The sequence below is a fragment of the Carettochelys insculpta genome, chromosome 1 (genome assembly GCF_033958435.1).
Source record: "Carettochelys insculpta isolate YL-2023 chromosome 1, ASM3395843v1, whole genome shotgun sequence".
NCBI lineage: Eukaryota > Metazoa > Chordata > Testudines > Carettochelyidae > Carettochelys > Carettochelys insculpta.
The window spans coordinates 91538911-91610999 of NC_134137.1; the positions used below are offsets into that span (position 1 = coordinate 91538911).

Here is a 72089-nt window from a genome sequence, read left to right on the forward strand (position 1 = left end):
ACCTTGTCACAGGCTGGATGCTGTGGAGAGGAGCTCCAAACTTCAGGGGATGGATCCACACAAACCGCGGTTCAGATCCAGACCATGGTCCAGGGTTCCCTATCCCTGGATTAATAGAATATGATGTGGACAGGTTATTTTTTGAATACTTTCAGAGATTTATACATGAGTAGCTACATCATCTGCAAACAATTAAGATTATTGAAACAAGCTTACATTTTCAATTCATTAGCCATTTAGTCTGAGCAGTGAGAAATGCACTATCAGCTACTATTAACTTTTTTCTTAATCGTAAAATTATGGCTTTCCACCCCGTAAAGATTGTAAGGTGAAGTATTAGAAGCATTTTATGTCTTCTAGTGCCAGTTCTACTACTGGAGAAATATGCTATGAATAAAGCAGCAATGATTGATGTGCAGCTGAAATAACGAATGGCACATTTTTAAAAAAGTGTGCTATTAGCTGTGCATTCCTGGGGCCCAAGGGGTATGATTTCTGTACGTAAAGACTAGAGGCAAACTTCACAAAGTTAGGTACCATCTAAGTCTGTACTTCAGTGCCTAACGAGATATGACTTACAGGGCTACAGATGCTCTGCAACATACAACATGTAAAAAATTGATATAAATTATATTCTATTGTTTAACAGAATGAATAATCACAAAATTAAACGCAATAAATTTTGTATTCACTTGATGGCCCAAGTAGCAAAACCATGACAGAGCTAGGAATGGACTTCAGATGGCTTGAATCATAAGCTAGTGTGTTATCCATAGTGTTGCCAACCACACTTACCATCCTTACACTTACCATTTGAAGCTTATCTAATTAGCACAGCACAATAAATGAAAAGCACTGTGTAAATACAGAACTGTCTCTTGTAATCTGTTTCACAAGAGCTGAGGCCTTTCTCTTTCTCTCTTTAGAATTAAGAGGACATTTCTAAGATTGTCTATTCATTTAAATGAAGATTTGTTTACTTCCAACTGTGCATCTGTCAACTGCAACAGTGTCCTTTTAACCCTCTCTCACTGCCAGATTTGAGTGTGCTACATGAGCCTAAACCGAATGCCAGTTACTTACACATTCTACTATTGTGATTTGTAGCACTTGGTCTCTTTGTTAATTTTGCATAAACTCCTCCAAACACCATCTGTAATGAAGGATGTGTCAATTAGTGTGAATGTGTGAGAATGAGGAGTTAGGAGAAGAAAATCTGCTGCTACTATCAGTATAAGAGAACTGACGGGACATTAGGGAGATTAACAAAAACTATGTTGCTGGATATTGTCTGTTATAGTGAGAATATTTTTGGAATAGGCACCCTCCCTTTGGTTGGATCAATCTAGATGTATGAGCCATCAGATCGTGCTGTAAGACCCATCTATTTATTGTAGTGGTCTTCTGCTCAGGTGGGCCTTAGTAAGAAATCAGGTGTGTGAGAGTTAGGTGTTTTGAGATTATGTATTTGTAATTTATGGCGGGATGCTACAGCCTTGATTAGGTACTCCCTTTTTTGTATGAATCTAATAAGACAATTGAACTTTTATCTCACTTGTACATATCTCTGCTGTCTTATCTACCTCATTTTCAATAGAAAAATTGAAAATCTTAACTCATAATTCCCCCCATTCTGTTTGAAAACCTATATTGTTTGGCCAGAAATATTTATTGTTCAGGTTCTCATGCTGTGGGGTCTCGACAGCTACTGGTGTAATGTTGCAGTTTTTCCCTGAGAAAAGAGTCAGAGAAGCAAGGATGCACAACTGAGGATTTGGCCTCCTAAGTTGCTATGGTGACTCCATAAAGACATATAAAGATACTTAGTCACTTAATCTCCAGACTTAGACCCTTAAATCTCATTTTGGAGCACCACTGCCTGTCATGATTACTGCCTAATGTCTAACTTGGAACATAAGGTTTTTTTCAGGACAAGTTCTCTACGTGCCACCTAACCCTATCAGCCATGTGTTCTGCCTCCTGTAGTTTCCTGGGTGCCTACTTCCCACCTCAATTTCAGAGCAATCCACAAACTGAGAGACAACGGGTCCCTGGCTACAGTAGCCCATGGCAAAACCCAATCAGAAGAAGGGGCTTTCAAAATCTGGGGGTGTCCTTTTGAAAGGTCCCTGTCTACATCTGCAGCGTGTGTTTCAAAAGCGGCGCTTTTGAAACACATGAGGCTGACATTATGCTGATGAGGTGCTGCATATTCATGGCGGTACCTCATTAGCATCTGCCAAAGTGGTTCACTAGCATTCCCCTTTTGAAAGACCAAGGGTAGCCACATCCTAGGTGTTTGTCTTCCTAACTAGTGTGTGGGAACCAAGTGGGCAGGTGTGCTCTGAGGCTGTCTAACTTCATAGATGCAGGCAGGATCATTACAGAGAATGAATTTCAGTCTTTCGCTATGCATATTAATAGTTAATTATTTAGCTGAAGTTGAGGCATTGAGGTAGACCCTTATCGTAATGTTCGACAGCCTCATAGGCAAGTCACTTACCTAAGAAGTAGTGCATCAGCAGGCAGAGAAGGGACTTCAGCCATAATTAAGTGGGTGTGATTCTAATGAGTTCTGTCAGGGATAGCCTCTTGGCACTATGTTATTTCACACTTCATCAAGGACCTGGAGGAAAACACAAAATCACTGATAGACCTTGCACATAACAAAAAAAAAAAAAAGGGGAAGTGATAAAAGGACAGACTGCTAACACGGAATAAGTTTCATTGCTTTATAAATTGGATGCAAGCAAACAGTTGGCATTTTAATATTATTAAATACAAATGTGTGCATCTGAGAACAAAGAACATAGGCCATAATTACAAGGTGTGGGGTTCTATCCTAAGAAGTGATGACTTTGAAAAAAGAGTTTAGAGTTGTGGAGCATAATCTGCTGAACATGAGCTCCTAGTGTAACACTGTGGCAAAAGGGCTAATGCAACCTTTGTATGCAGGAATCCTGAGTGGGAGTAGAGAGATTATTTGACTTATTTGGTGCTGGTGCTAAAATACTGTGTCCAAACTGGTGTCCACAATTCAAGAAACATGTTTATAAGTGGGTTCTGAAAAAAGCTGTCTGAATGATTAAAGCACTAGAAAACATGACACACTAAGGCTATGTCTATATGTGCCCCCTTCTTAAAAGGGAGCATGGCAATCAGGGTGATGGGAGATTACTAATGAAGTGCTGTGGTGAATATGCAGCACTTCACTAGGCTAATTCTCCCCCGTGGCAACTTTGAAGTGTCAAACTTCAAAGTGTTGGCATGCCGTGTAGCCACGGGCACTTTGAAGTGCCAGCACTACTTCGAAGTGCCTTTACTCCCCAGCATTTTGAGAACTAAAGCCAGTTCAAAGTAGCACGGGCAATGCTGCCACTTCGAAGTTTAACACTTCAAAGTTGCCATGGGGGAGAATTAGCCTAAGGAAATGCTGCATATTCAGTGCCATGCTTCATTAGTAATCTCCCATCGCCTTGATTACCACCCCCCTTGGAAGAAGGGGGCAAGTATAGACATAGCCTGAGAGACTCTAGGAGCACAATATATTTAGCTTAACAAAGGGAACAGTAAGGGGCAACTTGATCACAATCTATAGCAGTGGTGGGCAATAACTGGCCTTTGGGCCAGATGTGGCTTACAGGGGTTAGGCCCCCATGGGCCACCTGGGGGTTTAACTGTGCAAGCCAAAGTCTGGTCACTTGAAGCTCCTGTTAGCTGCTAATCCTTGTTGCCAGACAATGAGAGTTGTAGGAAGCAGTAGCCCAGCCTGTGCTTCCCCTCACAGGTCCTATTTGCCTGGGAATTGTGATCTGCCACCAACAGGAGCTGCAAGTGGCTATACCTGAGAAGGGTAAATAAAGTGTCAGCAGCCCACCAGGGTCTAACCCTGGCACAACACATTTAGCCCTCCAAGTGGCTTACTGCCTGATCTGTAAGTACTTACATTAGAAACAAATATTTAATAATGGGTTCTTCAGTCTAGCAGAAAAAAGTATAACAATCCAATGACTGGGCATTGAAGCATGAGAAATTCACCAGAAATAAGGCATACATTTTTTACAGTGAAAAAAAAAACCACTGGAACAACTTACCAAAGGCTGGGGTGAACTCTCCTTCAAAAAAAACTGCAAAGTCAAAATTGGAATTTTTTTCTAAAAACTATGCTTTTGGAATTATTTTGGGGAAGTTCTGTGGTCTTTGTTGTGTAGGACAGCTGATTAGATGATCACAGTCATTCACTCTGGTCTTGAAATATATAAACAGCCATCAGAGGTAGACCTGATACAAGATAGTTAGCTGGTGGCCAGGTAATGTGCGGTGAGGTACTCCCCTGGGTCCTAAACAACCCAGTTTTTTTACTGTTAGAGAGACAGCTCCTAGCACTCTCACCCACGGCCAGGCTGTAGTAACCAAACGGTTAAAGTTCTTTTGTTGTGCCGGCTGTGTTGCAGTGACAAAAGGGTTAACAGCAGGGTCAGGCGTAGAGCTTAACTAGTTACAAGTTTATTTAAGCTACAGTTATAAGCGTGCGGTTACAAAAGGCTATTGTTTACTTCTTATATGCTAGCAAAGTACAGGTGTTAACAAGTTACGTTACAATCCAATACAAAGATATCTGTTACCATCTAACACAATGATATCTTGGCACAATGACATCTAGTTACAGAGCTCTAATTCTTTAGCTGTGCACAAAAAAAGTCAGAGACCTAGCATGGGTGTATCTTACCCTCTCTGCGTCTCTCGATACCAGTGTAGCCAAGCCGGATCGGTCACTCAATTCCGCGGAAAGAAGAATACAAGGTTGGGCGTCCCCAGTTGTGGACCTCGGGAGGCAATCACCTGACCCGACCAGCAGGAAGTTGGTTGAATGCACTCAAAGTTAGAGTTCTGCTGGACCCATCTTTTATACCCCTTTTGGGTTATGCATTCTCTTTCTTATCTATGGTGCCAGATCATACTGGTCTGTCTTTGTGACATCAGTTTGTTACAAGGGCATTTCTTACTTAGTTTGCACTTGTAAGACAAGAGATAAACAATTTAGGAGTACAGGACATTCTTTTGTGCGGGCGGGGCACGTCCCCTTCTGGGTGATTGTGTGTGTGCATCATATTGATCAATGCCAGCTGGGGTGATTTCTGAGGGTCCCCCCCCCCCCTCATGTTGACAGTCTGGCCTGTTAGCCTTCTAGCTGTACTTTCTGCTTCTCAGGGTCACGATAAGCTAGCATATCTGGGCCTCAATGAGGGCATCAAAGACTGTGCTGTCAGCAGCCGTTTCCGTGCCCTGTGTGCTCCTCAGTGTGGGGGGCAACGAGCAAGCTGGCTTGTAAGGGGGAGACTGTCTGGCTACAAAGATATATGTAGCTGACATATGTATATCAGAATTTCTTATCTAAACAAACTTTAGCAAAAGTATATGCGTTTTCTGATTTTTTTTTGATGATGCCAATATATTAAAAACACCCAAACCAACCATTTTCAGTTGTTTTCTTTGCCAAAAATATTGCTAGTTTTTAATTTTTAATTAGGTCAATTATTTTTACAAATGATTTTGTTTCTTTTACTAAAATTTTCCATGGGGACAGGGAAGAATCCATATTTTCACTAGCCTGTCATCCTGCATAAAAACTTCCATCTCTAAAAATTATGTGTAAAACCCATGAAAATGAGAAAAGAGCAGTGGCTTGGTAACATTTTACAAACGTTGCTGGGTTTTAAGGCCCTGGAGAATCATTTTCCATCTACAAAAGAGGTAGGTGTATTTGGAAGCCTGCAATACTGCCCATACTTTAACACCCCTATCTCATGAGTATTGCAAGAATATAAATAGTGCAAGTAATTTTAATTTTTATTTATGTGCATGGCTTGGTGTGAAGAAAAATGAAGTGAGCTTCTCAGCAAATGATCTTGATGGTCAAGTTACCGTCTCAAATCACCCCTTAATGAAAACTGCTTACATATATAAGCCTTACATCTTCACATAACATTTATCAATTCAATTCTGATTAAGACGTAAAATCAAGCAACAAAAAACACATCCTTGTTCACCAGCTTGAAAGTGAAGGAACTGTAATACATCCTTGTTCACCACTTTAAAAATATTATTAGAGTTAACTGGGACAGAAGGACCATCTAATTTAGTTTTCTTAAAATAGGAAGGAAAACTGTTACTATGGATCTTATTTCTTTAACCAATTGGGACACTCACTGTTGAACAGCTTGGCCTTTAAATTGCAAACCTGCTCTTCCCTCCAAAACCTTCAAAAACATAAATACAAAACCAAACCTTAACATTTGGCTTCTGTAACAATCTTACAGTGGTGTTATTCTTCATCTTCCCACTAGATGGAACCCAATACCTCAAAATAAAGAATATATTTAATCATTTAAATTGTGCTGTGCTGTGTGGTGACTCTGCAATAAAATCTCCTAATCTGAGGGGTTGGGATGGCAAAACAGGATGACAGCACAATATAAATATATTCACTATGGAGGCTGTTGCAGAAGCCATTTAACCATTACTAGTATCATGCTTAAAATTAGGCAGAGATGCTGGTGTTGGGTGTGTCTCTGATCCCTCTCCAGTTTAGCATTGACGTAGCTCCAAGGAATTCACTGAAGCTAGTGCTGTTTTGTACTCGTGAAAGAGAGCTCAAAATTGGCCATAATGCTTCTGTAATTCCTAATGCTATTTTTATTTTTGTTATTAAGTAATCTAGCATTGACCCAGGTAGATTTCATTATTTCACCGTTGCATACAGATGGCAGACTAAGAACCTCTGAAGTATCTCGCCACTTGAAAATGCTAATCTGACACATTTACTAAAAGTTAACAGTTCTCAAACTGTGTGTCTGGACCCCACAAGGGTTCGGACACCTCTTTAATGGGGTCTTCAGGGCTGGCTTATTGCTACCAGGGCCTGGAACCACAACCTGAGCCCCAACAACTGGAACCAAAACTTAAATTCAATCCCCATTGACTGGGGCATTGTGATTCATACTTCAAATTCAAGCCTGGGTAGTGGGATTATGGTTACAGTCTGCCCCCACCCCCCAGCAAGGTGCTAAAATCTTTGGTTTTCAGCTTCACCTCCCTTGCCCCAGGCTTCGGAACTTTGGCAGGCTCAGCTTTCATCTCACCTCCTGGAATTGTGTAGGAGTTTGTGTTGTCAGATGGAGGTTAGCACAGTGCAATGAAATCTGAGAACCATTAATTAAATTATGTCCTACTATTTGTGTAATTTTTTATTGTGTAGAGCAGTACGTTATTTTTAACCTTATATTAATTTATTGTCATGTCACAATGATACTTTTCTTCTCTAATAAATCTAGCTTTTTGTGCAAGTACTTTTCACTACCCTTGAATCTTAGATTAATTGCCCCTTAACACTTCTTCTTTTAAAGGGATCAGTGCTAGTCACTAGTAGTACAAATCAATAATCTTAGCATGGTAATAATTAAGGCAACTTAACCATGTAATGGAACTGTGGACATCAGTTCCCATTATGTACACCACTTAGTGGTACATGAGCTACATCCCCTAGTCGCAAGCCTCATCTTTCCCACCTGGGAAGAGGAATCCTGACCACTAGCTTCAGCTTCCCTCCCAGTGGGGTATATGTACAAGGAACTCTGAGACTTCAGAAGTGAGATAGAGAAGAGATTGGAGGTAGAGAGACCATGGTTAGGGAGAAGAAGAACATGGAGCAAAATTAAATGTCTGGGAGAGGGCAAGAGGATGTGGAGGACACTCTGAAAAATGGAGAAACACTCATTAAAGAGGAAGAAGAAAAAAGGTGGGAAGAGACGTTTCAAACAACCTTGATAAAAAAAAGAAATCTAAGAACAGAGGTGCAATTGTCCTCAAGTCAAAAAGTTAACTACGGAATGGCTGCAAAGTCAAATGAGGCTGCTTTTTCTTTCTGAACACCTCCATTGACTTCTAGAGTTGTCATGGGATGGAACATCTAGTTAATGATGGCTGCTATTCTGTGGTTTTTTAAAAGTGCTTTGGGTATGATAGATGATAGCATCAATAATCTTATCTATCAGCAATGTCACTGAACTAGTCATGTTGTCTGGATGCCAAGCATTGCCTCCCAAAACAGGTCCTGTTCTCTTTGCTGAAAGAAGGATAGAATAACATGGGAGGAAAATGAAAGTGTAATAAGGACTTCATGAAAGATAACTTAAAGTAGTGCATTATTGATATTGGCACTTGGGAGATACTTGTCCAGGATTACTCAAAATGGAGAAAAGTCTTAGAGAATGGTCCCTTGCATTGTGAACTGACCCACTGACAAGCTTAGGAGGACAAGAGGCACAAGAGACAAATTTCCAGTCATGGTCAATAACCTCCTGCCGTAACTGGAAACATCTGTTCTCACTGTAATAGAACTTGTGGAAGATCATGGAAGATGATCATAGTTTGTAATGAGTGATTGCATGGCCCATCCCATAATCTTAACATATCTCATCACGTATCTGGGCTCAAATGAATTATAGTCGATTCCTGGACCATAGAAGGTTAATGTACACAAGACAGCTGTGTAAGTCTGTAGCTTCACAAATAACAAGCACTCCTATACTACCTTAAATACAAGCAAATATATTTATTTTGTGGGTAAGAGAAGTGGGTCTTACCCATGAAATTGTATTATCTAATAAATAAACTTGTTAGTCTTTAAGGTGCTACAGCCCTGTTTGTTCTTTCCTTACAGTGTGATTCTAATCTCAAAAGTGACTTCCAAAAAATGACAGTGTGAGCCTCTATGTGTCATGGATTTCCAGATGAAATGTTCTCAGTGTACAGTAACAGGAATACCCTGCCATCTGCCAGCCTGGCAAACTCAGTCAAAGTTCCATGATTCAGGTGTGTTATTTCTTTCTGTTGCAACATCATCTCCAATATCAAGGTGGCCTAGGTTCATATTAAGTCTCAGTGACACCAGTGAAACTCTATTCTCTTCAATAGTTTTGCATACCTATATGTCATTAACATTCTGTTGTGGGTTAAAAGAAAGAATGGAATCTAGCTCTCATCGGGGTTGGCCCTGAAAGGATCCACCGGAATAAAAAAGCAATGAAAATCACAAACAGCAATCTTTTCAGGAGAGATAGTTCTTTGTATGCATTTTTTATGTTACTTCACTAAACCGGATGAAGATTCTGATTGGTGTCTCTTGTGTTTATTGCAATTTATATTTTAAAATATGATATGATCAAGTATATAAGCAACAGATGCTGTGTCAAAGACTTTTTATATATGTAATTTTGAGAGCAGAACTAGTCTTTTCAGACTAGAATCAGCAATACCTCAGAATATGAAGGAAAAAAGTTCAGGTCTTGGCATGTAGGTGTATTCTCCAATACTTATTTTGAACATGATTTGTTATTATGGCCACATGCAAGGCATCAGCATAAATATTGGTGCTCACCATACATTTCCCATTTTTTTTTGCTTTGCATCTTATTTCTTTTGGAAATGGAAGTATTTCCTTTTTTAGGCACTCAGAATGATTTCTCATGATCCTGCTGAGTCCCATCTCATTGGACCAATAGTGAGCCCTGGAGGAGGGAAGAAAAATCAATATAGGCATCATACACATCCTTCCACTCTTCTGTCCAAATGACCAGCAAAGTCTACTTGTGCCAAACTCTATCTAGATTAGGGCGGTTAGATTTTTATTACAGCGTCAAGCTCTGTCATCCACTCCTTAAATAACACACTTATCTAAATTTGATTTTGATGGTAACAGATTCTAATTTAGCCAATTAAGGAAAAGGACAGTTTCACTTGAGTGCTCTACAAAATACAGTGTATTTGGCTCGTTGCTGCCCTTTCAGAGTGCTATACGCTCCAGAATGCTTCAGGTGTTATGAGATCAGCAGACATCAGGTCTATTTCCTAAAACTGTGTCTTCACTTACAACTGATCTTGTTAGTTGTTCATTGAAAGGTAGAAGAATAGTCTTATTCAGCACTGAAGGGACTAAATACTTCTTGAGAGACTGGAGAATTGGTATTCCTGGTTGACTTGTCAGATAAATTGAAATCCCCTGATCAGCATTCCATCACTTCACAAAGGTCTTTCTGCCCATTTCCTAACCTGCTTTTCACCCAACACATGACATTTATAATACTTTCCTGTGAACATTCTTTAAACACTTTAGGTTTCATTGTAATTCAATTTGCTTCTTGTGATCATCAGGATTTCTTGCCTTGTTTTGTTTTAACGTGTTTTTTCACTTGCACAAGGCAAACACTGTAAACTCCAATGGCCCAGGTATTTTATAAAATCTAGTTCCAGATTGATCCTCAGCCACATTACTACAATGCGTTAAATTCAAGGGCTTTATGCTAAAATAATTTAGATGCTGTTATACACTTTCAAATTCTTAACAATTTTAAATGCCTCCCGGTTTATAATTTTTGAAAAATGAACATGAAAAAAAGTCCTCATCCACAATAGCATTTAGACACGTAAATCCCAGACCTGAAAACCACTATCATGTCTCCCCTCAATCTTCTCTTTTCCAAACTGAACAAGCCCAATTCTTTCAACCTTTCTGCTTCTGGGAGCAGTGTAGAGCCATGACAGACAGAGATCCTGCCTTAACCCTGTTGCACTTCCAGACCTTAATGAGTTGCTTGATGGTACTGACCAGAGCCGCGAGGGTCCATTTTTGACCACACAGATACTGGCAATCCTACCCTAAACAGTCACGGCAAAGAGACTCAAGTTTCTGTGTGTTGCCCAGAAACACTGACCCAAATTCTAGTGAGCCCATGATGAGCTATTCCACTACAAGCCAGCCAGAACCCCACGCCGGGGGGTGGGTGGGCAAGTTTCCTCTCTCATTCTCATGCTTTCCTGAAGCTCTCCCAGACCCGCATCTGCTTCCCTTTATTCAATGGTTAAGGCAGCTTGAGACAGCCACGGATAAGGGGGAGCTGTCTGAGTAAGGAGGAGGGAGAAAACTTGTTGGTCCTGGCCTCTGAGGATAGAACAAGAGGCAATGGGCTTAAACTGCAGCAAGGAAGGTTTAGGTTGGACATTAGGAAAAAGTTCCTAACTCTCAGGGTGGTCAAATAGTGGAATAAATTGCCAATGGAGGTTGTGGAATCTCCATCACTGGAGATATTTAGGAACAGGTTAGATAGATGTCTATCAGGGATAGTTTAGACCATGGGTGTTCAACCTTTTGGCTTGCCTGGGCCGCATTGAGTGAAGAGGAATTGTCTTGGGCCACATATAAAATATATAATATAGTTAATGTATATGAATCACATAATAATGTTAAAAGTTTACGATCTTGTGGGGCCGCATTACTAGCTGTCCAGGGCCTCTTGCGGCCCACGGGCTGTGGGTTGGACACACCTGGTTTAGACAGTACTTGGGACTGCCATTGGGGCAGGGGGCTGGACTCGATGGCCTCTCAAGGTCCCTTCCAGTCCTAGTGTTCTATGTTTCTATGATTCTATGACCTAAGGTTGAATGTGATTCAGGAAACTCCCACTGAACTCTGTAGGTACCTAATCTCTTGGTGCCTAAGATCTTGGCCCTAGGCGTGCCCCACTCTATGTCAGGGCGCCTATCTCTCACCTAAGCCCTAAGCCAGACACAAAACAAGGGAACATAGTTGTTTGTACATGCCCCACATACAAGTTAGACAGTCTGGCACGCAAACACAGAGATTGCCTGTCAGACTGAGTCCCATTCAAAATTTAGGAGGTGCTGGTGCCAGTGTCATTTACCTCATGCATCTAAACCATAACTGCTAGTCCAGTGGTTCCAGCACTGTCTGGAATTGCTGGACATACAGGGCCAGTGTTCACTCTAATTTTTTACATCCACATGCGGAATGTATTTTGTTATGTACACCAATCTGCTGGTGACATGTGACACATAAAATCCATATTGATATACACCTCAAAACTCAACACACACAGACAGTGGCTACGTCTACTAATGGGAATAAGGGGACTTCGAAGTAGGAGGGGTCCTTTCGAAAAGGAGCCCCATCTGGACGAGACGTGCGGCGGCAAGCCGTGTCAATTTTGAAGCATCGCTGCTGCCCGCATGCTAATGAAGCGCTGAATATGCATTTCAGCGCTTCATTAGTAAACTTCGAAATGGCCATTTCGAAGTTTGGGGCACATGTAGACGCGGCCAGTGTGTGGTAGAGGTGCAGCCTAGGGGTTAAGAGCGTGGGACAGGGCTTATGGCTGGGTCAGAAGTCTGAGCTGTTAGGGGGTGAGGGCTCTGAAGGGGGGGCAGGGTTGCAGGGTTCGGGGGTACAGCAGGAGGCTCTGGGCTAGGGTGGGGGGTGTTGTAAATTCCTCTTTAGAGAACATGTCCCTGACCATGGGCTGTGAGGTTTGTGTGTGCCTTCCACTACCCTTTACCAGATAGCCTCGAGATTTCAAGCATTATTAAATTAAAAGTTGGATTTTTATTGACTTAACAGTGTTCCCCACTAATCCGCATATGAATGAAACTGAAATATAAAAGGATTTATTATAAAAAACAGTGTTAAAGTGACTGTATGATATAGGTATAATATAAGGTATGGGGAGTGACCGTTAGGGTCGCCCGTTGCCTATGCATATTCATGAGCTAATTGCCTATTCATGAACATTGGTTTGAATTCAGATGAATGGATTGGACCATTTACGATGCTCATGAATATGTAAACGGAATGTGCATCCTGGTTGCCGGGGCAACGCAGGTGCGGACCTGACACCTGCAAGTGTTCAACCAGGTCCGCCCTGGCTCTGTAAATTCTGGAGCCCAGCCCTGGCTTTCTCAGTCCGTCGGGGAGCAGCAGAGAGAGGACAACGGACGGAAGAGCAAAAGGGACAGAGTTCAGAGCTGGACTCAGCCTTAAGCCGAAGATTCGACGAAAAGTGCTGAAGCAGACCTGCGTGTCAATCTACGCACCCCAGCCACCGCGGGACGCAGAAGCCTTTTCGAAGAGCTCTGGCTAAGAAGCCTTTTTGAAGAGCTCCAGCTAAGACCAGAAGAACTGAACTGAACTCACTGAAGCCCTCAGATTTTACCTGAGGCAGGCTCGCCAGGCAGACCGCGCCGGCAGGTGCCCTGCCTGGGGAGCCGCTTAAGCGGCGGCCTCTGCTGGCCGGCGGCGGAGCCGCTGCCGCTTTTCTCACAAGGGGTTTTTGTTAACCACGCTGGCCTTTTCCCCTGGCCTTCTCTTTTCTCTCCTGTCTTTCCTATCTGCCTGCCACGGCTGCCAGTAAAAAGCGCGCCGTGAGGGCCTTCTTTCCTAGCTTGCTGTGGAGACCCTCGGGCCCGGAGCCCGGAAAGACAGATCAGGAGGATAGGTATTTACCATCTGATCCCCACAAACACTAGGTTAATTAGTTTAATCTAAATGGAGTTAGGGTTTATATTCTTCATTTTGTCAGTAGTACTGTTAGTGGTAGCATTAGTGGTACTGATCCCTTGTTGCTGTTGTTACGCACAAGGTAGATCAGAGAATAATATTGTTTAAAGCGTCTTAGATTGTGTAACCCTGTTCCCGGGGCTTCTGACTGTAAAGCACAGGAGGTGGTCTAGCTAACCTAGCCGCTTTACTTCTGCATCCAATATAGAAGATTAGATTAAGGTTTTATTTAAAGGGATCCAGAACTGATTGCTCCCTCCGCTGGGTAGAGCTCACCCAAGCGGGGGTTGATGCACAGGGGGATAACCTGTTAAAGGGAAAACCCCAATTAGGATTCTACATATAATAATATAATAATTTAAGGGGATAACCCATTAAGGGCGTACCCACATTACACAAATCCCTGCAGGGTCTCATAAGACCTCAGGCGTTGCCAATAAGTCCTGAGGTGGCCTTAGGAGGCAAGTGTCCTATTTAAGACTGAGGAGTCTGTACTTACACTTATTAATTATATACATATATAAATAAAGTCCTAAGGTAGTAGCCTGCGAGTTACTTCTGGAGGTCCCATCTGCCTGGCCAGCAGAGGCAACCTCACTTAGGCAATTAACAAATCCATCTGTTCCCTTAGGCTGCTGGGGACCTAGGGTAGAACAACACCGGCCATCCTCATCAGTGAGGAAAGTGCTCTGAAGGGGGCGGGTGCCCCGAGTGAGAGGAAGATAGTATTGTCTAGCTCCTCCCGGGGCAAGGCAGTAAAGGGGCTCTCTTACTAGAGGGTTCGACATAGCAGCTCCCGGGAGGCCTCATACTATAGTCCTTTTAAGCCCAAATCAACCCATTAGCTGGAAGCCTGTTACCAGGGTAAACACCCAGGCATAATAATAATAATAATAATAATAATAATAATAATATATGTATACATTCTGGAAGCCCGTTACCAGATAAAATAACCTGGCACAATTATATAGACGCATACATATTAATATATAATATAAACACATATACATAAATAGATTTACATAAATATAGGAATATTATTATCAGTTCTGGTTTGTTCTTTTCCCTTACAGTGCACGCAAGGAAGAGCACCGAGTTGTGCACCTTCGGGACTGTACCGTAAGTTAAAGAGGGTTCAGTGTAGACACTGTATCTGCAACAAAATACAACTAAGGGCTACTAGTTAGTTAATCCCAAATCCCGTGCTAAGACTCAGGGAGCAGGGAGATACATAGTTGTAATTTCTAGAAATATTTAAAAGACATAGTAACAAAAACAAAGTATAAATAGGGAATAAATAAATAGGAAAGGAAAGTGTCACATTGTAAACAACCCGGCTCTTGTTCAAAATAAAAAATTAGTTTGTGGACAGTTGACCCCTCGTCTGTCGTCTTTTCTGGGGAGCAAATTGGCTCTGTCACACACCCTGTAAAGCCCCTTTGGATCAGGTACCGTTGACTTCGATCCAGGTAGCGGGGTAAAACCTGGGCTGGTGCTTGGTGTCTGGTGGGAAGTCTTAGACAGCCTTATAGGCCTTTTGGCTGTCTCTGTATTGACCATTGCAGCTTGACCTGTGCCAGCCTTTCGAGATCGTTAGGGGGGAAGGGAGTACTCATGATGTGAAGGGTGTGAGCTCTAGGATGGGGTTGGGCAGGAGGGATTTGGAAGGTATACAAGCTACCCCCATCCCTCTCTCACTGCTGAAACTCTGGGACAGGTGAGAAATGCCTCTCCAAGCCCAGAGCAGCTCCAGCAGTACTTGGCTGGGGAGGGGCAAGAATGCATAGCCCTGGCATATTCAAGCTACCCTGTGTAGGGGCAAGGGAACGGACATCCCTCCTTCAGCCATCGTAGGTTCATGCCAGGGCTGGGCTGAGGGCAGAGGAGGGGCCCATCTCCACTGGCTGCAACAAGCATGGGGCAGCTCTGTGCTGGGGCCAATGAGTGGAGAAGTTTCTTCCCCAACTGTGGCACTTCTACTTTAAGTATGGTAGCTCTACATGGAGGCCAGCAGTCAGGGGGCTTCTCCTTCTGCAGTGGGTCCAGGACTCGGGGAGAGACGTCTCTCCCCAACTTAGCTGTGACCCCTTGTGTGGGGATTAATAGGCAGCTACATGGCTGCACAGCCACACAACCTAGAGGGAACTTAGCTCAGGGTCCAGTCACCCTGTTCCAGTGACTCCATCATTATTTATCCATAGTGGAACAGCTGTGACTGGAGAGACTGAGAGAACCCTACGTCACAAGACCATTCAACTCGGTGATTAGAACATTTTGCTGAGGTGTGGGAACCTCGTGTTTAAATTTTTTCCCCACCTCTAGCACATGTGAATGCTGCAACCACTGGGATAAAGGAATAAAATGGGCACTGCACCCTCCTTCTCCATCCTGACTTGGAGAGAAGGTTCTTATTTGCCAGTTACTAGTAAAGGAAAGCACCTGTAGACAAGCCTTAGGATATGCCTACACTATAAGATAAATCTGAATTTCTCAGTATCGATTTTGTAACGCTAGATTTTATAAATTCGAATCTGACTATACTCACCCCCCAATGTGCTCATCAAAAAGTCAACTTATTGTTGCCAGACTCAATTGGTAAACATTAACTGTTGCAGCAGTGCATTGTGGCCGCTAGCCCCACTCCCCTGGCTCCTTGTTGGGGCAAGGGATGTGGGAAGATTTCAGTTGGTGGCCAGTTTAAGTAGTTTGCTCAGGTGGCTGCTAACCCCCACAATTCCAAGCCACTGGGGGAGACTTCCCCCCAGCAGCAGTAATTCCCCCAAAATCTTAGCCACCAGGGGAGACTTCCACCTGGTGGTAGAAATGCCCTGAAAATATTTTTGTTGGGGGGTCAGTTGAAGCATTCCCCCTGGATGTCTTCAAGCCCCCCAAAATCTTTCTTACCCTTGGAGCCCTAACTGAACACAAGTCAGGACATGGTGTTGCCTGGCAGCATGGTCAGCATACAACTGCAGGTGTGTCCTTTTTTTGGGCTGGGGACTACCCATGTGATGTGATTGAGTGCAGGAAAAACCCCGACTGCATGGCACCTGCAGAGGGCAGAAGACAGAGCATGCACAAATGTAAACTACTGAGAAGATGTTTCTTGGCCTCTCCCAACCCCCACAACAATCTTGCTGCCAGGTGGTGTGGCAGGACAGGGGCAGAAAAATATGCCAAGTGTAGCGACAGACCCACAAACTCCATGCTGGGGCTATGTGTAATGGGTAGATGCGTTTATAGAGCTAATAGCAAAGGAAGAAAGACATTTCTCAGCTGCTCATACAAACATGAGTCCACAGCCACAGGCTTCCTGGTCCTGATTTGAAATTCACGGTGTTCCTGTTAACTAATTCCAGTGCACCTGGAGAGCAGTGGCCAGAGTGGAGCATTGAGGGGCATTGTGGGTTACATACGGGACACCTCTGGAGGCTAATAAATTAAATTTTAAGATGTGGTGCTTTCACACCGGCTTTTAACCAAACTCTTACATTTGAACATGAGACTACAACCAGGAGGTACTAAGATATTGTGATATCGATATTAGTGCTCCCTAAATCGAGCTAATGGAAGACAGTCACATGGTAATATCAAGCTAACTGCCTTAAATTAGAATTTATCTCATAGTGTAGATGTAGCCTAAGGGTCCTATCAGTGAGAGAATGGTGCAGCTTAAGTCACACCCCTCACTTCAAAGTCTCCTATGAGCTAGTTTATCCAGCTCCACACTGAGTACACTGGCGTTTGTGGATCACACCCAAAAGTACCTATTTCTCCCCATATTGGGTGTCTGCATGCCTGTCTCAGCCTCCTTCAATCACAGTGTTGTTTCTGTATCTGTTTAGGTCCCTACCAGGTACATGTTGTGACACCAAGCATTATAATAATTTACATCCCTTTCTGGATCTGGGCTAAAATCTCCACTTGCATATTAACTTACTCCACTTAAAATCTCTACATCTGGCAATGGTGAAGTGAGATGTTTGTCCATATGCATTGCTTTGCCTGACTGTGGCTTAATTTGGTCCATATCCTTATGATGAAGATTTATGGAAGCATAAGCCAATATAGATTTTGGTCTACCTGCATCCTTCATAGTGATCAGTGTCACAGAAGGGCTGTTTCTACACAGAGAAAGTGCCATGCTAATAAATGGCCTGAAATATGCTAATGAGGCATGAATGTAAATTTCTTGTGCTTCATTAGCATAAGGTCACATGATGCTGTTCTGGACTCCAAAACAGCATGTAGAAGCACGGCCACTGGGGTGGGCGGGGGGGGGGGTCTTCCGAATTTTCAGGAAGAAGGAGCCTCCAGCAGAAAAAGTAAGGAGAAAGTGGCATGTGTAGAAACGGCCAAGATGCATGGTTCTAGAAAGAGAGCTAGTTAGTACAGGCATCATGAAAAAATGAGGCTATGCTGCAAAAATTTATCTAAAGCTTTCCCACCTATGAAATATCCCAGATTATTCTCTCATACCAGCCTGCTGTGTATCTATATCATATTCACACAGAATGCTAGAGCAGACTATGCTATTAAAATGATCAGGACTTGCTGTCTGTACAAGCTGAAAACAAAAACAAAAACAAAACAGAAACACCAGTTACTGCAGCTATGTATAAACAGTGAGTATACCTATACTGCAGAAACCGAGTGTGTCTGCAGCAGGAGTAATACCCAACCTAGCTCTAATGTAGCTTGCTGGACTAGTGGAACAGGGCTGCCTTACCAGGAAATGCTTCATCGTGAGCTGTACAAATCCCCCTCCTTCTCCCTGGAATGCTGGGTAATTACTCAGTCAACGAGTCCATACTGCTGTGACTTCACTGCTCTGCTACCGGAGCTAAATAGGTTAAAGGAAACTGTGGTATCTCTCCTCTAGCTGCAATCATAACCTATTTGTACAAAGTATAAAAGGGGCAGCCAAGTTAGTCTGTATCTTCAAAAACAATGAAAACTCCTGTTGGATCTTATAGACTAACAGATATTTTGGAGCATAAACATTCGTGGGCAAAGACCTGCTTCATCAGATGATTCAGATATTCACATAACGAAGCAGGTCTTTGCCCAAGAAAGCTTATGCTTCAAAATATTTGTTAATCTATAAAGTGCCACAGGACTTCTTGTTCTATGTGTACAAATAATATAATTGGAAAAGGGGAGAGACTTTGGGCTGATTAACCCTTCTGTAAGTACATAAGAACAGCTGTACTGTGTCAGACCATAGGTTCATCCAGCCCAGTATCCTGTCTTCCAACAGTGGCCAATGCCAGGTGACTCAGAGGAAATGAACAGAATAGGTAATCATCAAGTGATCAATTCCCTGTCACCCATTTCCAGCCTCTAGCAAACAGGCTAGGAACATCCTTCATGCTCATCCTAGTTAATAGCGATTGATGGACCTATCTTCTGTGAATTTGTCTAATTCTTTTTTAAACTCTACTATAGTCTTGGCCTTCACAACATCCTTCAGCAAGGAGTTCCACAAGTTAACTGTGCTTTGTGTGAAAAAATATTTCCTGTTGTTTGTGTTCAACCTGCTGCCTATTAATTTCATTTAGTGACCCCTATTTTTTGTGTTGTGTGAAGGAGTAAATAACATTTCCTTACTTACTTTCTACACACCAGTCGTGATTTTATATACCTCTATCATATCCCCCCTTAATCACCATTTCTTCCAAGCTAAAAAGTCCCAGTCTTATTCATCTCTCCTCATATGGCAGACAGTCCATACCCTTAATCACTTTTGTTGCCCTTTTCTGAACCTTTTCCAATTTCAATTTATCTTTTTTGAGGTGGAGCGGCCACATTTGCACACAGTATTCCAGATGTCACTGCACATAGAGTGAATGTTTTCAGAAGACTATCCACAACAACTCCAAGATCTCTTTCTTGAGTTGTAACAGCTAAGTCAGACTCCATCATTTAATATGTATAGGTGGGATTATATTTTCCAAAGTGCATTACTTTGCATTTATTAATATTGCATTTCATCTACCATTTTGTTGCCCAATCACTCAATTTATTAAGATCCTATTGTAGTTCTTCACAGTCTGCTTGGGACTGAACTATTTTGAGTAATTTTGAGTCATTTGCAAATTTTGCCACCTCAGTCTTTATCCCTTTTGCAGATCATTTATAAATATGTTGAATAGGACTGATCCCAGTACAGACCCCTGGGGGACACCACTATTTACCTCTCTCCATTCTGAAAACTGACCGTTTATTCCTACCCTTTGTTGCTGATCTTTTTAACCAGTCACCCATCCAAGAGTGGACCTTTCCTCTTATCTCATGACAGTTAACTTTGCTCAAGAGCCTTTGGTGAGGGATCTTGTCAAAGGCTTTCTGAAAATCTAAGTACGCAATATCCACAGGATCCTCCTTGTCTACATGCTTGTTGACCCTTTCAGAAAATTCTAATAGATTGATGAGGCACAACTTCCCTTTACAAAAGCCATGTTGACTCTTTCCCAGCAAATTAAGTTCATCAATGTGTCTGACAATTCTGTTCTTTACTAGAATTTCAAACAGTTTGCCTGGTACAGAAGTCAGAATGACTGGCCTGTAGCTGCCAGGATCACCTCTGGAGCCCTTTTTAAAGATTGGTGTCACATTAACTATCCTCAGTCATCTGGAACAGAAGGTGACTTAAATGACAGGTTGCAAACTACCGTTACTAGTTCTGCAATTTCACATTTGAGTTCCTTCAGAAGTCTTGGGTGAATGCCATCAGGACCTGGTGGCTTATTACTATTTAGTTTATCAGTTTGTTCCAAAACCTCTTCTAATGGCTCCTCAATTTGAGAGAGTTCACAGATTTATTACCTGAAAAGAATTGCTCAGGTTTGGGAATCTCCCTCACATCCTCAGCCGTGAAGACTGATGCAAAGAAATAATTTAGTTTCTCTGCAATGACCTTTTCACCCTTGAATGCTCCTTTAGCATCTCAATCATCCAGTGGCCCTGCTGGTTGTTTAGCAGTCTTCCTGCTTCTGACGTACTTATATATATATATATATATATATATATATATATATATATATATATGCTATTACTTTTTGAGTCTTTGTCTAGCTGTTCTTCAAATTCTTTTTTGGCCTTCCTAATTTACACTTCACTTGGCAGAGTTTATGTTCCCTTCTTTTATTTACTTGGATTTAACTTCCATTTTTTTAAAGGATGCCTTCAAAAGACAACTCTCCAATACCAAATTTTATAGGCTACTTTCCTCAGATCCCACCGAGGAATACACTAAGAAACTACCCCATCTGCTCAGGACACTCCCTACACAAGCACAAGAACAGATTTATACCAACACACCTCTAAAGCCCCATCCGGGGCTATTCTACCTACTACCCAAGATCCACAAACCTGGAAATCCTGGACGCCCCATCATCTCAGGCATTGGCACTCTCACTGAAGGACTGTCTGGTTATGTGGACTCTGTCCTCAGACCCTATGCCACCAGCACTCCCAGCTATCTCCGAGACACCAATGACTTCCTGAGAAAACTGCAAGACATTGATGACCTACCAGAAAACACTATCCTAGCCACCATGGATGTAGAGGCTCTCTATACAAACATCCCACACAAAGATGGAATAAATGCTGTCCGGAACAGTATCCCTGAAGATGCTATAGCACATCTGATGGCTGAGCTCTGTAACTTTATCCTCACACACATTTCAGATTTGACGACGATATACACCTTCAAATCAGCAGCACAGCTATGGGTACCCGCATGGGCCCTCAATATGCCAATATTTTCATGGCTGACCTGGAACAGCGCTTCCTTAGCTGTCATCCACTAACACCCCATCTCTACTTACGCTACACTGATGATATCTTCATCATCTGGACCCATGGGAAGGAGACTCTGGAGGAATTCCACCGGGACTTCAACAACTTTCACCCCAACATCAACCTCAGCCTGGAACAGTCCACACAGGAGATCCTCTTCCTGGACACCACGGTGCTAATACACGATGGCCACATCAATACCACCCTGTTCTGTAAACCCACTGACCGCTATGCCTACCTTCATGCCTCCAGCTTCCATCCCAGACACACCACACGATCCATTGTCTACAGCCAAGCACTAAGATATAACCACATTTGCTCCAACCCCTCCAACAGAGACAAACACCTACAGGATCTCTACCAAGCATTCTTGAAACTTCAATACCCACCTGAGGGAGTGAAAAAACATATCAACAGAGCCAGACGTGTGCCACGAAGCCTCTTACTACAGGAGAAGCCCAAGAGAGAAACCGACAGAACACCACTAGCCATCACCTACAGTCCTCAGCTAAAACCTCTACAGCGCATCATCAGGGATTTCCAACCCATCCTGGACAATGATCCCCCACTTTCACAGGCCTTGGGAGGCAGACCAGTCCTTGCCCACAGACAACCTGCCAACCTGAAGCAAATCCTAACCAGCAACTATACACCGCACCACAGTCACTCTAACTCAGGGACCCATCCATGCAACAAACCTCATTGCCATCTGTGCCCACATATTTACACCAGCAACACCATTACAGACCTAACCAGATCAGCCACACCATCGTGGGTTCATTCAGCTGCACATCTACCAATATAATTTGTGCCATCATGTGCCAGCAATGCCCCTCTGCTATATACATCGGACAAACTGGACAGTCTCTACGTAAAAGAATAAACGCACACAAATCAGATATCAGAAATGGCAATATACAAAAACCCATAGGAGAGCACTTCAATTTCCCAGGCCACACAGTAGCAGACTTAAAAGTAGCTATCCTACAGCAAAGAAATTTCAGGACCAGAGTCCAAAGAGAAATTTCTGAGCTACAATTCATCTGCAAATTCGACGCTCTCAGCTCAGGCTTAAACAAAGACTGCGAATGGCTGGCTAAATACAGAAGCAGCTTCCCCTCCCTTGGTGTTCACACCTCCAGATCAACTGCTGGTAGTAGGCCTCACCCTTGCTGACTGAGATAACCTTGTTATCCCCACCGTGGCTCTGGCTTATTTATACCTGGCCCTGCAGATTTCCAAGACCAGCATCTGATGAAGTGAGTCTGTGCTCACGAAAGCTCATGCTCAAAACTTTTCTGTTAGTCTATAAGGTGCCACAGGACCTTTCGTTGATGATATTATGGTCAGTCTTACCCAGAGGTCCAGACACATTCATCTCTTGGACCAGATCCTGTGCTTCACTTAGGACTAAATCAAGAATTGTGTCTCCGCTTGCGGGTTCTATCTGCTCCAAGAAGCAATCATTTAAAGTGTCAAGAAACTTTATCTCAGCTTCCTATCCTGAGGTGACATGTACCCTGTCTCTATGGGAATAGTTGAAATCACCTATTATTATTGTTTTTTTTTTTTATTTTGATAGCCTCACTAATCTCCCTGAGCATTTCACAGTCACTATCACCATTCTGCTCAGGTGGTCTGTAATATATCCCTACCATTATATTCTTATTATTCAAGCATGGGATTACTATCCAGAGAGATTCTACGGTACTGTCAGGTTCATTTATGATTTTTAGTTCATTTGATTCTACACTTACTTCAATGTATTGAGCCATCCCACCTCTATCACAATTTGTTCTGTCCTTCTGATAAATTTTGTACGCTGGTATTACTGTGTGCCATTGATTATCCTCATTCCACCAAGTTTCTGTGATACCTACTATATCAATATCTTCATTTAATATGAGGCACTCAAGCTCATCCATCTTACTATTTAGACTTTGAGCATTTGTATATAAGCACTATAAAAACTTGTCATTATTTAGCTGCCTGCCATTACATGATGTAATTGAAAGGGACCCTGTTTTACTTAACTGTTCCTCATCAGATACTACCTGTGTTTTATCAGGTTTAGCATGCTTCATTCTTTCCTCCTTATGAGGACACAGAGAATTTTGAATAAGAGATCCTGCCTGAGGGGATACAACCATCCAAACCATGTGCACCTCTGCACCTGTTGGCTTTCCTGAAGCCCTTAGTTTAAAAACTGCTGTACAACCTTTTTAATTTTAAGTGCCAGCAATTTGGTTCCATTCTGGTTTAGGTGGCACCCATCCTCCCTGTATAGACTCCCCCTTACCCAAAAGTTTCCCTTGTTCCTTATAAATCTAAACCCCTCCCTCCTACACCATCATCTCATTCACACACTGAGACCCTGCAATTCTGCCTGTCTAAGTGGCCCTGCGAGTAGAACTGGAAGCATTTCATAGAAAACCACTATGGAGGTCCTGGATTTCAGTCTCCTACCTTGCAGCCTAAGTTTGGCCTCCAGGACCTCCCTGCTATCCTTCCCTGTGTCATTGGTACCAATATGTACTATGACCACCACCTCCTCCCCAGCACTACACATAAGTCTATCTAGATGTCTTGAGAGATCCACAGCCCTTGCACCAGTCAGATAAGTCACCATGTGGTTCTCCTGGTCATCACAACCCAGCTATTTATGTTCCTAATGATTGAATCACCCATAACTAAAACCTGTCTCTTCCTAAGGAGCTCCCTCCACTGGAGAGGTATCTTCAGTGAGAGAGGATACTCTGACATCATCTGGAAGGATGGTTCTGGCTATGGTATCATTTCACTCTGCTCTAGGTAGATGTTATCCTTCCCTGAGACTTTGATCCTCCTCAACAGCATCGAGGCTGTCAGACTGGAGGTGGGACCATTCTATTATGTCCCTAAAAGTCTCATTTATGTATCTCTCTGTGTCTCTCAGCTCCTCCAGTTCCACCACCCTGGCCTCCAAAATATGTATAGGGTCTCTGAGGGCCAGGGGATCCTTGCACCAGATGCACACATAAGCTATCTGCCCAGCATGCAGGTAATCATACATGCTGCATTGGGCGCAATAAACTGGATAGTCCCCACCCTCCTGTTGCGCTTCTGCCTGCGTTGTCTTATTAAACCTGACGCACATCATGTGGATTAAGTTAGATTATTATTGGCTTTAAAAATCCAGTTGCTAGTCCCTCCTTACACTCCCACTCTAAACTCCTTCGTAAAACTCCCCTGTTAGCTGCTCCTGTTTGCTAGCTCCTCTGTTTGCTTAGGGGCAGGCTTTATAAAATGACCCCTGCCCACCTCCCCCCGTTAAGGGTTCAGGGGTCACTCTCCACCTTGCCTACCCAGTTGCTAGGCTCAGCACATGGTCAGCAGGGATAGAGTAGGGATAAAAGATTCTTAAACAGTGTTCCTTCACTTAAAATAAACTAGAACTAGGAAGTAAAATAATTTATTGCATTGTAATACTGTCCAAAGGTTCAGGTGTTCAGATCCCATTTTGCTAGAGACTATATAGACACATAGGAAGAGATGGCCCCTATTCCAGACAGCTTATGATTTCATTTAGGACTAGAAGGGAAAAAAAAAAGAAAAGAACATAACAATCCATGAGGGGAACAGTTGTGTGGGACTATGAAAGTAACTAACAAGTTCTTATGTAGGCTAAGGTGCATCTGCGAACTATCCTGATGCAATGGAAATTAATAAAAGTCCAATATGGCTTTATCAGGAGCTCTTTCATGACCTGAAAATCAAACAGGAATCCTACAGAAGGTAGACACAAGGATGGATTGTTAAAGAGGCATGCCCAAGTAGCTCAAGTAAGTAGGAACAGTACCAAAAAGGCTAAGGCACAAAATGAGTTATACTACCAAGGTAGATAAGAGGTTCTTTACATACATCATGAGCAAGATGAAGGGCTTATTTGCTTAGCAGAGAAAGAGATCTAATAACTGATTACATCAGGAAGACTGAAGTGCTTAATGTCTGTCATGGTTCAGTCTTTACAGAAAAGTGAACACTTACCACAGTTAGTATTATCAACAAGTGGGGAAGGAACACATTAAAGAATGTTTAGGTATTGAATCAGCAGTGCTTGACGAAATTCATCCTAGGTATGGGCAGAGGGTATCAAAGGCACAGGAAAGCTCTGCATTCCCACATTGCCTGTGGTGTACACATAGAGAAAGGCTGGGGCAGGCAGGTGAGAGCAACAGTTTGCTTGTCCTCTTGGCACTGGGGTTGCTATGGATGTGCTACCTGTGCAGGCCAGGAGAGAGGCAGTGCCACCTCACTGCAATGGAGCTGGGGCCAGGGTCACACCACCTGCCCAGTGAGTCTGAGGGCAGGGTGGATCTGGCTGTGCTGCCTGCCCTGCACTGGAGCTGCACTGGAACTGGGACTGTTCTGGTGGCACTGCCTGCCCTGTTCAGGGGCTGGTGGCTAAGGGGATGTGGGGACAGCTTTAGGAGTGAAGTGGGGCAGGCCAGACAGGGACTGAGCTGGGCAGCATGCCCAAGGGAGGGTGGGGTCATGCTGCTCAGAATTCTGGGGCAGAGACCAGTGACCAGGAGGGGTTGTGCGAAGGGCCAGCAGCCACAGTGGAGAGGTGAGCTTCATTAAGTGTGTAAATGGTGTACTCAGACAAAAGGGACAGGGCTTGCTGGAGCTCCTCTCACAGCCAAGGGTTCACCATCACTCATGGTCATTATTAGGTGAAGCAATCTCAAACCTATCATTGAGAACTGATGGAGGACAGGCATGGGAAGGCTAGACAGTTGCAAACTAGGCAATTATTATTAAAAAGAGGAACAAAGAGTCCCTGTGGAATTTCAGACTGATCAGACTAACTTTGGCACCTGTAAAGATGCTGGAATAAAATGTTATACAATCATTCTGTAAGCTCCTAGATGAGAACCGGATGGTTACTAATAGCTAACTTGTATTTATCCAGAACAAAACATGTCAAATTAAACTAAATTCTCTCCAGGTATGAGGAAATAGTAAACATGATTTGTCTTGCTTCAGTAATGTTTTTGACACAGCCCTATGTCAAATTCCCAGAAGCAAATTAGCGAAATGTGATCAAATTGAAATTACTGTATGGTGGATGCACAATTGGTTGAAAGACCATACTTGAAAAGCATGTCTAGTGAGAGCCTTCAGAAGTCAGTCCTGGGTCCAATGTTAACTACACTCCTTAGTGACTTGGATCATGGATTGAAGAGGAGGCTCATAAAATTGGTGGATGATGTCAAGTTGCAATGGACTTCTAAAAACTTTGGAGGAGGCAATAAGAATTCAAAATCACCTTGACAAACTGGAAAAATGACTGGAATCAGGAAGATGAAACTGAATAAAAACAACTTCAAAATATTTCACTGAGGAAGGAATGAAAATGAAGTGTACACCTAAAAATGGTGACAGGTATGAGAGGGATACCCATGTTAGTTTGTATCTGCAAAAGCAAGAAGTCCTGTGGCACCTTATAGACTAACAGATATATTGGAGCATAAGCTTTTGTGGGCAAAGACTTACTTTGTCAGATACCACAGGACCTCTTGTTGTTTTTACCCAAAAATGGCTATGTGGTGGTACTGCTGAAAATGATCAGAGGGCTGCAGCAGATCAGAAATTGAATATCAGTCAATAATATGACACAGTTGCAAAGAAAGTTTCTGAGTTATGTTAAAAAGAAAGTTGTATGTATGACATAGGAGGTAATTTTCGGTTCCCAGCTGGCATTAATGAGGTCTGAGATGTGTCCCCTTCCTATATCTGTGTCCCTTCCTAGGCTCCCCTCTTAGGAAAGATATGGACTAAATGTCTAGAGGAAAGCAGTAAAAATCATAAAAATGTAGAAATGAGGGAAGCATTTCTTTTTAATTTCCTGAAAACCTGGGCATGTGTAGACAAGAAGAGTGGAGCAGGAAGTGGAGGGAAGGGTTAGAGGCTAACAACAAATGTATCAAGTTCTCGATAAAGAAGATTTTGATGAACTTTTCTTCATGTCCACTGAAGGTAGGACAAGAAGTATTAGACTACAACAGTGGTGATTTATATTAGAATTTATGAAAATCTTTCCACTTGCAAAGATAGTCAAACTCTATAACATGCTTCCAAGGCAGTTTGTGGAGGCTTCATGACTGAGGGTTTTTTAAGAACAAATCACTCAGCTATTTCTCACAGATTATCTAAATTCAGCTGGCCTTCCCTCAGTGCAGGGCATTGTACTTGATGATTGCTTGATATCTTCCAGACATACCTTTCTACATTTCTGTGATTCACAGTACCAAATTTCAAAGCTTTTTTCATAAATGAATATGATTACTCTAAACACAATAGATGATAGCTAAAAAAACTATAGATTGAGCCAAAATCAAGGACTTTTTCATTACCTTTAAGCCACTCAATAATCTGGGCCCAGGATACCCAAAAACTTGTTTGAAACTCTGCAATTAGGATTGAGGTCTAGAGATTAGTGGTCTGATAGTTTGGAAGGAGCATCTTAAGAAAAGTACAGAAATATCCAATTATGTTTTCCTATCTAAAATTAGTGATGTTTTATATTATCTGAAATACAAGTGGTTTTGATACCATTTAGTCTTTTTCTGATGCTTAGCTCATTTCATAGCTTAAAGAAACGAATTTTTCCAAATGATTTCAATATATATTTCCTTCTTTCCCATATTCATCAAGAAGCATACACTGTATATAAAAGTAGACATTAAATTGAATTAATGTTTAAATACGGACTGAAGCTTCCCAAATTTTGGGAGAGGTTTGGCTCTTTTGGACCCATCATAAAATTTAGGATGAAAAAGGAAGGAAAATATAATTGCAAAAGCTTCAATTTATTCATGCAAGGAAGAAAAACACAGGCAAATGTAATTTAAGTAGTTTGAGTGTGATGAAACAAAGTAGATCAAACAAAGACATAGTTCTCTGAACCATTTTTTTAGAAGAGAAAATAACCTGCCTCTAGAAATATTCCAGTCACAGTAAAAGCTCTGACTTGTTAGGGTTAAATATTCAGTGCAGTATATATTATAATTGTATGACTCATTCCCTGGGCATAATGCTAAAATATATATCCCTTTCATTATATCAAATACCAATACTCTTGTACATTTTTCCAAATAAGACATCTTTCTTTCCTGGCAGCTGCTTTATAGGAAATGAAGTCAGAAAAATTTCAATATGCAAAAACACAAACGCTAAAATTTGTTCTCATTCATTGAAAAATAAACCTTAATGTTCTCTTCTGAGAATAGTGCAAAGCGTATCTACCTATCTACATAGAGCTAATTAGTTCTGCATCGGAACCAGAGTGTTCTGGATGCCAGTCGACAGCAGTCACAAAAAGGTGTACAATTGTTTAAGGATTATCTGGGTTGTAAATGTGCACAATAATTCATTAAAAGATTGAAAGGATGATGTCCACTGACAGTCAGTAGCCCAATGAGCATCGTAATAATTTACAGAGTCTAATATATCCTGAACAAACAAAAATGAATGCAGTGAGATATGAGTATTATATACAACAGGAAACCCTGTAAACATTTGGTAGCTTTGTACCAGGATATGTTCAAAAGACATGGAATACCAGCAGTTTCCATGGTGCATAACTCCAGTGCCCTTGCCTTTATTGCATCTCATAATTTGGAAAGATGTAGTATGGATATTTTGTCTGTGGAAGAGAAATTCTCACTTCATGTCACAGAGTATGTACATGGTTTATAGCATGCAAACATTATTTTCATCCATAACATTTGTGCATCTTTCTGCATCTTTCTGCAATTAACCAAATTTAATTGTTTTTCTGTGCTGCCCCATAAAATCAATGACTCTAGCTGACACAAACTGTAGCATAAATAGTTCTCTAAGAAATATTTTCATTGTACATAATGAAGTACGTGCATTTGTGGAGTACATACCTGAACATATTCAAAGGAAAATACGGTACAACTCAATATTCATTTTACAGTTTCAGATACTTTTTCCCATATTTATAATATCAGTGAAAATTATGAATTCCCTTTAAGAAAGGAATTCCTTATACTTTAGTGTAAATACAATGGACGGGCAGTAAGTGGTCCACAAGCCAGCCATGGTTTGCGAGGGCTAGACCCTAGAAAGTTGCTGGTGCTTTCTTTACCTATGCATCTACAGATATGGTGGCTCGAACCTCACATTGACTGCAGATCACTGTTTCTGGCCAATGGGAGCTGTGAGAAGTGGGGTCCTGAGCCGTGCTGCTTCCTGCAGCTTCCTTTGGCCAGGAAGAGTGATCCTCTGCAAATGGGAGCTGCAAGCAGGCTCTAACTTTGGACATGTAAATAAATAAAAGGCTGGAGGCCCACCAGGGTTTAACCCTAGTGGACTACATCTGGCTTATTGTTCACCCCTGAAAAATAAGGACTAATTTGATTTAAATTAAGGAAGTTAAATATGGTTAAAGGTAACATCATATAGAGGAGAATTAAACCCAGCTGCCTCTCTAAGCCTGGTCACTTCCTCGGATAAAACATTTTACTAAGAAAAGCAAATCGACCCCTTTTGTCCCACTCCATTGCAATGTATAGGGGACACCCTGTATTCTGACTTCCTGTGTAAAATATCTCTCATAGTCCAAATTTTAACAACCCTCTATAATGGTGGTGGGCAACCTGTGACCTGTGGAAGCAGGAAGCAGCAGCCAGCTAGTCCCTGCAGCCTGCGCCATTTACCACACCTCCCTATTGCTGGGAATGGCAAACCACTGCCACTGGGAACTGCTAATGGCCATGCTTGTGGACGCTTAGGCAAACAACATGTCTCACGGCTGCCTAGTGACTTACCCTTACAAGCTTCAATGAAGATTTTGAAAACACCTGTGCTAGAGGCTTCTAAAGTAGTAGAAAACTATTTAGCCTTCAGCTCATCAAATATGGAGACTGAGAGTTCCAATGTGTGCTTATCTCTTGCCAAAACATTTGCTCTTATGTGCCTTGGACTATATTTTATGCCTTCCCCTTTATTATTCTATATTTACTTATTTGCTTTATAGAAATCTATAGTGGCCCCATCTAAGACTGGAATCCATTGTGCTACATTCTCTATAAACAGGTAAGCTTACAATGCAAATAGATGAGGCAACAGATTAGAGCAAGGCAACACTGTCCCCATTTTAGAGATGGTGTCCTAAACAACAGAGAAAGGAACTTGACCAAAGTTTCACAGGAAATTTGGCCAAGCTGGGAATAGAAAGCAGGCCTCCTGAATCCTAGTCAGTATCTTTAAGATCATTCTTCTCAGACTGTTCACTAGTTACCTGCCATTCTAACTGAAACCTTTGCTCTCTATTATGTGCATAGCAAGTGGATGAAGGTTTATTGTGGGAAATAATATGAGGTAGAAAAGGAATAATCAGTATTTTATTAGCAGAAAAAATAAGTCTTGATGGGAAGAATTGACTGAAAGGTTAGGAATTATGTTATTATACTATAGGTAATTTCAACAATATCAAAACAATATATACCGGGGCTCTTGCAAGCAGGCAGAAGTTTTGAGAGGGGCTTTCCTGGTGAAGGAGGCAGCAAACTACAGCACCTTTAGGTAAGTGGCTGTCTAGAGTGTGTGGGTGTTTATGTTTGGGGGTTCTGGGTTGTGTTTGTCTGTTTGTTTGGAGTTTGGAGTGGTGAGCTGTCTGTTTGAAAGGCCGTGTGCTCAGGCTGGCAGCTGGAAGCTGTGAGCCTTGATTAGGTTTGAAATCTAAAACCTCTGTGCTGATTGGCTGAGCTCTAGCCAGAGGGAGGGGCTATCAGGAAGGCCAGAGCCTTTTAAACCCTGCTGGCAAGTGACCAGGGCACTTGCAACCGGGACTTTTGCAAACAGGGCAACTGCTAACAGGCAGGAGTTTTGAGAGGGGAGTTTAGAGGGGGAGCTTAGGGGGATCTAGTTACTTCTAATGTCCTTAAATCTTTTATAACATCCCGATCTGAAGCTTTTACTTAAAAACCCCATATAGAATTAAATTAAATCAGAGGAGGAATTGGGGGCAGAAGACCAACAGCAGAGCGGGGGCTATCCTGTTTACTGAGTCGAGTGTAATATGTGTGATTACCTACCCTGTGGGTGAGTGGCGAATGTGTGCACTTGAAGCAAGGAGCTCCTGGTCCTCGGAGACCGAGTGCGGGCTTTGGAGACCAGGGTGGCTGAACTGGAGGAGCTAAGGGAGGCAGAGAGCTATGTTGATGAGGCTTTTTGGGATGTAGTAGGGTTGTCCCACCTCCAATCTGACAGCCTCAATGCTGTTAAGGAGTATGAAAGGCTCAGGGAAGGAGAGCAGTCAATGGGGGCAGAGGGAAACCATCCCATAGTTGGGACCCTCCTTCCAGAGGGTGCTATGGTATCCTCTCGCACTGAGGATACCTCTCCAGGGGAGAGAACGCCAGTAGTTAGGAAGAGGCAGGTGTTAGTAGTGGGTGATTCGATCATAAGAAATATAGATGGTTGGGTTTGTGATGACAGGGAGAACCGTATGGTGACTTGCCTGCCTGGCGTGAAGGTTGTGGATCTTTCGAGGCATCTAGACAGACTTATATGTAGTAGAGGGGAGGATCCGGTGGTCGTGGTACATGCAGGTACCAATGACATAGGGAAGGGCAGAAGAGATGTTCTGGAGGCCAGTTTTAGGTTGCTAGTAAGGAGACTGAAATCCAGGACCTCGATGGTGGCATTCTCAGAAATGCTTCCAGTTCCACGCGCAGGGCCAGGCAGGCAGGCAGAACTTGAGAGTCTCAATGTGTGGATGAGACGATGGTGTAGGGAAGAAGGGTTTAGATTTAGGAACTGGAGACACTTTTGGGGTAGGGGGACCCTATACAGGAAGGATGGGCTCCACCTATACCAAGGTGGATCAAGGCTGCTGGCATTAAACATTAAAAAGGTCGTAGAGCAGTGTTTAAACTAAGAGATGGGGGAAAGCAGATTGGTGCAGAGAAGCACGTGGATCAGACGGAGACTTCTCTTAGGCGAGACTCCATTGATAGAGATTCTCTAGAATTCAGTCAGAAAGAGAAGAAGGGAAGTGATAAAGTATGGGCCAGATCAGATGAGAAAAAATCACATGTAAAAGAATCCAATACGTCAGGGAAGGGCAGGTATATGAATAGTGGTAGTTTTTTAAAGTGCTTTTACACAAATGCTAGAAGTCTGTCTAATAAGATGAGTGAATTAGAGTACTTTATATCAAAGGAGGAGATTGACATAATAGGCATCACAGAAACCTGGTGGAATAAGGACAATCAGTGGGACACTATCGTACCAGGATATAAAATATATCGGAAGGACAGAATGGGTCGAGCGGGTGGCGGAGTGGTACTGTATGTGAAAGATAATATAGAATCAAATGAAATAAAAATCCTAAATGAATCAAAATGTTCCATAGAATCATTATGGATAACAATTCCTTCCTCTGATGGGAATGTAGCACTAGGGATATGTTATCGACCACCTGACCAGGACAGTGATAGTGTTGCTGAAATGCTAAAGGGGATTAGAGAGGCTATCAAAATAAAAAAACTCAGTAATAATGGGGGATTTTAATTACCCCGTATTGACTGAGTACATGTTACCTCAGGAAGGGATTCAGAGATAAAATTTCCAGATGCCTAAATGACTGCTTCTTGGAGCAGCTGGTACAGGAACCCACAAGGAGAGAGGCAATTCTTGTTTTCGTACTGAGTGGAACAAACGATCTGGTCCAAGAGGTAACTATTACAGCACCGCTTGGAAATAGTGACCATAACATAAAAACATTTAATATTCCTGTGTTGGGAAGAGCACTGCAACAGTCCAACACTCTGGTATTTAATTTCAAAAAGGGGAATTACACAAAAATGAGGAGGTTAGTTAAGCAGAAATTAAAAGGTAAAGTAACTAGAGTAAAATCCCTTCAAGCTGCGTGGAAACTTTTCAAAGATACCATATTAGAGGCCCAACTTTAAATGTACACGCCAAATTAAAAAACACAGTAAGAGACCTAAAAAAGAGCCACCATGGTTTAACAACCATGTAAAACAGGCAGTGAGAGATAAAAAGGCATCTTTTAAAAATTGGAAGTCCAATCCTAGTGATCAAAATAGAAAGGAACATAAACACTGCCAAATTAAATGTAAAAATGTAATAAGAAAAGCCAAAAAAGATTTTGAGGAACAGTTAGCCATAAATTCAAAAACAATAGTAAAATATTTTTAAGTACGTTAGAAGCAGGGAGCCTGCTAAAGAAGCAGTGGGGCCTCTGGATGATAGAGACATAAAAGGAGCAATCAAGGAAGATAATGCCATTGTGGAAAAACTAAATGATTTCTTTGCTTCAGTCTTCACGGCTGAGGATGTTAGAGAGATTCCCAAATCTGAGCCATCCTTTATGGGTGACAAATCTGAGGAACTGTCCCAGATTGACATGTCATTAGAGGAGGTTTTGGAACTAATTGATAAGCTAAACAGTCACAAGTCTCCGGGACCGGATGGTATTCACCCAAGGGTTCTGAATGAACTCAAATGTGAAATTGTGGAACTATTAATAGTGGTTTGTAACCTGTTCTTTAAATCAGCTTCGGTACCCAATGATTGGAAGACAGCTAATGTAACGCCAATATTTAAAAAGGTCTCTAAAGGAGACCCTAGCAATTACAGACTGGTAAGTCTAAAGTCTGTACCGGGCAAATTAATAGAAACAATAGTAAAGAATAAAATTGTCAGACACGTAGAAGAACATGATTTGTTGAGCAAAAGTCAACATGGTTTCTGTAAAGGGAAGTTGTGTCTTACTAATCTATTAGAGTTCTTTGAAGGGGTTAACAAGCATGAGGATAGGGGGGATCCAGTAGACATAGTATACTTAGATTTCCAGAAAGCCTTTGACACGGTCCCTCACCAAAGCCTTTTATGTAAATTAGGTGGTCATGGGATAGGAGGAAAGATCCTTTCATGGATTGGGAACTGGTTAAAAGACAGAAAACAAAGGGTAGGAATAAATGGTAAATTTTCATGATGGAAGGGGGTAACTAGTGGCATTCCCCAAGAGTCAATCCTGGGACCAATCTTGTTCAACTTATTCATCAATGATCTAGAGAAAGGGGTAAGCAGTGAGGTGGCAAAGTTTGCAGATGACACCAAACTGTTCAGGATAGTCAAAACCAAAGCAGACTGTGAAGAACTTCAAAAAGATCTCAACAAACAGTGATTGGGGAGCAAAATGGCAAATGAATTTTAATGTGGATAAGTGTAAGGTAATGCACTTTGGGAAAAATAACCCCAATTATACATACAATATGATGGGTGCAAATTTAGCTGCAACAGATCAGGAAAGGGATCTTGGAATTATAGTGGATAGTTCTCTGAAAACATCCACACAGTTTGCAGTGGCAGTCAGTAAAACAAATAGGATGTTAGGAATAATTAAAAAAGGGATAGCAAATAAGACAAAGAATATCTTACTTCCCCTATATAAAACTATGGTACTCCCACATCTTGAGTACTGCGTGCAGATGTGGTCTCCCCACCTCAGAAAGATATACTGGTGTTAGAAAAGGTTCAGAAAAGGGCAAGTAAAATGATTAAGGGCTTGGAAAGGGTCCCATATGAGGAGAGGCTAGCGAGACTGGGACTTCTCAGTCTAGAAAAGAGGAGACTGAGGGGCTATATGATAGAGGTATATAAAATCATGAATGGTGTGGAGAAAGTGAATACGAAAAGTTATTTACTTGTTCCCACAGTATAAGAACTAGAGGGCACCAAAAGAAATTAAAGGGTAGCAGGTTCAAAACTAATAAAAGAAAGTTTTTCTTCACACAGCACACAGTTAACCTGTGGAACTCCTTACCAGAGGACGCTGTGAAGGCCAGGACTCTAACTGAGTTCAAAAAAGAGCTCAATAAATATTTGGAGGTTAGGTCCATAGATGGTTCTTAGCAAGGGGTAAGGTATGGTGCCTAGCCTTTTGTCGAAGGCAGGAGATGGATGGCAGGAGACAAATCACTTGATCATTGTCTTTGGTTCACCTCCTCTGGGACACCTGGCATTGGCTACTGTCGGCAGACAGGATACTGGACTAGATGGACCTTTGGTCTGACCCAGTATGGCCGTTCTTATGTTTTTATGTTCTTATCTTAATTTATGCAACCTAGGAATAAAACACTGCCTTTCTGATTTGTTACTGTTTTACACTCACTGTGCACACATGTTAAAGTGCAGGTAACAAGGATGAAAGATAGCATGGAAAACCATTGCAGCCAGGCTCACAAAATGGATTATAGTTCCTTGAGTTGTTGACACTTAAATGTTGCAAAGGAGCCAAGATTCAGATTCAAATATGCAAAAGAGAACTCCCTGTTGGAGAATAACTCTCTGAGGCTGCATGCTGGCCACAGCTAGGTCTTATGTTTCTGCATCATTTCCCCCATTCTGGCACACACACAGGAGATATTTTAAAGAGAAGGGTGGGAAATTTTAGATCTTTGTCATGGTAATACTCTACTAGCGTGGGAACTCCCAGAACCCAAAATCAACAGCACAGTTTAATGCTTCCTAGTAGCAGCTTTATAATGAATTGAGCTTTGGACCTGTGAATAAGGAGCTGGAGCCATCTCCCTGTCACTCTTCCTCTCCAGTGCTGAGGTTTACTTGGCACAGGGGAGAATCCAACTTTGTGGTTTTGTCACCTTATAGAATCTAGAAAGCAAATGTGTAATGGAAAAAGAACTGGAACCCCCCTGCTTATATTGCTCCTGGGAGAATTCTGAACCACTGTGCAGTCATAGAATTCATGTTATCCACAGATTTGTTTGCTTCCCTGCAGGAAAAAAAATACTTCTTAAGGTGAACAAAGGAACATTCACTTGCCTCTCCCTGGCAGCCTGAAGCAACCAGATGTGGGGGAAGAGGGAAGCAGCTGGGCATGTGGGCATGCATGGAGAGACATCAATAACTGCTGGGGGATGGAGATGTGCATCCAAGCAGGTGAGCAAATGAGATACTCTGTCTCTCTGTTTCACTATTCTGGCACTCCCAATGTGGAGGACAGGGCTCCAGAGCATTTGGATGTACATGCGAGGCAGGGTTTGTCCTCTCAGGCAGAGAATAATGTTGCAGTCTGCCTGCTTTTTTGTTTACATTGTTGTTCATGAATTGTTCCCATTCTTAGAACAGGTCTGTATCACCAAGAAAAATTGATCTATGGTATTCAACTTCAGCTATGTGAATTACGTATCTGGAGTCAATGTATCCAAAATCGATTTCTTCTGCTGTCCCCACAGTGGGAGGTCAATGGCAGAAACTCTCCCATTGACTTATCTTACTATTCACAACAGCCTCAGTAATCGTACTAAATTAAACCCCAAAATATTGACCACCACCATGTCTATCTTCTGGTAAATGTAGATGTACCCTTCGTGAGTTTCTCCCAGAGCACAGAAAGGTGTAAAAATTGTAAGGCTTCTTTAAGGCTTCTTTTAAGATTGGCGTAAAGGAGCCTTATTATAAATGGCATTTGGTCTTATAAATGCCGAAGGTGCTTTAGTGATTAGAACTTGTCTAAGCTTTTGGATTGAAAAATTCCCTAATCAAGATATGCTCAGTAAACTGTTTACCTCTTACCTTTCTGGTGATGGTCAATAGCCAATATACATTGTGAATTTCATACCCCAGTCCTCACTTGACCTTCAGGTGTTACAGTATACTACTGAGCATATGAGTGGATATGTTCATTGGATAATAAGTAGAGGACAAAACCTAAACACTTTGCTATTATGTAAAGGGGAGTTGGGGATTTCCTTCAAAGGTCCCCACTCCCATTCTATATCCATCGTATCTTAGTTTAATTAAGTTATCAACATAATTGAAACTGACATAATTATATGACAAATAAAATATGCAGAATTTTAAAATATCGTGCACAGAATTAATAGATCTTGAAAGGAAAAAGAATTTTTGAGATTTTGAAAACTTTGTTCCACTGAGGTCAAATGAAGCCAGAACCAGAGTGAGAAGAACTTTACATTTGGATGTTTGGGTAGGGACAATTTTTGGGTTGCAATCTCCCACATTCCATGAGAAAATACCACAAAATAAAAACAAAGCAAGTTTTATTTTTGTTTTTCTGTGAACCAGAGACATTTTCATTTTGGTGAATCAAACAAAATTTCTTTTTGATTTTATGATTTGCCCAGTAAACTCAAAAAGAAAGAGATCTCAGCTTTAATTAGAGCATCTTTGCTAAAGTAAATCCAGTTTATTTTTAAATGTTCACAGTAATAGATTTAGAAATTCCATTAATTTTATAATAGTTCCAAAGTTCTGATGCAGAGGTGATCTGTTGAATATAAGAATCTAAATAGATGTTTCCCTGCCACTCCTGATGTCTCATGTTCTTGTTTTTGGGCATATTTTGCTTTCACTCTATTGTATGCTCATTCCCATAAGATGTGACACACAAATCAAAGTCAAGAGACGTCAACAAGTAAAGCAATCTCTTCCTTTGTCCTTCAGGCACATTTGCACCAAGAGGAATATTATCATGTTGTACTGGCTGGTAAATGTTTAGAAAACTCATTTTAACTTCCTCTTGATGTAGGGTCCCAATTGTCAAAGAACAGTGACAATCCAGTGCTGTCATCCTGCCTTATCTATCTTATACAGAAGCTACAACAGAGGCTTCGGATTTGACAATCGACAAGAACAGATTACTGCAGCAGAGCAAGAAAATCATGTTTAACTCTGATTTTTTCAACTGTATGTGTTCATGATTCTCTATGGACGTGGCCATACAAAGGAGAAAGTCATCTGTGTGCATGTGTGTGTGTTTCTTAGTCCCTACTGCTAATGCCATCCTCCAATTCTTAACTCTCTGTCTCTCTCTAAGATCATCTCATTTTCTGAAATACAGCTCATTGTAGGCAGAGCAATGTTTACAATTATGATTGCGACAATCTTTCTAAGGAGGCAGATTCAGATACCTACAACTCTCCAACTCAGCTTTCAGTGTGAAATTGTATAAGGTTGTTCACAGCCAAAGAGCTGTGTTTGTGTTTTTGTTTTTTTGTTTGAAAACTTGAGCAAAAATAGTCAGGCATTGTGAAAAACAAAATGTGGGTAGGCAAAGAGAGTGGACCCTTGTCAAAGAAACCAGTATTCTTGTTTTGAACAGCTCTAAAACCATAACAAGAGGTGACAGATACTTTGTATGAATATTTCTTAAGGCAGTGGTGTACTTTTCAATGGTCTAATGAACAAGACATGATGTGATGAACATGTAAAATTTAAGAATGTTGTATGTGCGTATTGGTTTCTGCTATGTAATGAAATAATTATCTGCCAACATTTCACAGGTACTGTCCAGGTCTGCTGATGTGGATGGAAATGAGACAATTGCCCCAGAGACCAAGGAATCAAATGAGTACTGTGTCAGTGGCCAGAGCCCTGGGCCCTTTAAATAACGCATCATGATCTGGGAAGCTCTGAAGGCTGAGGGTGTGAGTGCTGTGCCATTTGGGCAATGCTGAGACTGGCTGCCTAAGCCCCACCCTTTGGTTCTTGAGGTCCCACCTTTTCCAAGGAGGTATCCCCTGCACCTTGTCCAGGAGCACAACCATTCTCTTGGTCCCCTTGGGACTACCCAGGGATGCCTGTGAAAGGAAAGTATGCTGATATGCCAACATATGAGGGTCAGAATTGAGTGCTGGGCTCAGCCACTCCTTGGCCATTTCTACACAGGCCACCTTCTTTCTTCGGAAGAGGCATGCTAATACATGGAGCAAAAGATGCTAATGAGGCACAGATGCAAATTCCCCGCTCCTCATTAGCATAACATCACGTGATGTGAAGTCTGGAAGACCATTCTTCTGAACTCCAAAACGCCAGGTAGAAGCTCGGCCCCCTGGGAGGCTTCCGGAAGGATGTACTTCTTGCAGAGGCCCCTTCTTCCCAAAAATTTTCATGAAGAATGGGCCTCCAGAAGAAGGACTTCCTTCCGGAAGCCCCCCCAGGGGCCGTGCTTCTACATGGCATTTTGAAGTCTGGAAGAACGGTCTTCTGGACTCCATATCACTTGACGTTATGCTAATGAGGCACAGGGAATTTGCATCCCTGCCTCATTATCATCTTTCGCTCCGTGTATTAGCATGACACTTCCAAAGAAAGGTAGTAAATCAGGTTGGTGTTTGGAAGAATAGTGAGGCATATACTGTTGACTTCTAAAGTTCTGAAATAAATGAAGTAAAATTAAGGAGTAAATGGGGCAAGATACCCCTTAAAGATAAATGAAGATGAGGTCCCGGGGAAAATAGCAAGTAATTAGTATGTAAGTATGTAACTACACAGCCTGCATTGTATCTTGAAATTGCAGAATTCTGAGTGTTTTGGTTTGCAAACTTAAAGTTTGTCTGAGTCAGGACATCTGGTCACCCTCTGAAGGTCTGCCTGGCCCTTTGATTGAAGGTGAGATTTGGCTAAGGGGTGTGCCTGCACAAGTAGAAACACAATGTTTAAAGGGCTGTGCCCTGGGATATTGCTTTTGTTTGTGTTTTTTGTGTTTTTCTAAGTTCCTGACCCATGGAAGCAAATAGAAGGGGCCAGGCAGGGAGCCCAAGGAAACGGGTATACATGCTGAGCAAGCCAAGCTAAACAAAGTATCTGAAATGTCTGGCCCCATTAGTTAGACTTTTGGAAGGGGCTATAATGAAGCAAAATGTAGAAATGCAAACTGCTATAGTTTAATAGCACCTTGCATCAAAGGGTCTCAAAGTGCTTTGTCTAAGCTGGTCTCATTATCCCTTGGCAGTAAATAATGTACACAATATAATTAGGCCTCTTCTCCCCCATTCCCCCACTCTAGTGCAGTGAATTGGGATAAGGGTGTTTTTGTTTCTCAATATTAATTATTGAAAAGCAGAAAATGTCACTTCTTGGTGAAATCTGCCCTACCTCTGTTAATATGAAGCATGTGCAGAAAATGATGAAAGAATGGTTTAAAAATAAATAGAAAGCCTACCTCTGAGTGGCTCATCTGTACATGAGCAGATAGCATGTAACTGTAATATGGAGAAGAGAAACCCTGGGGATTTGACAGACTAAACCAAATATAATATTGCTTAGTCTTGGATCCTCTTAGGATGATGGTGATGGGTTTAATCAACTGTTAATCTAATGTATAGGCACCCAGATGAGTAGTAAAGAATCTTTGTAACGTTTAGCGAAACTTTTTCTTGGCACTCTGTTTAAGTCAAAACTTTTGTCCCTGCATGTGTTACGCCAAATCTAGGCCATTGCTCAGGGGTGTGAAAAATCCATATCACAGAGCCATGTAGCTATTGACCTAACCTACATTCAGACATTGCTATATCACCCGGAGAGCTTCTCTTGTTGATATACCACCTCTTGGCATGGTGGGATTAACTATGCTGATGGTAGATGCTCTCATTGATGTAAAGGCATCTTCATGTAGATGACTGCAGTGGTTGTAGCACTGTATGTGAAGACAAGCCCTTAGTATATTGTCCAATTTGACACCTAATTTTCCTTGAGAACATATTACTTTTGTTTTTGCAAACTTAAAGTTTGTCTGAGTTAGATTGCTGTACAGAATAAGTCTTATGTGCTGGAGTCTTCACTTTTAAAATATTTTCTTGCTGTTGCTTTCCTTTCTGCATCCTGACTCTTCCTTGCATTGTCTTCTAAATAACTCACAGAGGAAACTGATACTACTGGGAATCCCTTTGTGTATATGTGAGTCTATATCCATACACACTGGACTAGGAAAATTGATGTGAACATCCCCCTCTGACCTGCCAAGTAGTCCACATTGTCCCCTTCTTATCTGCCAAAAGAGTGTTCACCATCTCTTTTGTGCCTATAGAGCAGATTTTGTCCCTGACCCTGCATATGGTATACTAGAGACAGGAATTTGTCACTGTTTCATTCTAATTTGTCTTACAGTTCTTCTCATCTCACATGTCACCATCATTCAAAGGACAGTATCCAATATTTTACATTTTGACATCTTTAAGTAATTATGAACTAATACGGAATGTTCTTCAGATTTCTAACTATTGTTCGTCTTAAATGATCTTGTCTGACTCCATCATCATGAGAGACTTCTACTAAGAAAAGCACCCATTGGCCATGTGTTTGTTCTTATGTATGTGAAGAAGGTGAGGTCCCAGGTTTGGAGACCCTTTTTGGGTTCTCCTCTCCCCAGCATGGATTGGAGTGAGAGTTTTGGGATGCTGTACTGACAACTTGGTACCATGCTGTATCCCTGTTGACTAATAAGACTTCTGTTCCACCTTTTGAGTGAAAGTCACTCCTGACTGTGGGTGGGAAGTGACTTCTGCCTGGGAGAATCCACAAAAATCAATAAACAATTGTAGCAAGAACTAGTTCAATACCTGAGAGCATTTTGCTAACATGATTCTAATCCAGACACACCTCTAGGAATTATGGTATCTGTGTGGGGTGGGACTGCAATTGGAAATGTTTGAATTTTTTCTAGTATCCACCAGGTTAGTGGTATACAAACATTAAAAGAAATAGCAGTCAATTTGGCTAATGATTACTTTATAAACATAAGAAATCAAATTGGCAAGAGAAAAGAAATATACTATGAGCTTCTGAGAGGGTATTTGAACAATGGAAAGCAGCATGAAAACATATAAAACATCTGACTATCTCATTAAATTATGTCCTTCCCACTGATATTGCCTGCATAGCTTATAGGATTCTTTTACAGCACATTATCTGGTTTCTGTGCTTTCCATAAAAGTATACTGTCTTCCTTCTGCTCTTATTTAAAAAGTGAATAAAATTACAGTTTTGCTGTTACTGTGACATCTGTAGGGAGCTTAAGGCTGTAACTGTAGCACAGAAATTCAGAACTGAGATGCCACAGAAGAACAGAGGGAATGTATAGCAATGAATTTGTCTTAAAGCTGAAATCTACTTCCATAAATGTTCACTGGGATTATATTTATATTTGGACCTTGATGGTGTGGAATTACTTCTGTGGATCTGAAATAAAAATGCATTATCAAATCACTCCCCACAGAAGATAGCTCTCCTGTGTGGTTTTTTTAATTTATTTATTTATTATCACCTCTTTCAGTGTTGTACCAGAGCTAATCTAAGTCCTTAGAGGCAGCAGTGTGGATTTCCTTCCACACAAGGAATTAGCATGTGCAGCATGTTCAACATTCTTTCTGTCGTGAGAGATCTGAGCTACAACTTGATTCTTCAAGACACACCTCTTGGGTTGAGAAAGCTAGCCTTATCGATGTGTCTATATTACAAATACTACTGTTTAAACAGTTAGGTTGTGGCCACACTTAGCCAAAACTTCGAAATGGCCATGCTAATGGCCAAATCGAAGAATACTAATGAGGCACTGAATTGAATATTCAGTGCCTGATTAGCACTTGCACGCTTCTGGCTGTGGCACTTTGAAAGCATTGCCTTTGCACACACATGGCTCAGAGCAACTACACGGGGGTCCTTTTCGAAAGGACCCCACACATTTTGAAATCCCCTTATTCCCCTCAGCTGATAATGCATTGTTTGATGATTTGATAATGCAATGTTTAAACAGTGAAATCTGTGATATAGCTCAGCTGAGAGGAATAAGGTGATTTCGAAATGTGCAGGTTCCTTTCAAAAAGGACCCTCTCATAGCCATACCAAGCCACGTGCATTCAAAAGTGGCACTTTCAAAGTGCTGCAGCCAGAAGCGTGCGAATGCTAATGAGGCACTGAATATTCAATTCAGCGCCTCATTAGTATTCTTCGATTTGACCATTAGCATGGTCATTTCAAAGGTTTGGCCAAGTGTGGCCACAGCCTTAGAGAGGAAAGTTGGTCCAATGCTTAGGGAAGTAGCCTAGGAGTTGAAAGACATGGGTTTATGCTTGGGTCTGCCTCAAACTCCCTGTATTATTGTCAACAACTTACTTAGCCACTCTGTGCCTCAGTTCTACTATAAAATGACAATAATGCTGCCTTATCTCCCAGGTGGCCTGTGAGGACAAATCTATTAACAACTACAAGGATCTGAGGGATTGCCCAGATGGTGTGTTAGGGTTTACTAGTACATGGATTCTAACTGTTCAGGCTGATTGTGATAGTGAACATTAAACATATCATGGTGTGTGTTGATAATAGCAACACCATAAAAGTATACTGTCTTCCTTCTTCTCTTATTTTGAAAGTTGTTGCAACACCAACAATGAATAGGAAACTTTGTGTATATCAGTAGAATCCAAATGGAAAGATACTGGGTAATGTACTAGAATATACACCCCATTTGGTGTGCACTAAAACACCATTCAGGTGAGCCTAATGATATGTGAATACAATCTGGGCAGAAACAAAAACCTGTTTAGTGTGTTTGTAAATTATGGAAGATTCATGAACATGCTGTGCCTCGTTAGCGTAATAGTGGCTGTGTGTGATTCGAAAGTGCCGCTTTCAAACACAAGCTGACTGTGTGGATGAGGGCCTTTTGAAGGAACTCCCTGACTCTGAAAGCCCCTTCTTCCCATTTTTCTGTTAATTTGCCTGTTAATTAAGAAAAACCCAGTTCTAAGTGTACTCAATGCTAAGAAGGAGGGAGGCACTCGTAGAATGTGTTAGACGTTGGTAGCTCAGGTTGTGACCCCTACCTCTTCCTTCCTATTGTGTGGAAACTTCATGTTACCCAACTCTGTAGCCTCATGCCTCTCCACAAATTATGCTTCTCATGCAGAAGGAGGGGATGGAAACCAGCCTGGCCACAGGGAGGAATGATAATGCAGGATAATGGGGTAAAGAGGTACCTCTCTAACCCCATGGAGAATTTTTGGAAATTTTCCTTGTTGTGTGGGATATATGTGGCTAGAAGCAAGCCAAGTTAGTTATCAGGAAGCAGAGGCTGCTGGGTAGCAAAGCCGTGGCAGAAGCATAGAGGTGAAATTCTGATTCTATTGAAACAATGAGGGCAGAGGGGACAACAGCTAGTGTGGGCCCTGAGGCAAGGTGGAAAGGGGGTCTGGTTCTGCAGGCTGGAAGGGGCAGAACCAATGACAGAAGGGGAGGGTCTAGATCAGTCAGCCCTTAGCATTGCTTGGACTGTGGTCCTGCCTCCCCTACATAGCTTTGTAGAGCAGTGGAGCTGCACTGTCATGGCATTTCAAAGGCGGTAGGAGCTCTGGCCACTACTACAGTCAAAGTAGCTGCAGCGGAGGCCAGATTTCTTAGCCCTTTTGAAAAGCTGGGTCCCTGGGCAACTGCCTTCTTTGGTCCTCCCATCCTCTCCCTCCCCACAACCAACAACAGGCCTTTGTGAGAGATTTGTCATTTATTTCAGTAGGGCCAGAATTAAACCATCTATTAGCTAATAGCTCAGCTGAGGAAAATTAAAATGCTGATATCAGTGGGTTTTTATACATTTTGGATGAAAGCGAACTGCTGATACTTTTGGGGTTTGATTTATATTCTATTATATAAGCTCAGTATCATCCAATGTAATCATTGCCTTTAGCCACAAGGGTTCCATGCCATTTAAATAAAATGTCAACTATAGTAATGGATACAGTTTAAGTTAGCAGTTAGTAGTGAATGTGACAGAGGTAGGAGCATGTTCTAGACACACTGCATAATTGCTTTTTCCAAATACTGATGTTTCAAGAACTCACCCATTGCTTTCTCTTCATTTAAACTATTTCCTACAGTGAAAGAGAGAAGGACTTTCATACTAATATGGGTTATATTTCCTTGGTAGCTGTAAATGCCAAGAATTCTGCAATCTCTAAATGTGCCATTGTTTTTCCTTTCTCTTTTTATTACTTGGAAGGAGTTGTTTTCATTCCATTACTACTTCTGTGCTAATTCTCTCGTGTCCTTATTCTTTATTATTTAATGCAAACACACTGAGATTCTGACTTGGACTGAGACCTAATGGATTCGTGTTTAGCCTGATGCATCTAAAGATAAAACAATGTATTCCTAATTATTTACAAACATTTTGGTTTGCAAAGCTAAATACTTAAATCCAGTAGAAGCCAATTCACATTTTCTGCTAAGAACAGATGGTAATTAAAATACTCAGTGCCAAAATATATTTTTGCAAATTTTTCCCTTTTCCCAAAAGAACACTTTGATTATTAGTAGATAGGTCACACTGGCTTCCCTGAATAGGGTTCCCTGTTCATTTTTTGACTGCATTCAGGACCATGATCAAAATAGGCTAAAACCTATTTTAAATTGATTTACAATCAATGACCCTCCAAGACAGTTAGACTTCACAGGGCTAGTTCCATTACAATCCTGGGTGATTGGGTCACAACATTTCCAAAAGGAGATTCTAGCTATACTGAGCTATTGCTGTGCTAACCCATTCTTTCACTGACAGCATGTGTCAATGCCTGGCATCTCTTCTGAATGTCAAGCAAACAAGAAAAAGGAGGACAAATAAAGAGCACATGTTTAGGGTGCGGGAGAAAAATCCTGGATATGTAGCGGGAGAGGTGATCAAATGAGGATATGCTAAATGCTAAATACATTGAGATCTTTCATTAGCAATATGTGACATAGCAGGGAGACAGACTTGGTTTTTGGTTTGTCTATATGGAAAGCTACGTGGGATTAATTATTTCTTACAGCGAGTCTCAAAAATCCACACTCTTCAGAGACATAGTTAATCTGACACAGCTCCTGCTGTAGACAGTGCTAGGTCAACGGAAGAATTCTTCTCTCCAGCTAGCCTTCTCTCAGGAAGATGATTAGGTACAGCTATAGGAGACCCCTTCTGGTTGCTGTAGTAATGGTTTACACTGAAACAACTATAGCAGTGCAACTGTTTCTGTGCTCCTGCAACATTTAAATATATCCATAGTCTTTGTCTATAGACAATGGCAATTCTTACTGAAGATGATGGGCCTGCTAGCTGCCTTTCATACTGCCTCAGTGAAGGAAAATTAAATTTCCTTTTTTTTGTGATCATGTAACATGCTTCAAAACATTGATCTTGTCATTTAAGTAACTTTTTGCCTTCTCTTTATGTATTTTGCCTCTATCTTGGGTTGGAGTCCCAGCACATAGACATACAAAGCTGATAATAGAGAGTACAGGTAGAACCTCTCTAATCCAGCACCCTTGGGACCTGACTGGAGCCCAACCAGACAATTTGCTGGACCACAGGAGGTCAATATTTTCTAGCAGTATTACCAACACTTCCATTCCTTACAGTGATCTAAATAGATCTTTAGGGGTAAATTTTAGCTAAATAACAGCACAGAACACTGAAAGCCAGGAGTGGTGGCTGTAAACCAACTTTCTGAGACAACAGGAAACAAGGCCACATATGGTAAGTGGTCATCTAGCTAACTGAAATCTATGACGGATTATGGAGTCTGCTGGTTGAGAGAATTCTGGATTAGAGAGGTCAAACTGCAGTTGACTTCCAGTACCCAGTCAGAAATCTAGTCACTCTAGACCAGGGGTCTGCAACCTATGGCTCCAGAGCTGCATGCAGCTCTTTAAGAACTTTTTGGGGCCCTGACACTATAATTGCGAAGGGAAAAAAAAGTCCTGATCATTTTCAATAAAAAGTGAACATCTAAAAGCCCAAAAATGAACAACTCACACCTATGCAGCAAACAATAGATGATTGCTAAACATTGGATAACTTCCCCAGCATCTTTCTGAGAGAAAGCAGGTTCAGGGTGAACATCAGGAAGAGAGTGGTACAAACGCACACATAAAGTGTGAGGAGATAGAATATGTAAAAAGTTTGTGAATGTACTGCAGTAAACATGTATTGCTTTACAAACTGTTGTGTGTGCATTGTTCTTAAAATAGGGGTTGCAAAAATTATGTTTTTTTCTTATTTTTTAAGGATCGTGGTATGTTCACATGCATAATGGCTCTTGAATTATTGAGGCTTTTTACTGAATTGGAAAAAAATGGCTTTTCTTGCTATTTTGGTTGCTGACCCGTGCTCTAGACAAAAGACTGGTCCTTATCCAGATTGCACTGGTAATAAAATTACCTATCAGGGTTTGTTCTTACACAAGGAAACTGGCAAAGATAGCTCAAGACATAGTGCTGATGGTTCTAAAAGGGAAGAAGATGTTCTGCTTTGGGGTCATTTTCCTGCAGTCCTTAAGCGAGAAGCAACCCAGCGTATTGCAGCCCACAAGCCAAGCATTCTGAAGCAGAAATAGAAAAATTGTAGACAGCTGAAGGGATTGTAATCTCCAGCACAAAATAATTCCCTGAAGTGGTGGGGATAATGAGGCAAGAAAATGTAGGCAGGTTTATTGTTTTGTATCATCTGTACACACCTGCGCTTTACACAGTTAATTAAAAGAATATAAATGTGTTAGACTGTGCAAAATGTGTGAGTGGGTGTTAGCTGCATCATAACTTCTATATGCCACTGTGAGAGCTGAACTGTAAACTAAAAGATTCATGCCTTTAAAGTGAAGTTCTGGGAGAACGTATGGTTAAGTGCACAGGAGTCTGAGAAGTCACTGTTACACCAGAAGGTTCAAACAGCTGGTCCGTTAAATCATGATCTGTTAAATTGAGGGTTTACTGTATGTATTTCACCAGTAGTGGGTGCTAAAATTTTCTGCATGTGCCACGTCATTTTTTTTTAAAGTTAAACACTTCAGGAGCCAGCCGTGTTGCTAAAACATAAGATATCATTCAGAAATCATAACGTGTTTGTTTTCAGATTACTACTATATGTTTGAGTTTGAAGAGAGCCTGAAGCTGAACGGATGATCATGTCACATAAAAAGAGCAAGAGAGATGAGTGGCTTAGATTAAACACAAAAACTAACATTGTAATATATTTATAATTTAAAAAACTGGATCTGTCTGATTAAGAGGAATGCCAAGGAAATAAGAGATTTTTCTTGGTTGGTGTAAGGCCTATTCAAGTCAGTTGTGAATAAATGCCACTAACATCTGAGGGATGTTCAAGTATAATGAATTTGAAGGTCTTAATCTACTTTCCCACATCTGGATGTCCACATCATAAAACACAGCAGTGCAGCTGGAAGTATGTTGTAATCAACTACAGTCTCAGAAAACAGACCAAAAATTAAAAAAAAAAAACTTGCACAGCTTCTAATCTGAAATTGTGATATACCCAATTCAATAATCTTTTATTGGTATGAAGTGGTGTCAAACTATAAGCAAATAAACAAAAAGCTCCCACCCTCTCCCACACACCCCAAAAATAAAAAACTCTCATAGCTGGTACAAATAAGTGACATCTATGCAGGCGATATGTTTCATTATCTCTGAGCTCATTTGTCAGATGTGTCATTACTGACCCATTGGCAGATCATTATTCAGAGCAAAGCTTTCTCTCACAACTTTCCCTGTGGTTCTTTAATACATGATTTTTGCTGATAAGATGAGAAATACTCTCTTGAACTTTTTTGTAATTGAGACAGAGGCATTTTATGCTTCAATGTCCTGATCTGTCATCTATCGCTTTGCTTGCAAAATTGGACCAAAATTTGTGTCTTACAGTTTTCAAAAACTGAAATCAGATGAGAACAGATTATTTTGATTCATTTATATAAATTTCGGATGAGGATCCAAAAAGAATACAGATTCAGCCCTCTGAGATTTATCCATCACTATTTTGATTGCTTTTTATGTTCCTTCTTTCCCTTTCCCATGGAGACATTATTTTAGTTTAAAAGTATAAAAGATAATAGCCTCAGCAGCGAAATCATACTTATCTGTATCCGAAGGTTTCCATTAATGATTCCTGAAGATCGTATTCCCAGATCAACTAGTTGAAGACGATGCCATGGAGACCCTCATAAGATTTTATTAATAGTCTGCCTCCCATTAATTTCATAAGTTTCTGGATGATGAAATGAAATATGACCAGATATCCTTAACTCACTGCTTCAGGTATAGCTATTCATCTACATTATCCTCAAATATTCATTTTCATCTGAGTTTTACTGCAAGACTTCATTATACTGTCCTGATCAAACTGCACATAACTAAAATGATAACATAGACTGTATCTATGCTGGCCCATCAAGGAGATGATAGAGGAGAGTCAAAATAAAAATTTACCTGATCACATCTGATGAAACCTTTCCTTTCTACTTACACCTCTCTCTGCCCAGATCTTGTGACCTGGATTCATTAAGCCTGCTAAGGATTAAACATCTGTTTTTCTCCTCCAGCCACGCAAAAGAAAGAGCCCCCTCATCAGGTAACTGCTTCAGTTCCAAAAATCCCTCTCTCGTTCCATTGTCTCACCTAGATGCTTGCCAACAGGAATCCCACTCTCTCTTGGTTTAACCGTTCACAGGCACTCATTCATGACAGCAAGCCAGGTCAGTTTCTTGCTCTGCGATTGTACAATGGTAGATTGTTCCTGCATGGATCTAGTGAAGTACAAATAAAAAGTAAGACAAGGATAGTACACTGGGATAATCTTATATTAAGTAGTGCCAAGTCTGTGTTAAGCATCAGCATCTGAACATCAAGAATTCATCAGTAGCATTTACTTTAGGAGAAAAATCTTCTCCATGATTTCTCCCATACTACCACTTATGTGTAGGAAAAACTCTCTGATAAAATGCAAAGAGTCCTTACATCAAATTCCTTGATATGTTTTCTTAATACCTGTCTTTGCTGTGATAGCTACAAAATCCTGACTGCTGAGCATGGCTAGGTGGATGAAATGTTTTGATTTTCTTCTTCCTGTTATTTCCTTTTATTAACCTCACTACTTGCACTGCAAATTAAAAGTGAACTTCATATAATTAATAAAACTCACCAAGTTCATTTTCTTGTATGTTGTATTCCTATTCCACGGCCTTTGTGTAAGTGCTTCTATAGCCTGCACAGCCTTCAGGGAACAGAATGTCCACTTCCTATGTTTGTATTACATTCAGCACATGACTAATGCGGAGCTTTTCAGTATTCCCTGAATATAAATATCCCCATCAACAAGCAGTTTAGTAAACTTTTCATGTCTCCATCAAAGTAGCATGGGAAAATGCCGTAGGAGACAAAAAGTTGCCAGTAGTTCTAGTTACAGCTAGAAAAAATGGAATATGGGATACCATATTATAGGATCATTGTATTTTTCCTGTCTGTCACTGTTTAGGATCAATCATTCAAACTGAAATTCTAAAACCACCCCAGCAACTTGAAAAGTGGGTTTCCATGTCAACAGCTGTAAATATATCAAATATTTTATTGGGCATAAAATAGCCACAGGGCACTTTAAAATAGATTACCAAAGGAGACAAACTTTTGCAAAATTTCACTGTTATTGACATATTTCTTGTCCCCTCCTACCTCAAGCTAACTTTTCACTTTCTAAGTAGGATTTTATGAGCTATTTCTAGAAATCAAAAAGGGTTTTATAGAACAGAGGAGCTATGTTCAATATTTCATAATAATACAATGAAAGATAGCTTAATTACAAACCAAACTTGCAAATAAACCAACTTTAGATTAATTCTGGTTTATCTATTTTAGGTAGATTCTGATCCTAGTTGTGCCCCCAGAATGCAGCATTTTCTCTGATATAACTCAGTAGAACTTAATCTGAAATGTTTTTCAAAAACAATTAACTTTTGAGTGTTCAGCTTCAAACACTTTAAAAGGCCTGACTTTCAGATAGTTAAATCAGGCTCCTTTAAAATGTGCCAGGTTGGCACCCCAAATCACTAGTCACTCCTGCGAATCTTGACCTTCTTGTGTCTGTGGGGGTTATTATATACTATATAGTTTACAATACACTAAAAAGTTTAAAATGTTGTGTAAAAAATTTAATAATTTGTAAATCTACTGTACAATTTCAATCTTATGAAACTTCATTTTATTGAACTTTAAACAAACTCTACATTTTAATCATAGAGTAAAGCAGAAATTGCCAGTTTTAAATTATTGTGTGGTAATTTTACTAGTTAATTTAGATAATTCTTCCTGTTAATTTTATTCTTAAATTGCCTCTTTGTATAGACCTACTTTATACTAGACATTATTCTAGTTAGTTAGAGAAAGAGCCTGTCACTGTTATACTAATGAATGACCTCTGGTTTAATTGGTGAATGATTCAGCATCCCTAGTACATATTTCCAGCCCACAGAGTTTCAGAACACAATTTCTTTTAATTAAAAATTTCTTTTCGGCTTCCTTGCCAAAGTCTATTCATTTCCTATATTGCACTTTTTAAGGCCACTTGCATAGAGAAGGTAGCCTTTTACTGCACTATTAACAGAAAATGGGGTTATCTTTCAATATTCTTTCTATTCTGCATCCACTAATCAAAGCACAAGGACATCTTCTAGAAATATTTTCACATACTAAAAGATTAATGATTCATTTTGCCTCCCCTGGGCTACTAGTTGTTTTACATTTAAGCCACTACTACGTACAAAATATGACAATAACACTTGCATCTTTTTTGTAATTGATCTAAACCTTTACAAAAGCTAAAACTATGATGGTGATCATTCATTGCAGAGTATGATCTTCTTCCATGGGATTTCTTTTCTCCAAACTGGAAGATACTTGTGGAGGACTTTTTTTTTAAAATGGGGACCCTGGTGTACATCGGTCACCACACAGTCCTTGACAGATAAAGGTCTTGAAACCAATGATGTAGACACCACATAGCTTAGAAATCCTTGCCGTTTTCATCTGCCTTCACAGCTATTATAACATTGCACAAAAGTTTGACCTTCATTTTGTACTTTTCCTCCGTCTGCTTCATCACTGAGGACTCCTTGGATCACACGTGATGGGAACCTCACCCTTGACCATTCTGCCATGGGTGACCCTAAGGGAGTGTATGACTCCAGGCAGCATCACTCCCAGGGTCACTTGTACACACAAGCCTCTCCACCACTATCAGGCAGTGATTCATGGAGATCCATGGCTCAAACTGTATAGGGGAATAAACACACAAGTTAGCTGGAAAACAGATGGCATGGATTTGTTCTGAACCCATTCTAAATAGATTTGCTCCTGACCCATTCTCAATCTATGGATTTCTGGATCCATTTGAAATAGATTTGCTGCATGAATATGAAGTGTGATTACAATTTTTACACCATTTCCTTGCCAATCTGAACTAAATGTTGTAAATTTTATTTTCAAGTATCCAGTCTTCCAACACTGGCTAATGCCAAGTGCTCCTGAGGGTAATCATCTAGTGAGCACTCCCCTGTTGCCTATTTCTTATCTGCAAAATAGGCTATACATAACACCCATGCCCATCCTGGTTAATAGGCCTTCATAGACACATCCTCCATATATTTATTTAATTATTTTTGGAATGCATTTAAAGTCTTGGCCTTCACAAAATCCTCTGGCAGGGAGTTCCACAGCTTGAGTGTGTGTTGTCTTTTGTTTCTTTTAAACTTGCTTCCTACTGAATTCATTTAGTGACACCTAGTTCTTGTGTTTTGCGAATGAGTAGACAACTTTTCCTAATGTACAGTCTTCATTTTATAGACCTCTATCATGTTCCCTATTAATCATCTCTTCTAAAATTGAAAGTCCAAACCTTATTAATCTGTCCTCATATGTCAGCTATTCTATACCCCTAATGTTTTTTCTCTTTTCTGAAACTTTTTCAATTTAAATATATATTTTTGAGATGTAACAACCTCATTTGCACACAGTACTCAAGATGCCATGAATTAATAAAGAGGCAACATGATATTTTATATCTCACTATGTATTCTTTTCTTAATGATTCCCATCATTCTGTTTGCCTTTTAGACAGATGCTTTAAACTGAGTGGAGTTTTTTATAGAATATAGACAGCAGCACAAGTTCTCTCTCTTGGGAGGTAAAACCTAATTTAGACCCATCATTTTATGTGTGTAGTTGGGATTATGCTTTCCAGTATACATTACTTTGAATTTTTTCAACATTGAATTTCATATACCATTGTGTTGCTCAATGAGCCAGTGTTGTGACACCTTCTGGAAACTTTTCACAGTCTGCTAGGAACTTAGCTATCTTGAACAATTTAGTATCATCTGAAAATATTAACACCTCACAGATAACCCCTCTCTCCTGATCACATATGAATAGGATGAATAGGATTGGCCACAGTACAGACCCATGGGAAGTCACCACTAGTTATCTCTCTCCCTTTTGAAAACTAACCATTTATTCCTATGCTTTGCTTCCTAGAGGTCTATAAAATCATGACTGCTATGGAGAAACACAGGATACTGGTTTAGGTGAACGTTTGGTCTGACCCAGTATGATCATTCTTATGTTCTGATGTTCTTATCTTTTAACCAGTAATTGATCCATGGAAGGAACTTCCCTCTTTAAAATGACAGCTTATTTTACATATAGAATCATAGGGTTGGAAGAGACCACAGGAGGTCATCAAGCCCAATTTCCTACTAAAAGCAGGAAGAATCCCAACTAAATCATTCCAGCCATGGCTTTGTCAAGCCAGGATTTAAAAATCTCTAGAGATGGAGAGTCCATCACCTCCCTAAGTAACCCATCCAAAGCTTCACCACCCTCTTAAAGAGCGACTGCCACCAGCTAAATATTTTCCTCAATTGCATCCTTCCCTGATGAGTGTTTATGACTGGTAAGATCTATGTGTGATACCTTAGTCAGCTGATGGTATTGGAGTCAACCAGAGAGTAGGTCGATTTGGCAGTTTTTCACTAGACCGACTTAATTGACCCCTGGGGGATCGATCTCCACTCCATCAATTCCAGCTGTAGTGTAGATGTAGGTTCAGATAACTACTTGTCTCCTTGAAGTCCTGCTACCTCTGCCTTGTGCAACACTTCTTTACATATGCTCATTGTGTGGACCTTTAGCTCCTGTAATGCCTTCTCACAAATCTACTTACTTGATGATCGTCACGCAGGTTAGCAGTGTCTGAAAATGCAAGCAGCTGATCGATCTATGCAATCCTATCATCTACATTGGCATAATTAAAAGTTACTTGTTGAAAGAGGAGGACACTGCTGAAATCTTAAATTTTCAAGTGGCCTATGTCAGAGACTTCATCTGTATTTATGTCATTTGGGGTCTGTGGAAAATGAGGATGAGTAAATATAACTCCAAAATTATGAAGAAAATGCTGAAAAATACTGAAGGGAACACTTACAAACATTTCCTCAGCAAAAGTTTAAATTATTTCACCAAAAGTAAAGTTCTCTCATCCTCTAAAAATGTTTTTTAAAATTGGGTGACTAAACTTTTCAGTTAAAGCTGGAAAGAGAGGGATTGGAGTAGTGCTTTAAGTGTAAATTTCAGCACAATCTGAACTAAGGGGTCACAACTGAACTATGGGGTTCCTACCAATTCCGACATAAGAGATACTGTAAAGCTCTCACTGTTAGCAAACTGACAGTACTAAAGAACTTGATTACAGTTCAATATTGCAAATTTTGGTCTGAGAGTTTATTTTATGCATACGATAATCCTAAATAACTGGCCATTAAAGAAGCTTTGGCAATATTTCCTCTGATTATAGATTCATAGATTTTAAGGTTAGAATGGCCCACTATGAAGCACTGGTCCTATATAAAAAAGGACATAGGACTTCCCACATGAGCGAATATGACTATTTAAATGCATGATACATTAATCAACAGACAGGTTGATAAGGCAATGGTGTAGTAAGTACCCTGCCACTAGGGAACTGAGTCCAGTGTCTGAAATATGTAACACAGCACTTTACACATGTATACTTATTTAGGCCATTGTATGAACTGTGAATGAGTATACTGGAATATATTTATCTAGCTTCCCTCTTCTTTTAATTTCTATGCTTCTTAAATTTTAACCTATTTCCTAAACATATTTGAATGCAAGTGGTAATGGTCATAAACTGAAATGGAGGCCTTTTTTTCTCTCTTTAATACTGCAATAGTGAATACAAATATTCTAACTGAACTTTATTTTCCTGCACATATCTGGTTGAGTTCACCCTCAAGCCCATTGATCATTGATCTTTCTCAGAGCCTTCGTGCACCTATTTTTTTATGTTTGTCTGCACTTTGCTTTAGATTGTCTAGCCTTTTTGCCTTAGCATTCGTCTTTCAGTTTGGATGTGATAGTGAACTTTCTGCATGCTTCTGGTCCTAACTTTAGTGCATCACTGCTATGTTTTGGCAATTGACTCAGCAGTTTTCAAGTTGAAATGCTTAATACTTCAGTGTAGGTTTTTCTTTTTCCTTTTGGAAGCCTGTAGATTTGATCTCTACAGAGCAAGAAATACTTACTGGTCACATTTCTTCCCCAGGACAAGTGTCATGAGTTCTGAAAGTCATTCATGTGGGCATGGCCTTAGCAAAACAAAATGTGTTCCATTCAAGATGTAAGTTCTGGGAATGATCACATCTTGTATATCAAGGCAATGCCTTCAAATATTTGCATGGGAAAGGGATAAATTTTGAAGCCCTGGAAGTACCTAAGGATATGTCTATATTGTAGACGTGGAGTTAGATTGCAGTTTAAAACCGAGCTAGTACAAGTCCTGGAGTAGTGAAGCAGCATAACAAGCGTTCCTTTGGAATGAACAAGACTACCTGAACTGCTAGGAAACTATTCCAGAGGCTAGTCTGTGCTGAAATATTCACAGCTGAGGATTCAGTGCCCCAGGACCCAAGCTAATTAGATTAAAGATAGTTCAGGCATTTAGATACACCCTTAGCTTTTGTAATTGGAAAAAAAGAGCTGCTAAATTCATGATTTATATTCTGGCATAGCATTAATGGCATGTATTTTCATTAAGTTCTTCCCCTCGCCATCTTCCATTATGGTAGATGGATTACATCCAATTCTATTGCTCCACTCAAATAGAGAATACTTTAGTGACAGTAGCACAAAATCTGTTGCATGCCATTTATTATGTGAATAGATTTAAGGACTGAGTGTATTGACAATTGAATTTATGGTTACAGTCACAAGCTGCTGTAATCTATTACAGTTTAGAAAATATATTTTATGCCTGTAAACTGCATAAAGGATCATTGTTCCTAACAACTTTCTTCTTTTGCTTTTTCATTAGTGCTAATTATTCTTAAGCATGAATGCAAAACATAGCACACACTAAATTAATGGCTATTACTTAATGTTGTTTGAAGATGGAACAGAGAGATAGTAAGTGGTTCCTGTGGAGAGTAAGTAGCTGTTTGTAAAGAGCAACTTTCTTCTAAGAGCTGCTAAGCTTATAATAAACACTCAGACGTCTGGTGAAAATATTCTATTCTACAATAATTGGTATCATCACAGCAAATACATCTTTGGCTGGGATAAAAGTCCCATAAAGGTGGCTTTGGCCATATTAAATAAAATACTGATAATATGATGTATTTCATATAAGTATAAACTCCAACTTCTGTTTAATCATTGATGACCATTTTAGTACATTTGCTTTTCATTTTAAAGAGGTTTATTTTAAGTGTTTAAGCAAAAGAGCTTCTAAAGAACTGCAGGGACTTTTTATTACTATAGAAAATTACTTTTTCTCATTTCAGCAGCAGTATTCAGATCATACTAAATAGCAGTACATTGCTGATAAGTCTCACTTTCATTCTATTTGCTTTAGACAGTTCTTTGTTCCTGGAATTGTCTTATATGACTTTGACATTAGTCTATGAAATGGCTATCTATGCCAGGCTCTCTCATGTGTATATGCTATCAGAAGAGCAGCTTTATGTGGATGTAATTGTAGGTCCACAAGCTATTTCTTGGCCTCCACTGTGATGGTGTGGCTATCATCTATTTCACCTTTAAATCAGTTTTCAGGGCACAGAATTATGATGTGTTTAGATATTCTCACTCCAGTCACCTGCAGTGGAGTCTTTGATTTTTCACTTGTGAATCAAGTAGCCACATCTACTGTTGCTTGCTATTATTCTATGGCAGGTTGAAACTGAAAGAGTAATTTATTTTCATTACTGGCCATTACTTAGTTGGATCCAAGAACATGAGGTGGTTATCAGATATACAGGTCACTTCAAGTTCTTAAAGCTCCTGGCCTGAGTTGTAAGTCTCCAATCACCCATATATGGAAACTTTATGAATTATAATTTCTGTCATATTGGTCAGGTAGGTACCAGAGAGTTGGGGTGCTAGTACAACATTTTGTGGTAACTATTATTCAAAATATACAGCCTGCTGTTTTGACCTCCAGAGTACACAAGCATTTTTCATCCATTCTGCATGGTGTTCAGCAGTCAGAGAATTCACACAGAGGTGTTCATTTTGGCTAGTTTCAGTAGCAGTACATCCTCCCAGACTGCTCAGTTATGTCTACGCTACATTCCCCTTTCATTTTCATAACCTAGTGTGATCACATTTCTGGAAGAGGCTTTTCTGAAAGCAAAACCAGACATGTAGACAAGGTTCCTTCAGAAAAAAACTTTTTGAAATAACCCTTATTCCTGGCAAAAATGAGGAATACGGGTTCTTTTGAAAACGGAGTTTTGCCAATTTCAGAATAAGCCAACTGTTATTTCAACATTATTTTGAAACAATGGGGCTATGTCTACACGAGCCCAAATCTTCACAATGGTCATGCAAATGTCCATTTCAAAGATTACTAATGAGGCACTGAAATGCATATTCAGCACATCATTCGCATGGCACTGGCCACAGCTCTTCGAAATTGCCGCATTTGGCTGCCCCGCGGCTCGTCCAGACGGGGATCCTTTTCGAAAGGACCTCAGGAACTTTGAAATCCCCTTATTCCTATCTGCTGAAATATACATTTCAGCTCCTCATTAGCAATCTTTGAAATGGACATATGCATGACCATTTCAAAGATTTGGGCTAGTGTTAGACATGGCCTGGTTGTTTTGCGTGGATGTTACGATAATTATTTCAAAATAAAGGACGATATCCCCAGTGACAGATTGATGAAAGTGTCACCAAACTTGAAATTTGCTCTGTTTTTGCAGTGAAGACCAGTGCCAGATCTCAGAAACTTCTATATGGTCAGAAACCAGCTTTATGCTTCAGTAGATTGCCATGCAGTTGGCCTGATTCAGTTTAGAATCACATATACTGTCACCTTGTAGCTGATGGTCAAGATAGAGGTTAGTTTATAATTAAAAGGTTGAACTGCAGGTTCTCCAGACTTTAGGAGTTAAATGATCTGGATATCTCTTTGCGCATAAGAGATATGCACCCAACTCCAGGATGTCATTGAAAAGATGCCTTTTCCATTCCCATGTCAGTGGTCCCAGGTTATACAGTAACTTGGGATAGATATCATCTATACCTGGTGGGTTTTTTAAGTTGTTTGGTCACCAGTGTCTTCATTGATCCCTTTATTTGTGAACAGGCCAGATCATTGGGACAACAGAGTATATGTGAACATCACCTGCCAGAACTGATACTGGACTTATCTGTGATACTGTTTGACAAGTGTCTTTTTTGATGTTCACAAAAGGTTAGCAGTGATGACAATGACTTTCACCCGCAGCCTACTGACATGTGTGGGATTGGCGGTGCTCAGGAATCTCAGAATGTTCCAGGCATGCCTGTTCAAGAGTATATGGTTAAGACCTTCTAAACATTCAAGCTTCTATGACCTAGCTCAGCATTTCTCAAATGAGGCATTTCTTATGGCCAGAGCCTCCTGAGAAGTGACTGGGATGCCGGGGGGAAGGCACCAGCAGGGGAAGGTCTCTGCCCCATTGGGTCCACAAACCACAGAAGCACAAGCTGTCAGTAGGTTCCTCACTTTCCTGAGGGTGATATATCTTGGACTTTGGGCTTCAGTCCTGGTGTGATTGTTGCAGGTTCCAGCCTGTTCCAGCTTGTGGCTCTGTACCCTGGGTTCAGGACCTCGGCTCACACCCCCCATCCTGATTTGCCCCATGATCTCTGATGTCCTCTGCGAACTTCCAGGCTAAGTAAGTCTTCTGTGAAATGTAATATTTGTACATATGTTAGTATAATATTTCATAGCCTCCCAACTGGCTAGTAAATCTGCTGCTGTGAAAAGTGATATTAAAATACAAATGTTACTTTTTGCTACAGCAGATTTATTAGCTACTGAGTCTTAAAAGTAGGAAAATAAACAATAATAAACGAGAGAAGAATGTGTAAAGCAACTTATTTTTGTTTCTATTCTGTTTAGGACCAATAAAGTACAGAGACAACTCTACCTTACTTTTATTAATGGGTCTGAAAAATATATTAAAGAAATTAGTATTAAAGTATTAAATAAATTATCATGTGCCTATTTTTTTTCCTAAAATTAATTAAGTATTTTAGAAAACAGTGTCAGAGTGGCCAATTGCAAGCATTGGTGGCTACATTCTTCAGCCAGCAACAAAAAATTATATTAAGTACACCTGGTCTAGTCACTTAGCATAGGGGAAAGGAGTAACCCATGTAATTGAACAACAGTAAATAAATAATTGAGATCTCTTGGTACATGTGAATGATGTAAAGACATGACATAAACTTAAAAAAACCCAAACTTCAGGTGGTGAAAATGATCACTGCAAATGACACTTGAGTACTGTATAACAGCTGTGAGTATACAGTACTGATTGAACCTCTCTAGTCCAGCACCTTTGGGACCTGACCGGTGCCAAATGAGAATTTGCTGGGCCATGTGAGGTCAATATTGTCTAGCAGTATTACCAATACTTCCATTTTTTACTGGGTTCTTAGAAGACACATAGTGGTCAATAACAGCTAAACAACTGCACTGAACACTGAGAGACAGCACCAGTGGCCGTAGACAAACTTCATTGGACCACAGGAGAATTGGCCACACTCATGATAAGTGGCTTTGTGGGTAACTAAAACCATACCAGATTACAGATGTTACCAGATGAGAGAGTTCTGGACTAGAGACGGTCAACTTGTATTGGCAAATCCAGAAGGATTTTCAACCAGTTTCTAAAATCTATATATATTTTGTTTAGATGGAACATGAACTTCATATTTTGGCATTCCTAGCTTCTGTGCGTATTACTTCCAAGTAGTAAGTTTGCACCCATATTTATTTCGGGATATAATCTCTCGATTTACCCTTATTTTAGAGTAGGTCCCTGGGTTATATCACTCCAATTTACCATCCATGAGTCCTTAGCAGGTTTGTGATGAGTTATATATTCCTCACTCTGGCACAGTGTAAAAGAGACGGACAACTCCATTAGAGTGGATAATAGTAGCTAGGCTAGGAAGATGGATCTGTCCTGAGTGCTCCTGAATAAGGGTACAGGGTACATTGGGAACCCTTGCTGTAGGAAAGATGACCCATAAGGAGGACCTCTGTGGAAGTCCCCACAAAGAAGAGGCTAGCTTGTCTTTAAAGATCAATTTGAATTGTTTGTAAGGCTGTGAACACACCTAGATTGGGAAACTAAGTGATAGGCAAGGGCAGGAGTTCAAGGAGTTAGACTTAGAGCATGTCTGCATGCTTGACATTACTACATCTATGGATCCCTGCATTGGGGCCTGATCAATAGGGAGGGCCCAGGATCCCCTTGTCTTGTAAAGAAGGAACAAAACTCTTCTCTCCGTTCCCTCTTTCCCAGAACTAGGAGAGGATAAAGACAGTGTAAGCCCTGAAGCAAAAGTGGACATCTCAGATGGTGGACGTTTCCTTTTGTGAAGAAATTTTATATAGTTTATATAGTGGCTGTACCATCCCACTACATTTTCAGACTGACTAAAGTCTCCTGAAGGGAACTTTATTGCAGGGACCAACGTCAGTTCAACTTGAGAGCGGACAGGGCTTATGAGTGGCGCTACCTATTGACATGGGTGATGGGACCCACTCACCTCCATTTCTGGTGTTCCATGGGGAGAAACTTAAGTGCCTAGCTGGTCAGGGAGCCAAGTCACTACCTACCAGAAGAGGGAATGTTGCAATAGTAGAATTAAAGCTGGTATGGGACACCAGAAATGGAGGAGAGCAGGTTCCATCACCCATGCCAATAGGTAGTACAACTGATAAGCCCTGTCCACTCTCAAGTCAAACTGTCTTTAGTTCCTGCAATAAACTTCCCTTCAGGATACTGTAATCAGTCTGAAAATGTAGTGGGATGGTACAGCTGCTCCCAAAACAAGTCTTAATTTATTTATCAATTGAAATATAATCAAAAGATTAAAGAAGCAAAATGCGTATCTTGCCTAAACCTTAGTCTTTCCTTACCCATTTAGACATTTCACTCTTCTGAAAAGCAACTCCATTTGTCACCGATGGGGCTGGGAAAGAAAGTCTGCATTTCCCTCTGTCTCTATCTAACCATACATCAGTATTTCCCCACTGAGGTAATTGAGTCTTTTTACACATTTCAAGCTCGCTCTCTCTGGGTCCCCTGGACATGGTTTGGCTGACTTACGGATCTCACCTAGAGGGTCTGCAGTACACTTCACACAGATGATTTATTGTATTGTCTGTTACGCACCAGCACTTGAATTAGATCATTGCTTGCCTTTCTGGAGATACATAAAATCACACAGGACTGAGCTTCATACCTGTCTGTCTTGAATGGTTTAGATACAAATCCTGCATCTCAGTAAAGTTATTCCATTTAACTCCATGGTTAAATATAGAGGAAAACTAAAACTATATTTTTCTTAAAATTCAGATATTTCCTACATTCTTCAGGCACTATAAATATTAAAGACTTTTTATGACAGTGTTAATCAACGGTTTGCAAGTTGGTGGAGTTCCTGTATGCATTAGCACATGCAGAACAATTTATGAAATTGCTTATGTAATATTATTAGCAGCCACTAGTTATTAAACATAGGCTTGGTCGAAGAGTTTCAGGGCTGATGGGCGGTGGATGCTATAGTCAGTCAGAGCACAGGGCCCTGAAGTTTCAGGCCAAAGGCAATTGCCTCACTCTCCTTCCCCTGATTTAGCAGTATACACATTAAAATTCAGATATTACAGAGCAGACTTACACAGTAAGTTTACAAATTGCTGAACTCTTCAACAAATTGCTAAGAAAATGCAAGAGTGTTGATTAAACTACTGACAATAAAGGATGAAAATTACTGTGAATTGCAAATAAAAACCTCAAAAAAAGTACATTTAATGTGGTTAAGATATAAACTGAGTTATAACACATGAATTAAAATATACGTGAACTTGCAAAACTTGCAGAGTTTGGACTTGTGTTAAACTTTTTTTCTGTTCTAAATTTACAGTAAATGTACAGTGGGTGTCATTAAAATCTTGACATTTACTGCCGATGGTAGTTAAATTATATGTGGTATTTGTGGTACTCTACATCCCAAGCATAGGGAGCTGCAAATACACCACTAATGGTAAATGATAAATGTCAAGACTTTAACAGTGTACTGTAATCATTATGTAATGGATTTCTAATATTCTTGTTTGACTTGATTAGCACCTTACTCTCTGAGTCATTTGATTGAATTAAATGGGACTGTTTGTGATAATATTTAATATAAGTATATGAGACTTTATCTCTGTAGAATCTCATTCTATAATGAGCTCTGTCTGAGTTGTCTGAAGCCACTTCCACTATCATCTGCTGGCCTTTTTGCCCTTTGGCATTTCTCTTCCAATTTTTAACTCTTCAGTATAAGTAAAACCATTTAATGGTTCCAGAATACTTCTCTATTGAAAACTATTTATTTTCTATGATAATAAAGACTTTGTCATTCTTAATTTAATATCACTTCATTTAAAATTAACTTGCTAACAGCACTGAGGACATATTTCCATTGTTACTGAAATAAATGGGATCGCTCTCATGCCTTAAGAAAATGTTGGGCTGCTTCCCAACTGTTCTGCTTCATTTTTTGTAAGCCCAAAGCAGAAGCTAATTGCTGGAGGGGGAATTGTAGAATGGATTTCCCTGACTCAAGGCTTTTGTTGTTGAAATTCCTCCTAGCAGAGCAGGCAAAGCACACTTCTTACTAATTCCATGAAGAAATCTGCACAAACACAGAGTTAACTATAGGAATAAATTCACAAGATAGGAGATCCAGCTCTTAGGTTATTGTAGCACCTCAAGTTCTATTCACTTGGGTCTATGCATTACGGTCAGTTATTTTATCACAGAGCATTTCAACAAACACAACACATACACAAAATATGGAATATTTTAATCTAAATAGTGGTTTACAGTGGACATGCACAAAAGTCAGCAAAGTCTAAGTTATGGTTCCCACACAAACCATATTTCATGCCCTTTACATAAGCATATTTCTTAATAAATATAAGCAATATGGCTGAGTTATTGTCTCTATGGGAACTGAAACTCCAAATATGCATTTGTCATTTCTTCGTGTAGAACTCTCAGTAATAAGAAATCACCTTTATTAATAACTCCATTTTCATGGACACCAGGAACACATCCATCAACACAACACATGTACTGTGTAAAAGCATAGAGCCCTACAATAATGTGTCCATTATACCTGAAATGGTAATTTAAGCTTTTGTAATTGATAACCTAGGCTTCCTGATTGTGTTTTACAGATAAGATTCTGTTCCTGGACTTTAGAACCTACCTTCGTCTGTATCCCAATGGACCTTTGTTTTTTCTTTTGAGCCAAATGAACATACATGACTTCATGGCAGGAGATGGACGCAGATGGGACAGATACCCAATGTTTTGAAACTTCACCAGTATAACAGGTACTGAACTATTCAATGCCCTGAATCTAGGGTTACATTCTTCCTTCATCTGAGGAAGCTTCTGAGACCCTTTAGCAGTTCATCCTGGACAACCCCCCAAAGGCTGACAGACCCAGGTCCTCGGCAGTAGGAAATGAACCTACACTGATTGAAGTGGCTATATGGACAGTACAATGAGGGATGGAGGGCAGCTCCCACTTGTATAACTACTGCCACTGAAGGAAGTGGTTTTGTTATGCTGACAGAAGAGCTTGCTCCCATTAGCACAGAGCATCTTCAACACATACAACAGAGTGACTCAGCTGAATCAGTGCAGCTGTCCTATTACAGCATTTCTAGTGCAGAGTAGCCCTAAATATAGGTTGCTTGCAAGAAAAATGTGATAGTATACTTATAAAAATTCCAATATTAATACAATTAAAGGAAAATAAGCATTTATTATTCCTAATATCAGTTAAGATTCTTGCTACATGTTCTCAGTGATCTTCTGTCAGAGTTATGTAGGAAATTGGAAAGTTCATCTCTCACCCTTATATTTTTCTAATTTTATCTATTTAAATTGAAATGGATTTATGGTACCCCTTTCAAAATTTGATTTTGCTCCTTACTTTGGCTCATGTGTATACTCTGCAATGAAGCATAAAGTAGTTTCTCAGTTATTGGTAAATGCTGTCATTTCTCCTAGAACCATTTATGAGATTATTGTATTAATTCATACAATTAAGGACATACTCTTGGGTTATTTGTTTTTTTTAATGAAAGAAAACATTTAATCGTGTTTGGTGAGTAGGGGAACAACACAGAGCCACAGCAATACATTGTGGATACCCACATCCTTACCCCATCCATAGAATTAGCAACTTGCTGTTTGTTAATTACAACTAGAACATGTTTATATTGTCTTTAGTCACCCTAATTCAGTCATAGAAACAATGTGGACAGGCATACAATGTGAGTGAGGTAACATATCTTCATTTGACAAACTTCTGACTATGAGAGATGCAAACTTTTAAGCTCATGCCAATCTCTTCTGAGAAACTTAATCAGAGGGTCGCAGCTAAATAGGCATTGGAACAGACTGTTTAGCATAAGTACTTAACACATAGGTTAAGCGATCTTTTATAACCCCTGCAGTCATAGAGAGGAAAGGTACAGTGTGAGGTTAAGGAAGAAGCTGAGGGGGTGGGCTTAGTGGCTTAGACCGTTGTAATAAGCCATAGAGCTAGCATTTCTGTCCAGTCCCTGATGAGGCTACATCAAACCATAAGGTCAATGTCAATGGCTGCCAATTGAGTACCTAAAATCGATTTTGCAGCCATTAACATTGGTCCTTGTCCTCACTGCAGAATGTTGAGAGGAGCAATTCTCCCGCTGACGTTCCTTAATCCTTGTGGCTCGCAAGGAGTTCCGGGGTTTACATTGACCCCGGAACATGCCATTTCACACATGTAAAATGGCGTCCTGGAAGATTGAACCTACATGTTCAAACTTCCATGGCCAGTGTAGACCTAGCCTTAGTGTGTGGCAAAATTATGGATTGCTAGATATACATGTAACCCCTCTTCACAGTTTTGCCTGTGAAGTTTTGAAGCTTTGCTTCAGGTAAACAAACACAAGAACGCAAGACTTATCAGCCGTTTCTACACAGACCACTTTCTCTGAAAGTGGCATGGTAATACACGGCCCGAAATATGCTAATAAAGCGTGGATGCAAATTCCGCATGACTCATTAGCATACGGTCACATAATTTGGAGTCTGGAAGACCGTTCTTCTGGACTCCAAAACGCTGTTTAGAAGTGCAGCCCCAGGGGAGGTTCCGGAAGAAAGTCCTTCTTCTGGACGCCCCTTCTTCCTGAAAATTTTTGGGAAGAAGGGGCCTCTGAAAGAAGGACTTCCTTCCGGAAGCTCCCCTGGGGCCACGCTTCCAAATGGCGTTTTGGAGTCTGGAAAAGCGGTCTTCCAGACTCCAAATCACGTGACTGTATGATAATAAGATGCGGGGCATTTGCATCTGCACTTTATTAGCATATGTTGGGCCATGTATTACCATGCCACTTTCGGAGAAAGTGGCCTGTGTAGAAACAGCCATCCAGATTAGCAAAATTGTGCTAGACAATACACGATGGCCACATCAATACCACCCTGTACGCCGACCGCTACGCCTACCTTCATGCCTTCATGCCTCCAGCTTCCATCCCAGACACACCACACGATCCATTGTCTACAGCCAAGCACTAAGATATAACCGCATTTGCTCCAACACCTCCAACAGAGACAAACACCTACAGGATCTCTACCAAGCATTCTTGAAACTGCAATACCCACCTGAGGAAGTGAAAAAACAGATCAACAGAGCCAGACGTGTGCCACGAAGCCTCTTACTACAGGACAAGCCCAAGAGAGAAACCAACAGAACACCACTAGCCATCACCTACAGTCCTCAGCTAAAACCTCTACAGCGCATCATCAGGGATTTACAACCCATCCTGGACAATGATCCCCACTTTCACAGGCCTTGGGAGGCAGACCAGTCCTTGCCCATAGACAACCTACCAGCCTGAAGCAAATCCTAACCAGCAACTATACACCGCACCACAGTCACTCTAACTCAGGGACCCATCCATGCAACAAACCTCATTGCCAGCTCTGCCCACTTATCTACACCAGCAACACCATTACAGGACCTAACCAGATCAGCCACACCATCATGGGTTCATTCAGCTGCACATCTACCAATATAATTTATGCCATCAAGTGCCAGCAATGCCCCTCTGCTATATACATCGGACAAACTGGACAGTCTCTACGTAAAAGTATAAACGCACACAAATCAGAAATGGCAATATACAAAATGGCAATATACAAAAACCTGTAGGAGAGCACTTCAATCTCCCAGGCCACACAGTAGCAGACTTAAAAGTAGCTATCCTACAGCAAAGAAATTTCAGGACCAGACTCCAAACAGAAATTTCTGAGCTACAATTCATCTGCAAATTCGATGCCCTCAGCTCTGGCTTAAACAAAGACTGCAAATGGCGGGCTAAATACAGAAGCGGCTTCCCCTCCCTTGGTGTTCACACCTCCAGATCAACTGCTGGTAGTAAGCCTCACCCTTGCTGACTGAGCTAACCTTGTTATCCCCACCGTGGCTCTGGCTTATTTATACCTGGCCCTGCAGATTTCCAAGACCAGCATCTGATGAAGTGAGTCTGTGCTCACAAAAGCTCATGCTCAAAACTTTTCTGTTAGTCTACAAGGTGACACAAAAAAATGATCTTTCAAAAGTAAATCGGAAGAACACAGCACTCGTTTCGAAAGCACTCTTCCATTCCCATTCCAGGAAGAATACCTTCTTTCGAAAGCTTTTTTCAAAAGCAAACATTTGTAGATGCTCTGCAAGACCCTTCTTTCAAAAGAGGAGAACACTCTTTTAATCCACTTTGTTGTGTGTGGATGTACTCTTTTTAAGGAACTTTTTTTCAGAAAACATCTTCCAGAAGGGCTTCTTTGGAAAGATCTCTGTAGTGTAGAAGTAACCTAATTGTCCAGAATTGTAAATTACTGCATTACATTAGACAGCATGGTGTGTTAACTATTGGCAAATGAGTTTTATGATGACTCTCTTCAGGCAAGAAAAACAGAGATAAGTCTTCTTTCTGAATTTGGCCCCTTTCCCTTTGCTACTTTGTCTGTGGAACTTGCAAAAAATGAACTGATGATAGTTGTATATTTAAAACTACAAATAATTTCTTCCTTGACCGTTTTTTTAGTGTTGCCTTATTATTTTATGTTTAGCCTTCTATTCACATCATCATGCTTGATAACCTCCAGTTGTCACTGAACTTCATAGACTTATAGGCTGTTTCTACACATGCCACTTTCGAAGAAAGTGGCATGCTAATAAATGGCCTGAAATATGCTAATGTGTCACAGATGCAAATTCCCCATGCCTCATTAGCATAAGATGACGTGATTTGGAGTCCGGAAGACATTCTTCCAGACTCCAAAATTCTGTTTAGAAACATGGCCCCCAGGGGATCTTCCAGAAAGAAGCCCTTCCAGAGGCCCCTTCTTCCCAGAAATTTTCAGGAAGAAGGGGCCTCTGGAAGAAAGACTTCCTTCTGGAAGACACCCCCAGGGGCCATGGTTCTAAATGGCATTTTGGAGTCCGGAAGAATGTCTTCCGGACTCCAAATCACGTGACCTTATGCTAATGAGGCACAGGGAATCTTCATCCACACCTCATTAGCATATTTTGAGCTGTTTATTAGCATGCCACTTTCAAAGAAAGTGGCATGTCTAGAAATGGCCATAGAATTCGAAGAAACGTCAGGAGGAAATGAAGTCCAACCCCTTGATCAAATCAGGACCAATCCCAAATAAACCATCCCAGTCAAGGCTTTATCAAGCAGAGACTTAAAAACCTCTAGTGACGCAGATTCCACCACTTCTCTAGGTAATCTATTCCAGTGCTTCACCACCCTCCTATTGAAATAGTTTTACGCAATATTCAACCTGCAGCTTGAGACCAGTGCTCCACGTTCTGTTATCCGTCACCACTGAAACAGCTTCCCTACATCCTCTTTGTAATCCCCTTTGAGGTGGTTGAAGGCTGCTATCAAATACCCACCTTTATTCTTCTCTTCTGTAGACTAAAGAAGCCTGAATCCCTCAGTCTCTCCCCAGTGGTCTGCCCCACAAAATCTCATTACCTAATAAATAGTATTGTTAATCTTTAAGGTGCTACATGACTGCCTGTTTGGTTTGTTAAAAGTATATAATTATTTTCAGCACCTGTTAGAAACAAAGGAATCACCATATTGTCCTGCATTATTTCAAACACTGTCCTATTTATGATGCTTCAGAATAAAATGAATACTCCAGTGTTTGTGGTGTGGTATTTATCCACTGGGAAAACAGTGAGGGCAAAGGTTTTCTATTTTAAAATAATTTGATTATTAGTGTATGACTCAAGGAATTGAGGTTCATAACTCACGTTGATAAGAAATATGTTCTATTCTGTTCTGTTCTGTTCTGATAAATGTATAAATCTATTCCAGTGACCCCATACTATATTGCAGTTTATAAGGCCAAATTTGTATTGTGTAGTTTTGATTATACAATCCATGCAGGTTCCTTTACAGTGGTTGGTCCACATAAGAGGATAAGAGTCTGCATCTGTTACTAGCTTAGGAAGTTGCTCCTTCAATTCAAGCAGCAGAGGCCCAAAATGCTCAAGGACCTTTGATTAAATGCTCACTCATAGCAAGAATTCAAAGCATGAGTTTTTGGCTATTCAATGAGAGAAGTAGAAATTTCAGATGGTGGCAATAATAGATTTTCACCTGGTATAGATCAGTCACTGGGGCTACGTCTACACGTGCACGCTACATCGAAATAGCTTATTTTGATGTAGCGACATCAAAATAGTCTATTTCGATGAATAACGTCTACACGTCCTCCAGGGCTGGCAACGTCAACGTTCAACTTCGACGTTGGCAGCACCACATCGAAATAGGCGCCGCGAGGGAACATCTACACGCCAAAGTAGCGCACATCGAAATAAGGGTGCCAGGAACAGCTGCAGACAGGGTCACAGGGCGGACCCAACAGCAAGCCGCTCCCTTAAAGGGCCCCTCCCAGACACAGTTGCACTAAACAACACAAGATCCACAGAGCCGACAACTGGTTGCAGACCCTGTGCATGCAGCATGGATCCCCAGCTGCAGCAGCAGCAGCCAGAAGCCCTGGGCTAAGGGCTGCTGCACACGGTGACCATAGAGCTCCGCAGGGGCTGGAGAGAGAGCGTCTCTCAACCCTTCAGCTGATGGCCGCCATGGCGGACCCCGCTATTTTGATGTTGTGGGACGCGGATCGTCTACACATGCCCTACTTCGACGTTCAACTTCGAAATAGGGCGCTATTCCCATCCCCTCATGGGGTTAGCGACTTCGACGTCTCACCGCCTAACGTCGATTTCAACTTCGAAATAGCGCCCAACACGTGTAGCCGTGACGGGAGCTATTTCGAAGTTGGCGCCGCTACTTCTAAGTAGCATGCACATGTAGACACGGCCTGGGAGTGGAAAAAGTAAAGCACTGTGCTAGTATAGCTTATGGCTTCCACAACAGAAAAGTACCTCACGGCACAATTCAGTGCAGATAACAGATGTTTAGACAGAAAAATGTCAGCACAGTATAGCACTGCATCTTATTTTGAACTCTAGTTTTGTCTGAGATGAGGAAGGTGATGTTAATGAAGTAGTATTTTAAAAAGAGTGATTATTGCAATCCTTACCCTGTTATACTTGGCAAGTTAATGAGGCTTACAAATAGATAATTTGTGATGGTTAACTCATTAGCTTTGCATTTCATTATCACTTCCTGCATTATAGGAGGGACAAGTTATAAAGTATGCAAATGAAATATCTGCCAGTGAAAGCTTTTGCTTCTTGGTTTTGGAGTGTTGGGAGAAAGAGAGAGGGAGTTCTAAGACATGGAAAACTGGCTAAGGGATAACACTCCACTGAAACATTTTTGTGGGATTAGCAGCTTGAATTTTTATTACAAAAAAGATATGCTAAATTTCAACAGGGAAACTGAAAGTCTTTTGAAGAAGAATCCCAACTGTAATTTTATGCTTTATAGAATTTTAAACCCAACTAAACCAGAAGAGCTGGCAAGTCTGTGAAACTGCAAAGTGACTTTGGTTGAAATACAGTTACTGTGTAAAATAAAAGGATCAATTTTATGTGGAAAATCTGGTGTGGTCATTTCTTTAACCAGTAGAATGACTGAATTTCTGAGCTACAGAGAAATGATCAAGTTGAATAACTTTACATTTTATTTAGCCTTTTCTTGAAACCTACGTGTGATGAGGATTCTTCAGTGAAGGATGCTTTCTGTAAAGAGGGTGGATCCCATATATGGGCCTACCCCAACATTTTCCAGTTATAATATTTTATATCATTGCATACATCAGAAGAAACTATGGCCTTTTGTTAAAAGTAACCGTTACTTTACAAAAGCAAATAAGATCTCCACAGGTCACCAGTACCTGCTATGTAACAGACTATGGCTATGTCTATACTACAGCATAAAGTCGATTTTAAGGCAGTTAGCTTAATTTTATAATAGGATTGTCTTCACTGTGAATATCATAAGGTCGTCTTTAAGGACTGCTAAGGTAGACTTTCTCGCCTCAATCCTCCAATGTGGCGTAACACAAAGTTAAAATTTAAGAGGTCGAATTAATGCTAGTGTGGAAACAGTGTTTCTTTAAATTGATTTTATTGAGTTCCAGAGGTGTCCTACAGGTATCCCACAATGTCCCATAGGTGTCCGTTCTGGACATGTTCACATTCACTCTTCTTCAGGTATTCAGGAAGTAGGTAACAGGAAGCCTGGGAATTTGAATTCCTTGTCTTTCTGACCAGCATGGATAGGAGTACTGCAGGAGTGAAACTCAGGGGCCATCCATCACATCTAGCCATCTAGCTATCATGAGTATTCAGGGTTTTTCTCACCTGAGTTCTCAGGATTGCAAGAGAGCTTCAGCATGGAGCCTTAATGAGATCCTGGATCTCATTTCTGTTTGGGGAAAGGAATCAGTGCTGAGCAGTCTGGGAGTTAAAATGCAAAATGAAGATATTTATTAAAAGTTTTTGCGGAGCATGATTGCAAAAGATTACTCCAGGGATGCTCAGCAATGCCAGGTGCAATAAAGGAGCTCTTGTAAAATCATCATGAAGTCTGAGCTACTAACACATGTCAGTGTTACAAGCAGCTGGATACCATTCTTGGGAGGGACCCAACCACAGTTTCTGAGACTCAATGGGACTCTTCAGGAGGCCATACTCAGGACTCCAGTGGGAGCCGAGACAGGGAGCAGGAGGCAGAGGCTCATGAAGAGAACACTGACTGTTATCAGCAGGCCCTGGATGAAGCTGATATTGCCAGCCTTGAGCTCTTCATCACCCTTGACCTTGATGCAATCCCCTCATCAGCTCCTGAAGTTCCAGGGTCCAGCAATGGTACAGAGGGCTCTTCTGGTGAGTATATTTTTTTAAACTACTACAAGTGGATTGTGGCTGGGATGAGGTACAGGTTTACTTCTCTTGACCATATTTTTTAAACTGCTACAAGTGTGTAGAGGGTTAGGTGTGGTGTATCTATGCCCCTTACAACGGCTTGTTAATATTTCTGGGGATGGAGCACTTATCC

The 72089-nt window shown here is 40.8% G+C and overlaps 1 long non-coding RNA gene across 1 annotated transcript; it reads right to left on the reverse strand.

Annotated features, from left to right (window-relative positions):
* Window positions 1-2503: 2503 nt before the first annotated feature.
* Window positions 2504-50095, reverse strand: LOC142005654 (uncharacterized). The gene is made up of 3 exons (XR_012643095.1): window positions 50043-50095; window positions 49520-49647; window positions 2504-2626 (listed from the first exon to the last, which is right to left on the reverse strand). It is a non-coding gene; the product is annotated as an uncharacterized LOC142005654 (long non-coding RNA).
* Window positions 50096-72089: the final 21994 nt, after the last annotated feature.